At 41.9% G+C, this 72,089-nt stretch overlaps 1 protein-coding gene across 1 annotated transcript; it reads right to left on the reverse strand.

The window, feature by feature from the left end:
- Window positions 1-14,353: 14,353 nt before the first annotated feature.
- On the reverse strand, window positions 14,354-47,258 carry LOC148475029 (patched domain-containing protein 3-like). Its single transcript, XM_088457828.1, has 4 exons — window positions 46,509-47,258; window positions 28,489-28,610; window positions 27,406-27,551; window positions 14,354-16,059 (listed from the first exon to the last, which is right to left on the reverse strand). The coding sequence occupies exons 1-4, from the start codon at window positions 47,256-47,258 to the stop codon at window positions 14,354-14,356; spliced, it is 2,724 nt and encodes a 907-aa protein (XP_088313954.1).
- Window positions 47,259-72,089: the final 24,831 nt, after the last annotated feature.

Below are 72,089 nucleotides of genomic sequence, written 5' to 3' on the forward strand. Positions count from 1 at the left end.
CTTCCAGATAGATGTTGAGGAATTGGGGGTAAATGTAATAGCTGCTTCCATTGCTCTTTGTGTCCTGGCAACCCCATATTCCCTCATGCACCCTCCTTCTCCATCTCGGGCTAGCTGGAGGCATTAAGCCATAAATACAGTATATGCTGGAGAGCAGGGAAGACAGAGGGCCTGATTCTAGCGTCCCTCCCCACGTTGTCACCTGGCATAGGGAGGGAAGGCATGGCCTTGTGGGAAGGGGCTGTGTCCTCATGGGAAGGGGCTGTGGCCTCACGGGCCGAACCCCATTATCCTGTGCTTTTTACTAGGGGGTCCGAGTGGGTGGTGCTGGAGGTGCGGACTGCCCTGTCCTGTGTGCAGTGCTTGCTTCCTCACAGCATCAGGAGCCGAGTGCTGCACCCAGCTCCTGTCACTGAGGGGGGAGTCTGCACCTTGTTGTCACCCCTCGGCGGGTGACACCCAGGTGCGGCCCGCACCCCCTTCTCCCCTCTTAATAGTGAACAATTGATATAAGTTACTGTAAGTGGCAGGGGCGTTTCTAGAGAGGAGGAGGCCCGTGTGCAGTCTCTGACATGGGCCACCTCCTCTCCGCCCGGCGGCCGGCAGTGCACAGAGCTGTGAGCAGCCAGTGCCGGAATTATAGACACTGGGCACTAGAGTGTGCCCAGAGTCTACAATGAATGCACAGGTCACCGGGAAAATGGCCACGGCGGCCATTTTCGCTTACTGCGCATGCGCAAATGATGCAAAAATGGACACGGCGGCCATTTTCCTGGCGTTTTACAGCGCCGGACCCCTGCGCCGATGTGGGACTCCAAAGAGGTAAGTAATATTATGGGTGCAGGGTGTGCGGTGCGATGCCCGTGTTCCCCGCACACCCTGCAACCATTATAGATACGCCACTGGTAAGTGGGTATGTATTAGGGATGTGCGGGCTCAGATTAGTTCCAATTTTCCTGACAAATTTGGATATTTCCCACCAAATACCGGGACTCAGAAAGAGGAAAACGTAATCTTTTGTCAAGGAATGATGATGTCTGTCCATGAAAGATGACGTTTTGCCTCTTTCTGAGACCCGATTTTTGGTGAGAAAAATCCGAATTTGGTAGGAAAATCCGAACTGATCCGAGCCCGCACATCCCTAGTATGTATAGAGGGAGTGGTCACCAGTGATCACTGTGTAGCATATGAAATACGCCATACTGTACAATGAATTACAGCTAGTTGTAATAAGATGCAATCACAAAAAAGGGAAAATGTACTGGAAAAGAATGAAAACATTTGGGATACGGCACAGCACTATAATATATCTACTGTAACAGCTTAACACATGGGAGGATCAAAACTATGAGGCATAATGTAAAAGAAGAAGGATTACCAAATGTATGTAACAGAAAAACAAAAAACAACAAAACTCTAGGCATAATGTTGCAGGAGGCAGTTATGTACATGAATTCTAACACTAATCTGGGTTTATCAAACTATCAAATATTATTGCTCTCAGTCTCCCTAAGGGGGGTACGAACCGACAGTGAGACATTAAAGTCTCGGTAGATGTCCAGTCTACCAGTGCTGGCAGAGGACACGGTGTCCTTGTAGTAAGAGGAGGTGGAGGGTGGAGTGAAACCTACCGTAGAGGCAGATATTCGAGCTCTGTAAAATAAAATGCACAGAAGGTGCAGATTTTACTTGTTTTGGTTTCTTAGGACCCATGACATGATATACAATTGTAAAGGAGTTGGGTATGAAATCCCAGCGGCTGGATATCCCGACACCACAAGGCTGAACAAGCAAGATGCCGACAGGGGTAATAAGTAGCCTAACTGTACCCTTCTCTCCCCCTAACCCTAACCCTCCCTTAGCAGTGCCTAATGCTAACCTCCCCTCTGTGGTGCCTTACCATAACATACCCCAGGGGTGCCTAGCCCTAATCTCCCACTAGGGTCCCTAAAACTAACCCTCCCCCCTGCTTACCTTCGTTCGGGATGCTGGCTGTCAGGATTTTGGCATTGGGCTAAAGATAGGCATCTGGATTTCGAAGCCTATCTTTAGTCCTGGGTTGGGCTTCCATTGTCAGGATTCCAACGGCCGGCATCCCGGCCACCGGTAAATTCACTACATCCCTTGTAACGAATATAAGAGAGACAATGTAGCAAAAAGTGAAAACACCAAGATTTCTTCTTGAGTAGATGGCTGTTGGATATGGCTGATGTTGCTAGAGAATTGTTCATGGGTGGCTGAGATAAATCCAGGTATAAATATTAGATATACATGTACATATTATATATTGGCAGGTATTGTTTCCAGGATACCAGTAGTGACGCAAAATCAAACTTCCATTATAAATGCAACTTGCAAAAATGGGAAATAGCCTTTGCACAGGATTGAGCAGAATGGGTGTAGGAGGTCTTGAAGCTTACCAGGTAAAACTGAGGACAATAAATTATAGAAAAGATATGGGGCTCATACAGTATGCAGCTATACGTCATCAGGGAACAGCGCTTTAGCTGGATCATTACTAGGATTTTGTGGGCCCCAAACCACACCACAAGATATGCCCTCAGACTCTTCCACATGCTTCTTATATGCCTGCAGACCTCTTCACCATGACCCTTATATGCCATCAGACTTTACCACATGTCCCTCATATGTTACCAGATTCCACATGCTCATTCTGTGCCATTGGACCCCTCCACCTGCCCCTTAATCATCCCTCCACATATCCCTTATATGACTGCACCACATGCTCTATTTGTCAGTGTTTTTGTAGTGTTCCCTCATGGCTGTTTTAGCAGGGGTGCCACACCCTGCCCGATTTTAAGTGGCAAATTGCGACCTGTCCTTATAGTGACACAGATGCACTCATCAGACCACACAGTATATGAACACCACTCAGACATCACAGTATATTAATGCCTAACACATCAGATTCCACAGTATTTTAACAGCACACCATACTAGACGCCAAAGAATATTACATTTACTCACACTCATCAGACAAAACAATATATATATAATTCCGGCGGAATTACCAGGACGCGCACACTGGATCACTGAGTAGATATGCATATACAGGTGGGAAATAAGGTGAGCTCATTTGAGCGCGATTTTGGCCCTATTTATTTATTATTATTATTTATTTTGTCAGCTCATTCATTTGACTGTGGTTTGCCCCGTGATAAAGGTGCTGTTTAGCACCGAAACGGCCGTCGGGCTGTACTGACATCAGGGGCCTCATTCAGAGGCGGTCGGAGGATGCAAGCGGTCGCTCAGCAACTGGGCGGCCACTTGCATCCTGACCGCCCGCCTCTGTTGCGGTCGTTAGGCTGTGAGTTAACACCCACAGCTCTAACGACCACTCCGGTGATGGTCGTGATGGTCAGAGACCATCGCGACCATCGGGGCTTACGACGAGACCCTAGGGTAGGGTCTCCCTTGTCGTAAGCCCCGGAGAGCTTCTGGCTCTGTCTGAGCCGGAAGCTCTCCACTGACATAACTAGTGATGTCAGTGGGGCCGCCCCCAAATGGTAGGCGTTCCCATGGGAACGCCACCGTTTGGGCTGCCACCCCCCCGGCCCACCTTCCAAACGGGGCGAGCTGTCAATCAACATCGACAACTCGCCCCCTTTGGATCGAGACCCGCTATGACCGGCGCTGTCGGTCGTAGCGGGTCTCATGCATGCGCACGACGGCGCCGGCGCCATCGTGCACATGCTCTGTGGGGGGCCATCGACCCGGTCCGAGCGCATCGGCGCTAACGACCGGGTCTGAATGACCCCCCATGTCCCTATGTATTTTGGCTTCAGATCGTGACAGTTTGCAAGTATCTTATTTTTGCTGCTAAGCTTGGCACATTGCACTTTTTTTATTTGTGACTGAAACTTATGAAACTATTGTACTGGAGTCTACATTTTTGCATTATTTCTTGGAGTACTGTTTTTTTCTGGTATCATATCTTTGGTACAGTATTTGTATTTATCTATTATGACTTAGCATCCTCCACTGATTCTGTTTCTTTGGGGAGTGTGCAGGATTTGCTTACAATTTTATATATATATATATATATATATATATATATATATATTAGGGGTGAGCGGGTTCGGATTTCTGAAATCCGAACCCTCCCGAGCCCCCCCGATCCGAGTCAGGCTCGACTTTTCCCGCCTGACTCGGATCTGAAATCGAGGCAAAACGTCATCATCCCACCTTCCGGGTCTCGCGGGTTTTGGATCCTATATAAGGTACCCGCGTCGGCGCCATTTTCTCACTCGGCTGTGGACAGTGAAGAGGGAGGGAGGGAGTTAGGGCTGGCTGGGCTGTGTAGTGCAGAGTAGTGTTGTGCTGTGCTGTGCTGCTGTTGTCCATAGGGGCTGTGTCCACTACTTCAAAGTCCATAGGGGCTGGCTGGACTGTGTTGTGCAGTCAGTAGTCCATAGGGGCTGTGTCCATTCCAAAGTCCTGTGCAGTGTCCCAGTCCTAAAGGGGTGCTGTAGTGTTGTCCAGGGGGTGCTCTGTCCATCAGGGGTGCTCCCCCCAAGTGCTAAAAATATATATATTTTTTCTGTGTTTGTGAAATGTGTGCGCAGTAGCCGCACGTGCATCAACAAAGTAGTGCCAAGCGTGCGCCTGTGTCATAAGTAAAGGGCCGGCTGGCTTGACCGTTAAAGGGTGCTGTAACCCCCAAAGTACACTCCAGTCCAAACCAAATAGAAAAAATATTTTCTGTGTTTGTGAATTGTGTGCGCAGTAGCCGCACGTGCATCAACAAAGTAGTGCCAAGCGTGCGCCTGTGTCATAAGTAAAGGGCCAGCTGGCTTGACCGTTAAAGGGTGCTGTAACCCCCATAGTACACTCCAAACAAAATAAAAAAATATTTTCTGTGTTTGTGAATTGTGTGCGCAGTAGCCGCACGTGCATCAACAAAGTAGGGCCAAGCGTGCGGCTGTGTCATAAGTAAAGGGCCGGCTGGCTTGACCATTAAAGGGTGCTGTAACCCCCAAAGTACAGTCCAAACAAAATAAAAAATATATTTTTTGTGTTTGTGAATTGTGTGCGCAGTAGCCACACATGCATCAACAAAGTAGTGCCAAGCATGCACCTGTGTCCCATAAGTAAAGGGCCGGCTGGATTGACAGCTAAAGGGTGCTGTAACCCCTAAAGGGCACTCCAAACAAAATTTTCAATTTTTTTCTGTGTTTGTGAATTGTGTGGGCTGTAACTGCATGTGCATCAACAAAGGAGCAGCGCCAAGTGTGCGCCTGTGTCCCATATTTAAAGGGCCGGCTGGCTCATTTCTTAAAGGGTGGTGTAACCCACAAAGTGCACTAGTCTCCAACAAAAATAAAAAATTATTTTCTGTGTTTGTATGCGCCTTAGCCGCACGTATATATCAATATAACATAAATGGAGGACCAAACTTTCTCCGATAAAAATAAAATAGGGAAAGCTCAAGAACCACTTCCTCCTAGTGCTGAAGCTGTTGCCACTAGTCATGACATAGACGATAACATGCCAACAACGTCGTCTGCCAAGGCCGATGCCCAATGTCATAGTAGAGGCCACATACAATCCCAAATGACAAAGTTCAGGAAAATGACCTTGAAAAAAACATTTAAATCATCTGAAGAGAAACGTAAACTTGCCAATATGCCATTTACGACACGGAGTGGCAAGGAATGGCTAAGGTCTTTCCCTATGTTCATGACTAGTGGTTCAGCTTCACATGACGATGGAAGCCCTCCTCCCGCTAAAAAAATCAAACGAGTTAAGCTGGCAAAAGCACAGCAAAGAACTGTGCGTTCTAAGAAGATATCACAAATCCCCAAGGAGAGTCCAAGTGTGGTGGCGGTTGCGATGCCTGACCTTCCCAGCACTGGATGGGAAGAGGTGGCTCTTTCCACCATTTGCACGCCCCCTGCAAGTGCTGAAAGGAGCACCCACAGTCCACTTGCTGATATGCAAATTGAAGATGTCACTGTTGAAGTACAACAGGATGAGGATACTGGTGTAGCTGGCACTGAGGAGGAAGTTGGCGAGGAGGATTCTGATGGTGATGTGGTTTGTTTAAATCAGGCTCCGGGGGAGACAGTTGTTGTCCGTGGGATGAAAAAGCCCATCACGGTCATGCCTGGGCAGAAGATCAAACATTCCACCTCTTTGGTCTGGCAATATTTCTGTCCAAATCCGGACAACAACTGTCTTGCCATATGTACCATATGTAAAGGTGAAATAAGTAGGGGTAGGGACGTTAAACACCTAGGAACATCCTCCCTTATGCGGCACCTGCAGCGCGTTCATAAAAAGTTACTGCCAAGTTCAGAAACTTTGGCTAAGACCGTAAGCAGTCCAGGGACACCTAAATCCCTTTTTCCTGTTTTATCCAAGGAATCGGTGGATGAGGAGGATAAGGACGACATCTTGCCTCCGTAGAGCTAGTTTGTGCAGCGACACATTAATTGCCAGCTCGTTTTGTGGGGGCCCAAACGAACCAATCATTTCAGCCACAGTCATGTGGCAGACCCTGGCGCTGAAATGATTGGTTTGTTAAAGTGTGCATGTCCTGTTTATATAACATAAGGGTGGGTGGGAGGGCCCAAGGACAATTCCATCTTGCACCTCTTTTTTTTCTTTGCAGTATGTACTGTTTGGGGCCTAGTTTTTCAAACTGCCATCCTGTTTGCCACTGCAGTGTCACTCCTAGATGGGCCACGTGTTTGTGCCGCCCACTCGTGTCACTTAGCATAGTCATCCAGCTACCTCGGTGCAATCTTTTGGCCATAAAAACAATATTGTGAGGTGTGAGGTGACTGGAAATGAGTGGAAATGAAGGTTATTGAGGTTAATAATTGCACAGGAGCAGAAAAACCCACAAATTCTGTGATTTAAGCTGTTTTTATGCTTTTTTAAAAAAAAATACAGATCCAAAACACAAAACCCAGAACCCAAAACATGGAAGGGTGGTTTTTGCAAAACCAATCCAGATCCAAAACACGAAGAAAGATCCAGATCCAAAACCAAAACACAAAACACGAAAAGTGGCCGGTGCACACCCCTAATATATATATATATATATATATATAGTATATATATGCCTTACAGACACAAGAATCCACAATATATTAATGCCACTCGCACACATAGACCCCCACGTATATTAATGCCATACACACTTATTATTTCTGAACATACAGTATACTTTTTAGCGGCAACATATTACGTAGCACATTGCAATTGGGATTTAGGAACAAAACAGTAATAAGATAATAATAAAACAAGTCTGTGTAGTAATAGAAAGACAGAGGTAAGACTATTCTTTGTCCACAGTTACAATATATTGACCATACAGTATATTAATGCTGCTCACACATACCAGATCCCATAGAATACTAATGACATACACGCACCACAGTATATTAACACTCCATTTACAGTAGACCCCAAACTATATTAATGTCACAAACATTCATTAGACTACACAGGATATCAATGCCCCACACACACCAGAAAAAATTCTGCCTTACAGTAGCTGATGATTTTCATTGACCCAACAAATTATTGTAAAATAATGCTCACAAGGCTATTTAAATATATATTTATTTTAGTGTTCATCTTACAAGGAAGACTGAAATATAGGTATTAGTACAAATAAGTAGGTGTGCAAATATTTTATATATAATCTTTTATGAATTTTTTTGCACCTCAGTGTATTCCTCCTTTGGTCTCTGATTTTATGATTGGACATTTAGCTGGAATTTTCATAGTTGTATAAACATACACCACAGTGAGATATGGAAACTACATCAGCTGAAATTGGTGATCTGACCGGCACCAAACGATTTTGTGGGAAAGACATTAATGCCATTTTATTTCCCAATACTGACATACTTGAATTTGATGTTGACAGTCCTCGGGAGGTGTTTAATGATTTAATTAAGATGAAAAAACGACATGTTGAATTGACCTTACATGGTTTGACATTATCACAGTATCATAAAGAAAATCTGATCACAAGGTTTCAAGATCAAAAACCAACCAACTGTCGGACAAAGTAACAAAGAATTTTGCAGGGAATGGTGCATGATTTTAAATCAATGTTCTTTTGATTTAATGGTGTTAGTAATACAATAGGTCAATGCTGATATAGTTATATTGGAGATGGAAATTAAGTCATGTGAGATTGCAGGACTACAGATTTTATCTTCCGACACTGATTCTGACTGGCTCAATAAAATTGAAAGTATCATCAACTCTTTTAGAGCTGATTTATTGGCTTTCAAAAAGAATAAGTATAAACAGGTCCGCGAGGACTATAAAGACCATAGAGTATATCAGTGGGTTTTAGGTAACAACACTAGGAGACCCTGGAGGATGACTCAGGGCTTTAAGAAGAATAAGACCAATAGATCATATACCGATTTAGATTCACAAACTTCCCACAGTGATTCTGACAGTTCCCACAATAGGTGTCCTTTTTTATAGGATCTTGTGGCCACTCGCAGCAAAATCAAATTAGCAGGAGAAAACCAAGATACAACAGAAGGAGGGAACAAAAACAAAAACAGAGGAAGGAGGAGGTTGTGGTTTTTAATTTATCATCTTATCAACCATCGGCAGTGGAGATATCGGTTTTATCCAAAGGTCTGATTTTTGTGAAGACATATAAACAAAAAATGTTTGACTTTGAGGTCAATTTGTTTAAATTTGAAAGACAATTGAAATTGAAACATCACTTTGGATTTAAAATAGAGGTGAATCAACAGGTCACCACCTTTAGACCTAAGAGCACATTTACACCGATTGTTAATAATAATTTAATTGATACTTTCATACAATTGGTTAATAGAGATACCATTCCTTGTTTGAAAAAACAAAGGACATCCTACTCTAACCTCACACATGAACAAATCGAGGCTGTTGAAGGGTTAAAAAATAATTCTGATTTTGTAATCCGCCCCGCCGATAAAGGCAGCGGTGTAGTGATTCTGGACAGAATCGCATATATGAATGAAATTAATAGACAATTATCTGATGCCCAGTGTTATCAAAAATTAACACATGATCCCACTATTGGATACAAAAAAGAAATTGATAACATAATATCATTAGGTTTGAATAATTCATGGATCGACGAACCTACAGCACAATTTTTAACCCAATCACATCCGATTGTTCCATATATCTATATATTACCCAAAATACACAAAACTTTACATAATCCACCTGGTTGGCCCATAATCTCCTCCAGAGGCTCCTTGTGTCAGACACTTTCCCAGTATGTGGATTTTCTTTTACAACCAGTGGTTCAAAATACTAAATATTATTTAAAGGACACCTCTGATTTTTTTAATAAGTTAAAGTCTCTTGCACCACCTACCACTGACCACATTCTTGTAACTTTAGATATAATAAATCTATATACAAGCATTCCACACTCCATTGGAATGGAAGCTATTAAACAAATGGTTATGACCAGCAGACATTATGTTGGACCACCTGTAGATTACCTGCTCCTATTAATTAATGTCATCTTGCACAAGAACTATTTCTTATTTGATAACACCTTTTTTTGCAACGCCACAGGGCAGCAATGTGGTCAAATATGGCCCCGTCATATGCAAATTTATTTATGCATGTTTTTGAGGAATTGAACATTATGCACACCCATTGGCGAAGCACATTACTTTTTATGTTCGGTACAAAGATGACGTTTTTTTAATTTGGACAGGTGGACAAGAACTATTACTAAAATTTTTGATGAGCTTAACAGGAACAGTGCGGAAATTAAATTCACATTGAACTTTAGTAAAACAACAATTAATTATTTGGACGTCTTGATAGACATTTCAACAGGTTCTTATATGTCTAGTGTTTACACTAAGACAACCTATAGGAACACCCTGTTGGCAGCCGATAGCTTTCACCCTGCTCAACTCAAGAGAGGGTTGCCGTACTCACAAATGGTATGTGTCACCAGAATTACTTCTGATCAGGCCTCCTTACCTAAAGCTTTGTCTGACATGGGCGATAAATTTTTGCAACGCGGATATGAAAAGAAAGACATTGATGAAGCCATTTGAAAATGTCTAACGATGGATAGGGATGAACTGCTAATGGAGCACAAAAAGGATACAGTGGCTGAATGGTTTATTTTTTCATCAACCTTTTCAATTGGGTCAGAAATCATTAAATGTGCCTTTAAAAAGCATTGGCATTTAATTCAAATGGATCCTGGGCAAATCGAGTCATGAATTTCCATTATTCAGCTTCAAGCGAAGTAATAACATCAAGGACGACATTACGTCCCCTATTATTGGATCTAGTACACAAAAGAACTGGTTATCCCCTTCGAAGGGGTCATTTTGTTGCACAGGGTGCATCAATTGCCATTTTATGTTGACAGGAGACAAGTTTCATGATCCATTATCTAATCGGTCTTTCAAAATCAGACATCGATTAAATTGCACAAGCAAATTTGTGATTTATGCCATTATTTGCCCCTGTAAGCGGCTCTATATCGGCAAAACAATCCGAATACTAAAAGAAAGAATAGTATTACACAAATCGTCAATTAAGAAAGCTTTAACTGGTGTCGATCCAAACACACCTCCGGTTGCAAGGCATTTTTTTGATATGAAGCATAATATTTTGGACTTTAAGGTGATGCCCATTGATCACATAGCTCCGTTAAAAAGAGGCAGCAATCGTGAAAAATTGCTTCTTCAAAAAGAACCTAGATGGATATATGATTTAAAAAGTTTGGCACCAACAGGGTTAATGAGGAATTCATTTTTTTTGTTTTTTGTAATTTGTATCATTAGGATTGTAATTATGTATCTGCAATGTATTTTTTTGATTTATTTGTTTCTTTATTTATTTTTCTATATGTGCTTCATATATCTTTATTTTTATGTTTGTTTATTCTTGATGCATGTTTTTATTGTCAATCGTTCTATGGGCCACCTTCTCTCAGCTGTATGTACATATATTTTCATCTATATTGATTATGGTGGTGGAACTAATGTCTTTATGTTTCCCTGGATGGGCGCGCGGTGTACCGCGCGTGTCTCTTCCGGGTGTTTAGATGAACATAGTTTTGGAACGCACGCTGATGTTTCAGCGGCATTAAGTAGTATCAACTTTTGTTCCTTCACTTTCCATAGTGACCGTGCGATGGACCGCACGCGTCACTTCCAGTCCTCTGTTTTAGGTCACTTCTGGCATTTGGAATGCACACTAATATTTTAGTGGCTTACTGCGCAGTGCGCGCCATATCCGGCTTCTGGTGGAATTACCAGGATGCGCACACCGGATCACTGAGTAGATATGCATATACAGGTGGGTAATAAGGTGAGCTCATTTGAGCGCGATTTTGGTCCTATTTAAAGGAGTTGTCAGCTCATTCATTTGACTGTGGTTTGCCCCGTGATGAAGGTGCTGTTTAGCACCGAAACGGCCGTCGGGCTGTACTGACATCATGTCCCTATGTATTTTGGCTCCAGATCGTGACGGTTCGCAAGTATCTTATTTTTGCTGCTAAGCTTGGCACATTGCACTTTTTTGATTTGTGACTGAAACTTACGAAACTATTGTACTAGAGTCTACATTGGGATTACATGCATTACTTATGAGAAATATATAATTTTTTTGCATTATTTCTTGAGGTGCTGTTTTTTCTGGTATCATACCTGTATCTTTGATACAGTATTTGTATTTATCTATTATGACTTAGCATCCTCCACTGATTCTGTTTCTTTGGGGAGTGTGCAGGATTTGCTTACAATTTATATATATATATATATATATATATATATATATATATATATATATACAGTCAGGTCTATAAATATTGGGACATTGACAGAATTTTCAGATTTTGGCCTCTATTCAGCACCACAATGGCTTTGAAATGAAACAAACAAGATGTGCTTTAACTGCAGACTTTCAGATTTAATTTGAGGGTATTTACATCCAATTCGGGTGAACGGTGTAGGAATTACAACGGTTTCAATATGTGCCTCCCACTTATTAAGGGACCAAAAGTAATGGGACTATCAACTCAAAAGCTATTTCATGGGCAGGTGTGGGCTATTCCCTCATTATTTCATTATCAATTAAGCAGGTAGAAGGTCTGGAGTTGATTCTAGGTGTGACATTTGCATTTGGAATCAGTTGATGTCAACTCTCAATATGAGATCCAAAGAGCTGTCACTATCAGTGAAGCAAGCCATCATTAGGCTGAAAAATCAAAACAAACCCATCAGAGAGATAACAAAAACATTAGGTGTGGCCAAATCAACTGTTTGGAACATTCTTAAAAAGAAAGAACGCACCGGAGAGCTCAGCAACACCAAAAGACCCGGAAGACCACGGAAAACAACTGTGGTGGATGACAAAAGAATTATTTCCCTGGTGAAGAGAAACCCCTCCACAACAGTTGGCCAAATCAAGAACACTCTCCAGGAGGTAGATGTATAGGTGTCAAAGTCGACAATCAAGAGAAGACTTCACAAGAGTGAATATAGAGGGTTCACCACAAGATGCAAACCATTGGTGAGCCACAAAAACAGGAAGACCAGATTAGAGTTTGCCAAACAACTTCTAAAAAAGCCATTACAGTTCTGGAACAACATCCTATGGACAGATGAGACAAAGATCAACTTGTACCAGAGTGATGGGAAGAGAAGAGTATGGAGAAGGAAAGGAACTGCTCATGATCCAAAACATACCACCTCATCATTGAAGCATGGTGATGGTAGTGTCATGGCGTGGGCATGTATGGCTGCCAATGGAACTTGTTCCCTTGTATTTATTGATGATGTGACTGCTGTCAAAAGCAGCAGAATGAATTCTGAAGTGTTTCGGGCAATATTATATGCTCATATTCAGTCAAATGCTTCAGAACTCATTGGACGTTGCTTCACAGTGCAGATGGACAATGACCCGAAGCATACTGCAAAAGTAACCAAAGAGTTTTTTAAGGCTAAAAAGTGGAATGTTATGCAATGGCCAAGTCAATCCCCTGACCTGAATCCAATTGAGCATGCATTTCACTTGATGAAGACAAAACTGAAGGGAAAATGCCCCAAGAACAAGCAGGAACTGAAGACATTTGCAGTAGAGGCCTGGCAGAGCATCACCAGGGATGAAACCCAGCGTCTGGTGATGTCTATGCGTTCCAGACTTCAGGCTGAAATTGCCTGCAAAGGATTTGCAACAAAGTATTAAAAAGTGAAAGTTTAAATTTAGGATTGTTTAGTTTGTCCCATTACTTTTGGCCCCTTAAAAAGTGGGAGGCACATATAGAAATTGTTGTAATTCCTACACCGTTCACCCAATTTGGATGTAATTACCCTCAAATTAAATCTGAAAGTCTGCAGTTAAAGCACATCTTGTTTGTTTCATTTCAAAGCCATTGTGGTGGCGAATAGAGGCCAAAATCTGAAAATTCTGTCAATGTCCCAATATTTATGGACCTGACTGTATATAGTATATATGTGTATATATATATATATATATATATATGCCTTACAGACACGAGACACCACAATATATTAATGCCACTCGCACACATAGACCCCCAAGTATATTAATGCCATACACACTTATTATTTCTGAACATACAGTATACTTTTTAGCGGCAACATATTACTTAGCACATTACAATTGGGATTTAGGAACAAAACAGTAATAAGATAGTAATAAAACAAGTCTGTGTAATAATAGAAGACAGAGGTAAGACTATTCTTTGTCCACAGTTACAATATATTGACCATACAGTATATTAATGCTGCTCACACATACCAGATCCCATAGAATACTAATGACATACACACAAGCACCACAGTATATTAACACTCCATTTACAGTAGACCCCAAACTATGTCACACACACTCATTAAACTACACAGGATATCAATGCCCCACACACACCAGAAAAAATGCTGCCTTACAGTAGATGATGATTTTCATTGACCCAACAAATTGTATTGTAAAATAACGCTCACAAGGCTATTTAAATATATATTTATTTTAGTGTTCATCTTACAAGGAAGTCTGATATATAGGTATTAGTACAAATAAGTAGGTGTGCAAATAATCTTTTGAGGAATTTAGTTCCATTAAATATATGATCTACTGAAAAATACTTTAATTTCACAGATTCTTTATGTAGTATTGATCCTAAGCAAACACTCTTTGATAATACTTAAGCACAATCAAGTGCAAATTAAACAAATTTACAGACTCATTAAATAGTTAGTGCTGTTATGTCCTACATAAAATGATAAGTAAATGAACCTTGTGGTTGAGAATGCTATGTTAGAGGGGCAGATGTTCTACTGTATATGAAAAGAATTTATGGACAGTCAGCATTTGGAGAAAACATTTCATTTGAAAAAGGTTCTATTATTTTCCCATGTTTATTATAGTATTGTTCTCCCATGTCATCTTGTAAACTACTGTCTCTGTTTGGATTTTCTCTGGTACCAACAGACACCTGGTGTCTAGATGTTTTTACATTTGAGGCACCATAACATTTTTTGCCACATTTTCCAAACAAATTTAAAAAAACTGGAAGAAAAACCAGCCCATGCAGCATTCCAAATGTAATAACCAGGAATATGATCTTAAAAAATGTTCTAAAGATGTAACTGGCTGATGTGGAAAGAACGATGACCCCGAGGATGGTGGACAGAGCACCTTGCACTATAGGATAACCAAGAGCATGTAAAGCATCGGTCATCACCTCATTGACTGTGGACTTCTGGCTAGATACATAGGCATATGAAATGTGTGCTGAGAAGTCAACGGAAAACCCAATGCAGATAACAAGGTTGATCATAGAAATGGAATCTAAGTTAACATCCCAGAAAGCCATAAAACCAGTGACACCAACTATAATGGAAGCCATTTGGAAAGTTACCCACAGGGAACATAGAGGATTTGGAATTAGCAGTATTGAGACCACAAACATGGCAGCTGCAGCAACCACAACATTCTGGATGGTGTTCTGGATGATTACGGCATATTGGTCAAAGTATATAAAGGCTGGATGGTACACAAGGACCGGGATGTCACAGCTCATCGCTGTGTTCCTGACATGGTTTAACATGTCTCTCTCATCTACTGAAGAAGTGACATTCGCAGTCTGGATAAAGAAACGAGAAGCTCTTATAGACCCCGAGTGAATGTCCACATCTTGTTTATAATCAGGAGCAAATTTAAAGAGTTGTGATAGGTTTCCAATAAAATAATTTTTATCATTAATGTCAAGTTTAAGTAGATTAGCAATGCCTATGTACACGTCCAACCATGACTCTGAGAGAGACTCACTAACATAGGAGCCACCTTTAAGTGACTCTATACACCTGTCAATTTTAAGATGTACATCTGAATCCCAATATGAAATCTCATCTGTAATAACAACCATAACTCTGGGACCATACTCTGAGAAATATAAATCTTCATTGTCATAGAAGGAACGAACATATGAGTTGTCAGTAGCCAAATTACGTAGATCGATTCCTTCCTGCACCTGAAAACAGCCATACATACTGCTGGCCAGGTATCCACCATATAGACCTAGCACCAAACACTTGACCCAGATGTTTGCGAGGAATGGACCATATTGCTCCCGGAAAAAATCAGCAACTGGATGGTCACTCTCTTTACCAGTGATTTGGTTGTATTTTCCCCCAACACAGCACAGGTTATATGAGGAGGAACAATTATCATCTTTTTGCTCCATCACCCTTCTACAAAGCAGCCAATGCCTATTACTCTCTTCCCGTCTACCATTAAGGGCTAAAAATGCCCCAAAGAAAGTGATATTATACAGGAAACAGAATAATAGGGAAGTTCCAGCATAAATACAAAATGACTTCACTGATTGAAAAGGCGTCATAATTCCTATGTAGAAAGCTAGAACATCTGTGAGAGTTGTGATTGTTATCGAGACTGCAGCTTCAGCGTATGTCTCAGCCATTCTTTCTTCAACTTTACTCTTTACTTTAGTTTGTTGCCAGCTGGAAATCATAATGAACATGTCATCTACTCCAACTCCTGGAAGATAAAGCATAAATATGAATTTATAAGTAATTACTAAGTTCAAACATACTTTATTTCAGCGCAATAATTCTAATACTTCTAAAGCTATGGGATTTACTATTTGTAATTGATGATAAGGATTGTTTTCTATATATCTTTCATATGACATATTATTTTTAATAATAATGGATTTTCTCTTACCAAAATTGCACTTGGTTTTCCTTATTAGATTTCTATTATTTAATCTCCATTGTAAATTGCAAACATACTTAAATTACGTTTAAATTACATATAAGTCTTATTATATATATATAGTCTTATTATTAAATGACATACCTGTAAAAAGGCATATAATATCAGTATAAGCATATACATAATACATAATTGTCCTGTACACAAAGTGAAATACAGTAATAATGAAGTGTATTAATCACAATAGAAATACATCTCACAGTAATTGCAATAGTTTGTAATCTTTATCAAATGTCTGCTTCGTCTTTGACCAACATTTCTCCTCTACACTGGTCTCTTCCTTTCCCACTTGCCTCCAAGACTTCTCTAGAGGTTCTCTCATCCACTGGAACTCACTCTATGTACTAAGCCTTAGAGAGAGATAAAGTGGATGTATATAAAGTACCAACCAATCATCTCTTAGCTGTCATTTTTCAAACACAGCCTGTAAAGTTACAGTTTTTACAGTGGTTACAGTGGTACTTTGGACCTAATTCATTATGGATCGCAACTGTGAATGCAATAGCGTTTACGCATGCAGTTCAACTGCTATAGTATGCTAATCCATTGTGATCGCTATGCCACCGCAGCACTACACAGGGTCGCCCACCTTACCTTACACACATCCATAATAATTAGCAAGACTGTGAAACCATCTGTAGAATTGAGTGCCATCGTAGCCTCTCGCATACTTGCACAAGGTCTGACCTTTCTCAGAAATTGCTAACTTCATTGCAAGCTATGGCATTGCAGTGGCTAATTTATGGCATTGAAACACATGCCTGCTTTTTGCTGGCCACTTTCCCGTCACCACCCACAAATGGCACTTCCTATTAATCACTCTGCAATGGGTCTGTGTAGTCTCTTTGATCGCAGTCTCAATTGCAGTGGCCGGTTTGCACATCCCTTCACAATATGGCGATTTGCGGGCATCTTAAACATTAGATCTTTCGTTTCCACAGATGAAAAACACCTCCTAACATATACAGAAACCTCAACAGTATGACAGTAATTATCATACTGTTAGCTGCCCATTGGCAGCTTGTTTTGTGGGGACTGAAGTAAACTAATGACTTCAGTCACAAAAGTGGCAGTCCCTGTCCCTGAAGTGATTGGCTTGTTAAACTGTGCACGCCCTTTTTAATATACAACAAAAAGGTGGGTGGTAGGGCCCAAGGACAAATCCTTCTTGAACCACTTTTCATTATGGGCTTTGCCAAGATTGTATGACAGGCAGTGTTTTGTATATTAATGTACTTTACTGGATCTTTCATGTTCTTTTGTATCTTGCAATGTCATCCATCACCAGCTTCTCATCCAGATACATAGGCCCCATTTCCAGCAGCTTCTCAGCAAATACAGATTAGTATCATCATATCATATCATTAATTATTCAGTTTGACTAGACCTTAAATCCTGAGGACTCCACTTCATTGAGATTTTGGATGCTTGTTTTTAACAATGCTTTCCACTTCTCTGATTTGCTTTTATATAGTTAAATTATCAACACTGATCAATTAATCAAACAACTTCATTGGGATTTTGGACGCTTATTTTATAACAATGCTTTCCACTTCCTTCATTTGCTTTATTTTATAGTAAAATGATCAACAGTAATCAATTAATCAATCTATTTGTTTCTGTACATTGTAAGGCGCTGCGGAACACTTGTGGCGCCATATAAATAAATGATAATAATAATAATAATAATAATAATAATAATAATCAATCAACTTCACTGGGATTTTGGACGCTTGTTTTTAACAATGTTTTCAACTTCTCTGATTTGCTTTTTTTATATTTCAATTATCAAGACTACTCAATTAATCAATAAATGAATCAATCAACTTCATTAGTGATTTTGGATGCTTGTTTTTTAACAATGCTTTCCACCTCTCTGATTTGTTTTTTACTGTTGAATTATCAACACTAATCAATTGATCAATTAATCAATCAATCAAACATAAATTGATCATTCGAGTAATCTACTTAAATGTGGAGGGGTGACAAGGGGGTGGTGCATAAACTGTGCTGCAGTGCAGCTCTACCGCTTGGTCGCTCCTTCAAGCCTTCGCTACTCTCATGGTCGAAGGTCCTTGAACCTCACATTTGTGCAGACTAAAACAAGCTGACCTCCGCTACAGTCAGTGGATGGTCATCATTTGCACTTTTGGCCTTAGATTGGTTACATCTACTGTAGGAACAAAAACAGGCCCAAATTATGTGCTGTAAATTTTGGAAAAAAATACAGATCCAAGACCAAAACACGAGAGGGAAACCCAATGATGGATTAGAACCAAAACCAAAAAACTGGGGTCGGCACACATCTTTGCTATTTATTAATTAGTATATAGGTAATAGGTTGTTGTGTTCTTTTCTTATTCAAGTGGTTTTTTATAAGTGTAGTTACATTTAAAGTATTATAAGAGTTATACAGAAGTTAAACAGGAGGAATGCAGTAGGATTACAGTCAAACTGAAATCTCTACTACTGTAAAACTACTTTTAAGAAACTGCACTTTGGCCTCCAATTAAACAGCTGCATTCTCTATATCAAGGACACTACTTACTTAACACCCTATGGCTCCTGCACTTCATCCTGGACACTATCCCTAGCTGGACCTTGTGACTATTCCCTAACCCTAAAACCCTAACACTAATATCCAGGCAACCCTAAACCCTTATCAACCTTTACTACTGACCCTAGTCAAGCCTCTAACCTGATCGCCTAACACAACCCTAACTCCAATACCATAACTTATACCAATACATAACTTATACCAATACTTAGTGCTCACTAAGGCTGCATAGACATAGGCTGTGTTAGATGAAAAGTGTGAGATTATAAGTGTAATTACAATTTGATAACTAAGTCGGAGTTACGCCGTAGATCTTATTAGTCATATGCGCACCATGCAAAGACTGATGAGACTTCTCCTTCTCTGAATTTCACAGGTAATTATCACTACTGCTCCCATCAGATGCTGTTTTATTGATTGCTACAGCACAGTTTTGAAAAATTTATACTCGGTAATTATCACTACTGCTATACTAAGAGCAATTTCTATAAAGAAAGTTAGGAATGTATTGTGAATCTGTGATGGTCCACTCCCTTCTCACAAATTGTTTATCTTAGACTTTATTGCATCCCAATGTAGTGTGTGTTGAGCTCTGGGGGTGGGGTCCCAATCAGTGAGCACACAGAGACATGTTTGTAACTTTAGTTATTAGTGCTCACTAAGGCTGCATAGACGTAGGCTGTGTGAGATTATAAGTGTAATTACAATTTGATAACTAAGTCGGAGTTACGCCGGAGTTAAACTGGAGGAAAACTGAGGGAAAACAAACTCAAAATCAGATCACTTTCTGAACGACAACAAGCAACGTATTTATGTGAATTACCAAAATCAACATCTTCTGCTTTATGATTATCCAGGAAACTCCCTTCTACACTCACTATTTGGACATAACACTTCGGACTGGATCGGCTCGGTACACTGTAATTTTGCCCTCATACTACATAAATTCTTGATTGTATTGCCTTTTCCCATTGCGTCACATCTATCCTCTTTAATCAATTATTTAATAACTAATTCCTGCACCCACTACTCACACACCTCTCTTTATATATCACTTTCGGAGCTGCGATCATACATTACCAGCACTGTTCTTTTATCTCTATTTTTGAACATTTAACAACTTTAATCCACACTGTCTCTACATCACACAGCCTCCACTCCAGTTTTCATCTCACTTATTACCTCGTCCATAGCATGAACACTCTTACTTCAAACCCCCCCTTAATCAGTGCCCACATAATCCTCTACTTTATCCATCCCTCTCCTCCCCCTCTTGTCTCCTATGCTTGCTGTTCCCCCTTTTTCCTCTCATCAGTCTGCTTTCCAACCCTCTGCTTCTTTTCCCCCGCCATTACTGTTCCTCCATTCTCAACCACTTCTCTCCCTCCATGGCCTTGCTACCCCACCACTATGCCCACCTGGTTCTGCCTGTCACCTCCAGGGCTACCAAGAGAAATTCTGGGCCCGGGTACTGCAACATCCTGTGGGACCACAGCATGTTGGGCATGGCTGCACCCATTTGTGGGTGGGTCTAGCATGTGAGACGCACCCACTCACTGGAGCATGGCATAGCATCCAGCAGCTGGGATTAAAGTAGTCACTACTGTATTAGGATGGCGGGACAGTCCCATAATATATCCATTTTTTATCAGGATGTATGTAGATGCTAAAATGTAACACACAATAATTAAAGTGCTACAACTTTATTTTGTACATCTCTCATGTAAATAACACATAAACAAAATCTATTTTCTGTCATAGAGACAGATGAATGAAGGACTTAATCTTGACATAACATCAGGTTATCTTACACACACACATACCGCAGCACATATCCTAGCCCACTGCTCCATGCTCCATCCTCACTATCTACTCCATCTGTGTCGCCCCTGTCTGTCTGCCCTTCCCCTTTAGAATGTAAGCTCATCCCTCACGTGCTTCTCCTCCCCCTACTTATAGTATAATTTACTCCTAACTCCTCACAATGACACCTAACACCTGGTTGCTCATGTCCTGCTACTTGTGTTATGCAGCTATGTTTATAAACCATGTCCTTGTCCTACATTGTTTTGTATTACTATTAACTGTTTTTCTTGTGTGCTCATTTATGTACTGTGTAAGGCGCTGCGGAACCTTTGTGGCGCCATATAAATAAAGGGTAATAATAATAATAATAACCCCAAACTCTAACACCCTAACACTAATACTCTAACACTAATGCCGAAACAACCCTAACACTAATAATTTACTCCCTAAAGGTGCTGGATAAATGATAAATAGAATCTGATTGGTTGCCTTGGGCAACACCTCCACTTCTATAAACCAACACTTTAGTAAATATTAGGGGTGAACGGGTTCGGATTTCTAAAATCCGAACCCACCGAGCCCCTCCGATCCGAGGCAGATCCGAGTCAGGCTCGACTTTTCCCGCCTGACTCGGATCTGAAATCAAGGCAAAACGTCTTCATCCCGCCTTCCGAGTCTCGCGGGTTTTGGAACCTATATAAGGTACCCGCGTCGGCGCCATTTTCTCACTCGGCTGTGGACAGTGAAGAGGGAGGGAGGGAGTTAGGGCTGGCTGGGCTGTGTAGTGCAGAGTAGTGTTGTGCTGTGCTGCTGTTGTCCATAGGGGCTGTGTCCACTACTTCAAAGTCCATAGGGGCTGGCTGGACTGTGTTGTGCAGTCAGTTGTCCATAGGGGCTGTGTCCATTCCAAAGTCCTGTGCAGTGTCCCAGTCCTAAAGGGGTGCTGTAGTGTTGTCCAGGGGGTGCTCTGTCCATCAGGGGTGCTCCCCCCAAGTGCTAAAAAATATATATTTTTTCTGTGTTTGTGAAATGTGTGCGCAGTAGCCGCACGTGCATCAACAAAGTAGTGCCAAGCGTGCGCCTGTGTCATAAGTAAAGGGCCGGCTGGCTTGACCGTTAAAGGGTGCTGTAACCCCCAAAGTACACTCCAGTCCAAACCAAATAGAAAAAATATTTTCTGTGTTTGTGAATTGTGTGCGCAGTAGCCGCACGTGCATCAACAAAGTAGTGCCAAGCGTGCGCCTGTGTCATAAGTAAAGGGCCGGCTGGCTTGACCGTTAAAGGGTGCTGTAACCCCCAAAGTACACTCCAGTCCAAACCCCCAAAAAAATTATTTTCTGTGTTTGTGAATTGTGTGCGCAGTAGCCGCACGTGCATCAACAAAGTAGTGCCAAGCGTGCGCCTGTGTCATAAGTAAAGGGCCGGCTGGCTTGACCATTAAAGGGTGCTGTAACCCCCAAAGTACACTCCAGTCCAAACCCCCAAAAAAATTATTTTCTGTGTTTGTGAATTGTGTGCGCAGTAGCCGCACATGCATCAAAAAAGTAGTGCCAAGCGTGCGCCTGTGTCATAAGTAAAGGGCCGGCTGGCTTGACTGTTAAAGGGTGCTGTAACCCCCAAAGTACACTCCAGTCCAAACCAAAAAAATATATATTTTCTGTGTTTGTGAATTGTGTGCGCAGTAGCCGCACGTGCATCAACAAAGTAGTGCCAAGCGTGCGCCTGTGTCTTAAGTAAAGGGCCGGCTGGCTTGACCGTTAAAGGGTGCTGCAACCCCCAAAGTACACTCCAGTCCAAACCAAAAAAAAAATATTTTCTGTGTTTGTGACTTGTGTACACTGTGCTGCACGTGCATCAACAAAGGAGCTGCGCCAAGCGTGCGCCTGTGTCCCATAAGTAAAGAGCCGGCTGGCTCATTTCTTAAAGGGTGGTGTAAGCCACAAAGTGCACTACTCTCCAGCAAAAATAAAAAAATATTTTCTGTGTTTGTGTGCGCTTTAGCCGCACGTATATATCAATATAACATAATTGGAGGACCAAACTTTCTCCGATAAAAATAAAATAGGGAAAGATCAAGAACCACTTCCTCCTAGTGCTGTTGCTGCTGCTGGGAGTTGTTAATCATCCCAGAGAGGAAGTAGGAACATCACTACTTTTACTAAACAATTGACCCTCCAACAGTCCCTAGCGATGAGGATGAAGTACGACAGCAGTCATCCTGAAGCAAAACGTATAACTGAGGCCTTGACTGCTATGTTGGTGTTAGACGTGCGTCCGGTATCCGCCATTAGTGCAGTGGGATTTAGACAATTGATGGAGGTAGTGTGTCCCCGGTTCCAAATCCCGTCTAGATTCCACCTGCATCATCAAAGCAGCAGCGACAAGCATGCGTCTGTCTGTTAAAGGGTGGTGACACCCTCAAAGTGTGCTACACAAACAATAAAACTATTGTTCTTTTTTTTCTGTCTTTGTGAAATGTGTGGGCTGTAGCCACACCTGCATCCTTAAAGCAGCAGCGACAAGCGTGCATCTGTCTGTTAATGGGTGGTGACACCCTCAAAGTGTGCTACACAAACAATAAAACTATTGTTCTTTTTTTTCTGTCTTTGTGAAATGTGTGGGCTGTAGCCACACCTGCATCCTTAAAGCAGCAGCGACAAGCGTGCATCTGTCTGTTAAAGGGTGGTGACACCCTCAAAGTGTGCTACACAAACAATAAAAATATTGTTCTTTTTTTTTCTGTCTTTGTGAAATGTGTGGGCTGTAGCCGCACCTGCATCCTTAAAGCAGCAGCGACAAGCGTGCGTCTGTCTGTTAAAGGGTGGTGACACCCTCAAAGTGTGCTACACAAACAATAAAAATATTGTTCTTTTTTTTTCTGTCTTTGTGAAATGTGTGGGCTGTAGCCGCCCCTGCATCCTTAAAGCAGCAGCGAAAAGCGTGCGTCTGTCTGTTAAAGGGTGGTGACACCCTCAAAGTGTGCTACACAAACAATAAAAATATTGTTCTTTTTTTTTCTGTCTTTGTGAAATGTGTGGGCTGTAGCCGCAGCTGCATCCTTAAAGCAGCAGCGACAAGCGTGCGTCTGTCTGTTAAAGGGTGGTGACACCCTCAAAGTGTGCTACACAAACAATAAAAATATTGTTCTTTATTTTTCTGTCTTTGTGAAATGTGTGGGCTGTAGCCGCACCTGCATCCTTAAAGCAGCAGCGACAAGCGTGCATCTGTCTGTTAAAGGGTGGTGACACCCTCAAAGTGTGCTACACAAACAATAAAAATATTTTTCTTTTTTTTTCTGTCTTTGTGAAATGTGTGGGCTGTAGCCGCACCTGCATCCTTAAAGCAGTAGCGACAAGCGTGCGTCTGTCTGTTAAAGGGTGGTGACACCCTCAAAGTGTGCTACACAAACAATAAAAATATTGTTCTTTTTTTTCTGTCTTTGAGAAATGTGTGGGCTGTAGCCGCACCTGCATCATCAAAGCAGCAGCGACAAGCGTGCATCTGTCTGTTAAAGGGTGGTGACACCCTCAAAGTGTGCTACACAAACAATAAAAATATTGTTCTTTTTTTTTCGGTCTTTGTGAAATGTGTGGGCTGTAGCACACCTGCATCCTTAAAGCAGCAGCGACAAGCGTGCATCTGTCTGTTAAAGGGTGGTGACACCCTCAAAGTGTGCTACACAAACAATAAAAATATTGTTCTTTTTTTTCTGTCTTTGTGAAATGTGTGGGCTGTAGCCACACCTGCATCCTTAAAGCAGCAGCGACAAGCGTGCGTCTGTCTGTTAAAGGGTGGTGACACCCTCAAAGTGTGCTACACAAACAATAAAAATATTGTTCTTTTTTTTTCTGTCTTTGTGAAATGTGTGGGCTGTAGCCGCACCTGCATCCTTAAAGCAGCAGCGACAAGCGTGCGTCTGTCTGTTAAAGGGTGGTGACACCCTCAAAGTGTGCTACACAAACAATAAAAATATTGTTCTTTTTTTTTCTGTCTTTGTGAAATGTGTGGGCTGTAGCCGCCCCTGCATCCTTAAAGCAGCAGCGAAAAGCGTGTGTCTGTCTGTTAAAGGGTGGTGACACCCTCAAAGTGTGCTACACAAACAATAAAAATATTGTTCTTTTTTTTTCTGTCTTTGTGAAATGTGTGGGCTGTAGCCGCACCTGCATCCTTAAAGCAGCAGCGACAAGCGTGCGTCTGTCTGTTAAAGGGTGGTGACACCCTCAAAGTGTGCTACACAAACAATAAAAATATTGTTCTTTATTTTTCTGTCTTTGTGAAATGTGTGGGCTGTAGCCGCACCTGCATCCTTAAAGCAGTAGCGACAAGCGTGCATCTGTCTGTTAAAGGGTGGTGACACCCTCAAAGTGTGCTACACAAACAATAAAAATATTTTTCTTTTTTTTTCTGTCTTTGTGAAATGTGTGGGCTGTAGCCGCACCTGCATCCTTAAAGCAGCAGCGACAAGCGTGCGTCTGTCTGTTAAAGGGTGGTGACACCATCAAAGTGTGCTACACAAACAATAAAAATATTGTTCTTTTTTTTTCTGTCTTTGTGAAATGTGTGGGCTGTAGCCGCACCTGCATCCTTAAAGCAGCAGCGACAAGCGTGCATCTGTCTGTTAAAGGGTGGTGACACCCTCAAAGTGTGCTACACAAACAATAAAAAATATTGTTCTTTTTTTTCTGTCTTTGTGAAATGTGTGGGCTGTAGCCACACCTGCATCCTTAAAGCAGCAGCGACAAGCGTGCGTCTGTCTGTTAACGGGTGGTGACACCCTCAAAGTGTGCTACACAAACAATAAAAATATTGTTCTTTTTTTTCTGTCTTTGTGAAATGTGTGGGCTGTAGCCGCACCTGCATCCTTAAAGCAGCAGCGACAAGCGTGCATCTGTCTGTTAAAGGGTGGTGACACCCTCAAAGTGTGCTACACAAACAATAAAAATATTGTTCTTTTTTTTTCTGTCTTTGTGAAATGTGTGGGCTGTAGCCGCACCTGCACCTTAAAGCAGCAGCGACAAGCATGCATCTGTCTGTTAAAGGGTGGTGACACCCTCAAAATGTGCTACACAAACAATAAAAATATTGTTCTTTTTTTTCCGGTCTTTGTGAAATGTGTGGGCTGTAGCCGCACCTGCATCCTTAAAGCAGCAGCGACAAGCGTGCATCTGTCTGTTAAAGGGTGGTGACACCCTCAAAGTGTGCTACACAAACAATAAAAATATTGTTCTTTTTTTTTCTGTCTTTGTGAAATGTGTGGGCTGTAGCCGCACCTGCATCCTTAAAGCAGCAGCGACAAGCGTGCGTCTGTCTGTTAAAGGGTGGTGACACCCTCAAAGTGTGCTACACAAACAATAAAAATATTGTTCTTTTTTTTTCTGTCTTTGTGAATTGTGTGGTCTGTAGCCGCACTTGCATCCTCAAAGCAGCAGCGACAAGCATGCGTCTGTCTGTTAAAGGATTACATCGGTGACAGCATCCAAGTAGGCATGTCAGACAGTCCGTACCTGTACTGGCAGGAAAAATAAGCAATTTGTAGGTCCCTGTACAAACTGGCTCTATTTTACCTGAGTTGCCCCCCCTCCAGTGTGTACTCCGAAAGAGTGTTTAGTGCAGCCGGGAACCTTGTCAGCGAAAGGCGTAGGAGGTTGCTTCCACAAAATGTGGAGAAGATGATGTTCATAAAATTAATTATAAACTTTTCCTGGGAGACCTGCCTCCAGAATGTACAGAGGGACCTGTGGTTGTGGATTCCAGCGGGGACGAATTAATACTCTGTGAGGATGAGGATGTACACACTGAAGAGGGTGAGGAATCGGTGGATGAGGAGGATGAGAATGACATCTTGCCTCCGTAGAGCCAGTTTGTGCAGGGACAGATTAATTGCCAGCTTGTTTTGTGGGGGCCCAAACAAACCAATCATTTCAGCCACAGTTGTGTGGCAGACCCTGGCGCTGAAATGATTGGTTTGTTAAAGTGTGCATGTCCTGTTTATACAACATAAGGGTAGGTGGGAGGGCCCAAGGACAATTCCATCTTGCACTTCTTTTTTTTCTTTGCATTATGTACAGTTTGGGGCCTAGTTTTTCAAACTGCCATCCTGTCTGCCACTGCAGTTTCACGCCTAGATGGGTCACGTGTTTGTGCCGCCCACTCGTGTCGCTTAGCATAGTCATCCAGCTACCTCGGTGCAACCTTTTGGACATAAAAACACTATTGTGAGGTGTGAGGTGTTCAGAATAGACTGGAAATTAGTGGAAATTAAGGTTATTGAGGTTAATAATAGCATAGGAGCAGAAAAACCTACAAATTCTGTGATTTTAGCTGTTTTTATGCTTTATTAAAAAAAAATACAGATCCAAAACACAAAACCCAGAACCCAAAACACGGAAGGGTGGTTTTGGCAAAACCAATCCAGATCCAAAACACGAAGAAAAATCCAGATCCAAAACCAAAACACGAAAAGTGGCCGGTGCACACCCCTAGTAAATATACCACTTACAATAATTAGTAATGTGTCTTCCCTTAGCTTTCAGTCACCTAGTTCTCAACTAAACAAAACAACAGATACGACAGTGACAAATATAGAATTATATACACAGATCATGTATAACTATGAATAATAAGCTAAAACTATACAGTATGTAAATCTTTATCTGGGAAAGTTAAGAACAACAAAGAAAGTTTAAATAAAGTAAAAATAACATGCTTAATCCTATAGTTCTGTTCCTCCCTTCTGATAAACTTACCTAGAATAAGAAATGGGGCATTTGCTACTGTAACGACAAAGGGCACTCCGCACAGTAACAACAGCCCAAAACTAGATAGAACAGCTAATCCGGAAGAAACGACTCCAAATACAGCAGCCCAGAATTTATTTCTCACACTGTCTAGTCTGTAAAGAATTAAACATCAAAGAAATGTTGAGAATAAAAATATTAAGATCAACAAATGAAACATTTTATTTCTACTCTCTTATTCCTGATTACATATAAAGCAAAGAAAAAAGAAAACAAAAAACACAAACAACCTATTACATAATAACGTAACCAGGAGTGAAATTGAATGTGTTTAAGAGGGGAAAGTTAGGTATATGAACTTAATTTCATAAAGAGGTCCTTTGGTAGAATTACTACATGCAGTTAGACGACAACTGCACAGGATTATGTGTTATTGAATATCTAGTGTCATTTAGCATATAGTATCTATAAAATAATTGAATAAGTTGGTCATGTCTCCTACATGCACAGTGGGAGTTGAGGCATGCGCTGTATGGTCCCCTTCCCCCAATGGTGAGGAGGTCACTAGTGGGTATGTATAATGTGCCCAAGATGAAGGACAGCGATAGCGGAGTGGGTGGAACAAGAATGTAGGCAGGACAGAGGGTGGAAGCGTTGCAGGGGTGGAAGCGGGACAGATGGCAGATTAGAAGTGGATTGGGGACAGAGGTGGAAAAGTGGGCAGGGGGACAGCAGGGATAGAGGCGGGACAGAGTGTGGAGGTAGGATAAAGGTTGGGGAGTTGAGGATGGAGGCAGGAACAAGGGCGGAGCAGGGATGGAAAAGGGACAGATATCATAGGACAGGTCATAGGACAGGTCCAAAATTACTAGTGTACAGTATGTATATATTTGCAAATACAAGTCTAAGGTACAATATGTATTTTTAATCAAATTATTTTTTAATGTAAAATGTTTTAATGCAGTTTAAAGTACACATAGCAAAACTGTCAATATATTCTATTATTTAAATATGAACATATCTCTGGTGGGAAATATATTGTATGCATGACAATATAATAACTAATATGTTTATGAAGACAAATAATCTTACCTTACACATGACACAATAGAAAATAATATGGTGACAAAATATGTAATGGAAAAGAGCGGAATCACAGCTTTAGTTGTGCCTTCAAATTCCTGCTGGCGGGATACTGATGTGAAGTAGGATATCTGGTGTAAATAAAAAAGGGACAAGTGATTTAAGTACATGGGTTAGCTGAGGACGCATCAATAATATAGCCAAGTACTTTGTGCTGTCTTATAAATTTTATACATTATATATTTACAATAACATTGTGCCATAGTGCATATTATAGTGCGTGCCTTATATGACACTATGGGGTCTATTTACTAAGCAGTGTTAGGAGACAGAGTGAAAAGTGATAAGAAAGTGATAAGGTGCCAGCCAATCAGCTCCCAACTGTCATCTCACAGGCTGTGTTTGAAAAATGACAGTTGGGAGCTGATTGGCTGGCACCTTATCACTTTCTTATCACTTTTCACGCTGTCTCCTAACACTGCTAAATAAACAGACCCCTGTTTCTGAAGTAGCGCGAGATGCTGCATACAGTATCTGCCCTCGAATTGAACTGTGTTGTAAGGATTCATAGAGCAAGTTCCTCTCCACTCCACACATGATACAACACATTTATTTGACGAAGGTGAATTTGTAGTGCGCTCCTCCTGCTCAAAAGCTGACGGTAATCGAAAAAGTGGAGTTTCTAAAGTGTAGATAAAGGGAGCACTGTGAATTACAGAAGGAACAATGCACAGATGTCATGTCAACATGATAGAATGTTGACCTAATGTCCCTGGTGGCCCAGTGGTCACTTAGCTGGTCCCAGCGTCTTCAGCGTCTTCTTCCGGGTCCCGTGAGCAGCAGTTCAGGCGCAAATAGGTGACTCAGGTGCATTCTGGTGAGCATTTTCATACTAACATTAATCACTACCCCTAACCCTCCCCTAGTGCCAAAACATAACCTCCTCCCCACCCCCACTGCCTAATCCTAACCTCCCCCGCAGATGGTGACATTTCAGTTTTAGATACTGTGAACATGTTGACATTCTGAGGATATTGACATGGTGCCTGTTGACATGTTAAACCATGTCCACATTCTATTGTCGACATTGTGGTGTTAATATTATGAATGGCGACCATGGTTACTGTGAGCCATCTGACCAGATACAAGCAAACAACTGTCATGTATATTAATGTTTATTGCTAAGACATGTTATACAGAAATATTAATATACAGTATTCATGATCGGCAGGCTTACTTCTCTTTAATATCAAATTTATCTAACTGCAGTTGATGTTTTACATTGATATTATACAAGAAGAAAAGGTAGAATATGCAAAAAGCAGATGTTTGATCTATGGTCATAGATCAATATAATGCACTCAGAACCTATAACTGGATAGTGTGTGTTTAGTTGTAGGTATGTGAATTACTGATATTCCGAAACTCGATATGTTGTTATAAGACTTTATTAGGGTAGAGGTGGAAGCAAATAAACTAAAAGGATGGTAATTCATTGACTGAATATGACAGTCAATTTGTGGGACATATGCCGTATATTGGCAATGTTCAGTCTCTGAAAGAAAAAAAGAGAAAAAAAGCAAAATCAATCACTAATTGTTCTGTTGAAGCAATGTTGCTTCAGTGGTGAAGCAGGAACTGGAGACCATAAAGTTCACAGTCAGTTTTGTGATAAAATTGAATGTTGGTGCGGCGTCCCGCACTTGTGAATAAATACTTAAATGGATGGGGCTGCTGATGGATGATTCACAGCTGGCTGTTCTTAATGAGATCTTCCCGGGGTAAGTAGTATGGACCCTAGTCCGAGTGTGTGGAGGTGTGTGACCAAACCTTTCTATGGCTGCAGAGCACATCCGCAGCTCACCCGGCAATACCAGGTAGTCTGCGGTGTGTCCCGCCGGTCCGCGATCAGGTATGCAGCAGGAGGGTGAGAGACGGCTGTGGTGTTGGAAACCAGACACCGTCTCCCCTACCTTCACTGTGGACTCACCTCCCAGGGACTCAGCAGAGTCCGCTCTTCCCCTTGCGGGCGTGTTGCAGTCGCATCCTCCTCCTCTCCGGTGTCTCTTGGCGGAGTCAGCTGCTGGTTAGGATATCCGCTAGGTGCTGTCTGCTCACGTGTAATGTCCTTCTGGTGTCCGGTTCCTTGCTTCCTTGTTTCTTTAGGGATATTGTGGCCAACGCGTTTTGACCCACGTGGGGTCTTCCTCTGGGCGGGATTGATGGTGTGTCTGGGTCCTTGGTTTGTTTATATACACAACTTCTGGGTACGCCTTCTTTCTAATTGGTTAGCAGAAGATGAGGTATTCCTTAGGAAAACATGAATCTTAAGTGTTCATGGATTAAATGCACTGCCAGTTTGTCAGGTCCCTATCTCAACGTGATAGCGGCGTCTCTCAGTCGGCCTTGATCTCTTTAAATAATGATGTTGGTATTAATTAAATAAAGTACTGAGTCCTGCAAATGTAAGTTATACTTTGTAAGCCAGTATCGGGTTAACCTTGCATTGTATATATTAGTGATAGAACGTGTTTCCCTGTTATTATGGCACTCACAATCTTACTATAATTCACTGAAGGTTGCTCTCTTCAGTGGGCCTAGAGGGCTGTGTTTATTAGAAGGAGCAAATCAAAACAAAAACAAAATCATTAGGGCTAGTGGTGGGCAGCATTGCTAATAGTGATATAGAGTCAGAATTTTGGGTGAACCTAAATTAGGTGGACAGCATTGCTAATATTGATACAGAGTCAGAAATTTGGATGGACCTAAATTAGACATCATTGTTCTAAGGCAATGTGTACCTGATGACTGAAGGTGAGACTGACTTTTCAGTTTCTGATTATAGGGTTATTTGTAATGGTAGCATCAAATTAGAGATAAATCGGTTATTGCCCCTGTGTATTTAAATACTAACACTGACCGTAATTGGTCACATAAAAGGTGTTTGGGTGTTGGTACTGACTAATTTAGTCACATACAATGGACTTGATTTTGTTATCTAGATTGAGTCCCTTTGGGTATAGGGTACCCATCTGAATCATGGTTTTGAGTTCCTCTTTGTTGATGCGTTTGATAAAGTCCCCTCCCCGCCAGTTGTGCCTAACTAGCCTTAATGCGCAGAATTCCAGATATGCTGGATCTGACTGATGAAATATTTTGAAATGTGCTGAGAGGGGGTGGTTGTCGTTGCCCTTTGTTATATTGTAAATGTGTTCCTGTAGTCTTATTTTTAGCAGGCGAATGGTTCTTCCTATATATTGTTTCTTGCATGAACATTGTAATAAATATATAACCCCTTTACTGTTGCATGTTAAATTGTCCTTGATTTTCCACAATCTATTATTGCTTGTTGATCTCACAATTAATTTTGGTTTGGTGCTCCTTTGTTTAGTTACGGTACATGCCTTGCATTTTCCACAATAGAAAAAGCCTCTCGATCCCCCTGGTTGTTTTTGATGCCAAGTCTTTGTCAGTGTATTTCCTGTGAAATCTGTGTTCTTTGGGGGTATATGGTTATTGGTAATATGCATCTTGATGTCAGAGGATTTCCGGAATATTACCTTGGGTTTCAGTGGCAGAGTTTTGCTCAAAATCTCATCGCCTAGTAAGATAGGCCAATGTTTGAGTACTAACTTTTTAATGTGATTAGCTTGGTTGCTATACTCAGTGATAAAATAAATATCTTTGTCTCCATTTGTATCTGGCTTTGGTTTATATGTTAAGAGAGGATCTCGGTCACTCTTCAGTACTGTCTGGAAAGCTGACTCTACTTTGTTCATATCATATCTTTTCTCTAGAAGTTGTGATTTGAGTTGTTCGCTTTGTATTGTGAAATCTTCTGGTCTGGAGCAATTTCGCCTAAGTCTTTTAAATTGGCTTGTCGGTATACTGTCAAGCCAGATGGGATTATGGTTGCTTGTGGCTAAGATAAAGCTGTTAACATCAACTTTTTTATGATGTGTGCTGGTATGAATGTCATTGTTCTCTATAAAGATGTTCAAATCTAAAAGTTCAATTTTATTTTTACTGTAATTAGTTGTGATTTGTAAATTGTGGTTATTTCATGAGTCACTGGTAGGACCAATACATTTGGTCCAAAAGTGACTTTGGCGCAAACCTCGTCCTCTGGGCTCGCTACATCGATGATGTGATCTTCATATGGCAAGGGAATGAAGAGTCACTTATATCATTTACCCAATACATTAATACCAATAACCACAATTTACAATTCACAACTAATTACAGTAAAAATAAAATTGAATTTTTAGATTTGAACATCTTTATAGAGAACAATGACATTCATACCAGCACACATCATAAAAAAGTTGATGTTAACAGCTTTATCTTAGCCACAAGCAACCATAATCCCATCTGGCTTGACAGTATACCGACAAGCCAATTTAAAAGACTTAGGCGAAATTGCTCCAGACGAGAAGATTTCACAATACAAAGTGAACAACTCAAATCACAACTTCTAGAGAAAAGATATGATATGAACAAAGTAGAGTCAGCTTTCCAGACAGTACTGGAGAGTGAACGAGATCCTCTCTTAACATATAAACCAAAGCCAGATACAAATGGAGACAAAGATATTTATTTTATCACTGAGTATAGCAACCAAGCTAATCACATTAAAAAGTTAGTACTCAAACATTGGCCTATCTTACTAGGCGATGAGATTTTGAGCAAAACTCTGCCACTGAAACCCAAGGTAATATTCCGGAAATCCTCTGACAAGATGCATATTACCAATAACCATATACCCCCAAAGAACACAGATTTCACAGGAAATACACTGACAAAGACTTGGCATCAAAAACAACCAGGGGGATCGAGAGGCTTTTTCTATTGGGAAAATGCAAGGCATGTACTGTAACTAAACAAAGGAGCACCAAACCAAAATTAATTGTGAGATCAACAAGCAATAATAGATTGTGGAAAATCAAGGACAATTTAACATGCAACAGTAAAGGGGTTATATATTTATTACAATGTTCATGCAAGAAACAATATATAGGAAGAACCATTCGCCCGCTAAAAATAAGACTACAGGAAAACATTTACAATATAACAAAGGGTAACGACAACCACCCCCTCTCAGCACATTTCAAAATATTTCATCAGTCAGATCCAGCAAATCTGGAATTCTGCGCATTAAGGCTAGTTAGGCACAACTGGCGGGGAGAGGACTTTATCAAATGCATCAACAAAGAGGAACTCAAAACCATGATTCAGATGGGTACCCTATACCCAAAGGGACTCAATCTAATTAACGAAATCAAGTCCATTGTATGTGACTAAATTAGTCAGTACCAACACGCAAACACCTTTTATGCGACCAATTACGGTCAGTGTTAGTATTTAAATACACAGGGGCAATAACCGATTTATCTCTAATTTGATGCTACCATTACAAATAACCCTATAATCAGAAACTGAAAAGTCAGTCTCACCTTCAGTCATCAGGTACACATTGCCTTAGAACAATGATGTCTAATTTAGGTCCATCCAAATTTCTGACTCTGTATCAATATTAGCAATGCTGTCCACCTAATTTAGGTTCACCCAAAATTCTGACTCTATATCACTAATAGCAATGCTGCCCACCACTAGCCCTAATGATTTTGTTTTTGTTTTGTTTGCTCCTTGTAATAAACTCAGCCCTCTAGGCCCACTGAAGAGAGCAACCTTCAGTGAATTATAGTAAGATTGTGAGTGCTATAATAACAGGGAAACACGTTCTATCACTAATATATACAATGCAAGGTTAACCAGATACTGGCTTACAAAGTATAACTTACATGTGCAGGACTCAGTACTTCATATAATTAATACCAACATCATTATTTAAAGAGATCAAGGCCGACTGAGAGACGCCGCTATCACGTTGAGATAGGGACCTGACAAACTGGCAGTGCATTTAATTCATGAACACTTAAGATTCATGCTTTCCTAAGGAATACCTCATCTTCTGCTAACCAATTAGAAAGAAGGCGTACCCGGAAGTTGTGTATATAAACAAACCAAGGACCCAGACACACCATCAATCCCGCCCAGAGGAAGTCCCCACGTGGGTCAAAACGCGTTGGCCACAATATCCCTAAAGAAACAAGGAAGCAAGGAACCGGACACCAGAAGGACATTACACGCGAGCAGACAGCACCTAGCGGATATCCTAACCAGCAGCTGACTCCGCCGAGAGACACCGGAGAGGAGGAGGAAGTGACTGCAACACGCCAGCAAGGGGAAGAGCGGACTCTGCTGAGTCCCTGGGAGGTGATTCCACAGTGAAGGTAGGGGAGACGGTGTCTGGTTTCCAGCACCACAGCCATCTCTCCCCCTCCTGCTGCATACCTGATCGCGGACCGGCGGGACACACCGCAGACTACCTGGTATTGCCGGGTGAGCTGCGGGTGTGCTCTGCGGCCATAGAAAGGTTTGGTCACACACCTCCACACACTCGGACTAGGGTCCGTACTACTTACCCCGGGAAGATCTCATTAAGAACAGCCAGCTGTGAATCATCCATCAGCAGCCCCATCCATTTAAGTATTTATTCACAAGTGCGGGACGCCGCACCAACATTCAATTTTATCACAAAACTGACTGTGAACTTTATGGTCTCCAGTTCCTGCTTCACCACTGAAGCAACATTGCTTCAACAGAACAATTAGTGATTTATTTTGCTTTATTTCTCTTTTTTTCTTGTTTTTATCAACCCCCCTATTTTTGCTTTCAGAGACTGAACATTGCCAATATACGGCATATGTCCCACAAATTGACTGTCATATTCAGTCAATGAATTACCATCCTTTTAGTTTATTTGCTTCCACCTCTACCCTAATAAAGTCTTATAACAACATATCAAGTTTCGGAATATCAGTAATTCACATACCTACAACTAAACACACTATCCAGTTATAGTTTCTGAGCGCATTATATTGATCTATGACCATAGATCAAACATCTGCATTTAACATAGGAGGGCAGACACCCGTCCCAATAGTGCAGCTCACCTCTAACGATTATTTCTAGAATCCAGTGCGCAATATCTTTTTACATTTCTAGAATATGCAAAAAAAAAAGAAAATAATGTCCTTGCTTTCACCAGTAAGAACTGATAAAATAACCAGTGTTACTGCATACATACTGTATATCATTGTCATGATTACTGGGACCCCAAATATGTGTTCTTATTACTGGTTATAACACATTTTTATGGTCTACATGAAAATGTGTACAGTATATTTTAGATTTCAAACGCTGATTTGACTAAATATACCATATCAAGCAACACACTTAACCTTACCCCAAAGTCTTCATTTGTTGATATTTGTTAAACCTTTGTAACAAGGGTCAGACTGCCCATCTGGCACTTCTGGCAAATGTCAGAAGGGCCGATGCCAGATGGGCCAGCATCAAACCCTGGCCGAGCAGCTCCACCTCCCGGCGCTCTGCTCGGCCGATGATACGTTCCACAAGGCCATGACCCGTGACTCGCGACACACCACGTGAGGCCACGCCCCTTTGAGGTGGTGCCACTTCTTTTTTTAGATGAGGCCACACCCCTTTTGTAGGCATGGGCACAGGGGGACTGTCAGGGCAGATCAGCAGCCCCAGTCCGTGCCTGTTTGTAACTATTTTCTTCTGAACTTTGTTTATTAACATTTACTTATATAGTGCCAGCATATTCAGTTGCCCTTAACTCTACACAAAATATATAGATTTTTTCCAACTCTAAAATTGTTTTTTTTTTTTCAAGACATAAAGTATGGAACTGGAAAATTACTTCCCATGTACCAATATAATATCAGATGTGAGTGCTTTATTAGCTGCCTGAACAGGTCCCAGTAACAATGGAGCACATTTTGGCTTTCAGGGGGTCAGATCTTTTTTTATTCATACTATCATTGCAGGGGGTCTGAGGTGCCAGAACATAAAAAAAAAAATGTATAAATTGTAAGTGAACAGAAACACAAAGTAACTAAACATTAATCTCTAGAGGTCAGCACCTAAAACAACTTATCATAGTATATATATGGTAATCCACCCAAGCTTTATTTCACATGACATTGGGTTTATATGTGTTGTGTTGTCTTATAGTAACTTCTCAAATTGTCCATGTGCACATGCAAATACTTAATTGTGAAGCGATTGTGTGACCATCCCACAGATTGGACATGTCGATCCAAAACAAGGTATGTGTCCAGATCCCTACATTCATCATTGTAATGCTGCAGACACCATTGTTTACTGTGTTACTGTACATTGCATTACTTCCCAACTGTCTCTTCAAAAGTCTATCTGTATGGTACAGTGGTACTGATCACAATATCTAACCATACCCCTCTATTTATGTAATTTTCTCTCTGCTCCATAGTTCATTCACAACTCCTTACTCCCACCCCCTGCCCCACATCCATTTTCTAGAGTTGTAACCCCCTGTAGTGCAATTAATTAGACTATAGGAATTAAATGATTTATAGTATGTAGTAATATTTATTACCTAGTAAAGGGACCCATCCTATATGCTGGGTCCCCTCAGTGTATGCCTGGCCCGCTGCTCCTCCCCACCCTACTCTGTTCTGCTCCAGCCACCGCTGAATCCCCATACAGCCCCCAGCTCTGTAATATGTCTCCCCCCCAAGTCCAGGCAGTAGAGCTGTTTCTAATACTTGTAGCTGGATCACATTATAACAGCTATTAGTGGACACTACTTCACCTAACCTTTTATTGAGGAGATGATCTAAACTGAGTTTATTTTTTAATGGAATTAGATTAACTTCTTTCAATAGAGGTGTTTTATGTTTTTGTCAATATGGCTGAGACTCAGAATAAAGGTGCCCATACACGATGCGATAAAGAAGAGAAAGTACAAAACACAAAGAGCTGTAGACACAAGCAGAAGGTAACAATGACATGGAGAAGAGAATGGAGCTGATGGTGGGCAGTCAAAAAAGGGTAAATCAAGGCAGGTTGCCTGTACTTGGATCAAGGATGGACCACTGCAATTCAGAAGCAGTCTATGAATACTTACCATCTCCATCATTTCGACACATCATCATCCCTCTTCTGTCATTTTATCTCACTTCCTCTATCTCCTTATATAATTATCTCCCCTTTCTATCATCATATCTTATCTTATATTCTCTGTATCTTCGCACTTATGTCTTCTCAGGACTATTTCATTTTTACTACCTTACTTTATATCTCCCCCCACTGTTATCTTCTGTGACACCTCTATCTCCTAATATCATATATAACCCATCACTATCCCCTAATATTATATCTCACCTTCATTTGTTATGTCATTACTTCTTGCCTCCATATGGTATCATCATTATCTCTTCCCTACTAACATCAGGGCTACCATCTCTATGACCTCCTACTTGTCTGCTGCTCAGTTTTCAGACATTTTAGTTTATGAAGGACACTATACTTTACAATATAAAGGACAAGTGCCTGTGAGCTGTAAAACCACAGCACTATACATTTTATTTATATACGAGGGATGATTGAAAAGTAATGAGACTGATTTTTTTTATTTAGAATCAGATGACTCAACAGGATCTGAACATTTTTCTTTTTCAAAGTAGCATCCTTCATATTCAATACATGTTTTGCAGCGTTTCAACGAATCAAACATGTACAGTAGACTGTTTTGTGACATTTTAGTGTTGCAGCTGTGGCAATTTTCACTTCATCATCTGTTGAGAACTTCTATCCGTGATTTGTTTTTTCAGGTTTGGTAATGCCCAAAATTCACAGAGCACTAAGTCCGGGATATATGAATGGTGTTCCAGTGCTGTCCCATTAATTTCGGTCAGTGCTGCCAATGCAACAGCAGCAACATGTGGTAGTGCATTGTCTTGGAGCAAAAAACACTGTTTCTTCAACAAATGTGGTCTTTTCTTCCTCAAGGCTCCACGTAAATGGGTTTTTAGGACGTTTGCATAGTAATCACCATTAATTGTCTGTCCACATTGAACCCAATGCTGTAGGATCTTACCGTGTGCATTAAAGAACAGCAGAAGCATGACTTTACACTCCGAATTAATCACTAAAGGCTCTATTTATTAACATTATTTTTAAAAAATAAAGTGAAAAAGGTTGTTTTCACACGCTTTTCACATTATTTTAGTTTCACCTAAATTTACTAAAGGGCAATTGGAGTAGAATTCCTAAAATTCTACTCCAAGCCCTAAGTATCACATATTTTTAGTAATCAGATTGCATTTCCCATAATTGTAATGGGAAATGTGATCTGCCTGGGATTTACTAAAAATTAAATGTGAAAAATACTGGGGGAAGCCCATTGATAATAATGCCACCTGGAGGTGGCATTATCCAGGGTCTCCCCCGGTTACTGGACTCCTGCTCTGCTCTAACAGGCAGTTCAGAGCCCTGAGCTGGCCCCAGTGATCAGCTGTGTGGTCTAAACAGACGACACGCTGATCACTGCTGGAAAAAAAAAACTAAACGGGGGGCGCGGGGAGCAGGGCAGAGGGGGCACGATCGCGGAGAGGGTAGCGGAGGCCGGTCGGCGCATGCGCGGCAGCTTGTCACTGTATTTTTTCCAAAAGATACAGTGATAAGGCCGTGGAGGGGATTCGCATGGACAGAGCTTTATCGCAAGCTGTATCCCTGCAAGGGATTTTTAATAAATCCCTGGGATATTGCCTGAATTTGCAATGCAAATTCAGTATTTTAATATCACACTACAATCTGCATTCTAATGCGGATTGTAGTAAATAAGTAAATAGAGCCCACAGAATTTTTTGGGAGGAGGCGAATTTGCGTGTTTCCATACACCGTATTGTTGTTTGGATTCCGGATCATAATGACGAATCCACGATTTGTGACACATCACAATTGATGTCACGAAATCGGGTATCCTCTCTGGTATTCAAATGGTGTTCTTGCACGATTCAACTCGTCATCGCATCTGCTCTTCTGTTAGATTTCTGGGTACCCACCAGGCACACACACGATGCATTCTCAGTTCCTTTTTCACTTTATGTTGAACCTGATCGAATGAGATGCCAAGTGAAGCCAAAAGTTTGTGTAAAGTTAACCTTCTGTCATTTTGCAACATCTCTGCAGCTTTGGCAATGCTGACATCTGTAACCATAGTGGATGGTCTCCCAGAATGTGCTTCATCAGTCACTCACATATGACCCTCTTTGAAGTGCTTCCACCACCAAAATACTGCAGCACGGCTAATTGTTTCTACACCATATGCTTGACGTAACATTTCACGAGTTTCATTTCTGCCCTTTCTAAGTTTAACACAAAATTCAATCACACATCTCTGACGTAATCTCACAGACACGTCTTCCTCATCTGCCATGATGAAACATACGAAGATCTTACACTCGCTTTTAGCAAACAAAGAAGATTATGGCAGGCCAACCACAGGCTCCAACACATCAATTTATGAGCTTTACAATAACCAGCATAACATTGCCATGTCTTCCTATGGGATAGAAAAACAGAGGCAGTCTTATTACTTTTCCATTAGCCCTTGTACAATTTGGGAATTTCCACTGTTGTTGTAAGAATCTAAGGAAGATTTTACAAACAAATGCTGGATTTATCTTTAGGAAAGCATCAAATTTTAAGGACAAACTTCTACATAGTCCCTCTCTGAGAACAATCACCCCAAGACCAGTACATCAAACATGAACATCCACCTATACAAAACAATCCATCTTCAGGTGTACCAGTTTCTTGGTGAATGGAGAAGAATACTCGATTAACCATTTCATAACATGCAACACCAGTAACATGTTTTATCTTCTTAAATGTGACTACTTTAGCCAGACATTGCAACCATTGAAAGAACACTTTGAAGAATATCTGAGAAATATCATGAAGGGTTTGGCCACTCTTTCAGTATCAGCACACTTTAAAGACTTGCATAATTGTTCTACAAAACACATACAAAATGTATAGGCATAGACAGGGCAATCAGCAACTGAAGGAGGAGAGATGTGGCTTCACTTCTACCAACACAAGGGATGGAGTGGATTTATTTAAAATGCTGGCACCACTGGGATTGAACCTCAACTTCGAACTCAAATGGTTCCTGACCAAATAGCCTACCCAACAGCCTAGCCAGTTTTCAAACTGATTCACAGTACAGTACGGTGACTCCACCTACCATTACCTTTACATACTGCTATCCCATGACTTTTGGCACTTGTGCATATAACAGTTTCTCATCATATATTTTAAAGAGCTTCAATACTTTTATCAGAAACAGGTGAAGAATTATGCCCTTTTAAGAGTTGAGGTGTAAATAAATGTAACAACAAACATTTCACATTATGTTTAGTAGAATATATGGCCATGTGATAAATGTGGTAAGTTAAACCAGTTAGACTGAATTCTGATTTTGTGTGGTATAAAAAACTATATCAGATGTGAGCCTCAGTAACCATTTCACCACTGGCACAGTAATGGGCTTTGCTCAGCTGGATGTTGGATTCCCAGCTATGAACTGCTGATCATAAACATTTGGTTGGTGTACAGTTAAATATAAAAGCTTATCTGAGTTTCATACTGTAGCTTCAAAAAATCTAAAAGCGATAAAGTGACTCTCTACATGTTAATTTCTTGCTAGACTGTGTATGAAGGACTACGGGGAACCTCCATATTATTGGGATATTGACAAAAAGTTTAGTATTTATCCTTGCACACAACTGTCAAACATGTTTATTATCATTATTATTATTTTATAAAACAACCTAATCAATTATCCCTAAGAGCTGGCTTTTTTTCTTTTTCTTACATCATGGAATCAAATTGGATTTATTCTGGAATCCTTGCCAATGATCATCACAAATTCACAAATAAAAACAAATAAGCAAAATATCTCTAACTTTTTCTTAATTAATATGACTTTTTCTTAATGAATTAATTACAACTAAAGATAAACTGATAATAACTAATTGTATAACATTGTATTCCCTTTTTATAAGAGAAGAGCCTTTATATGCAATTACAGCTATAAGTCTGGTTGGTCTCTACCACATTTGCACAATTGGACACGGCTATTTTTTTTTAAATCCATAAATTTGCAACAGAAATATATTTTGGGTCATTTCAGGATATTGATCAAGTGTAACTTTTCATGAATCCTTTGAGTTTTGTGCCTTTCTATAATATAAATCTTCTCCCAAGTTGTACTGTTGGTCTATTGCTTTTCATCCAATACTTGTCTATATAATGCTCCAACAATTTTGTCCTTAATTTGCACGTTTTCAGTCCCTTAAGCAGAGAATTGTCCCTATATCATTATGCTTCTTTCCTCATACTTTATGGCAGGTATAGTGTACTTGAGATGATGCAAATATAGCATGTGGGTTTGAGGCCAAATTGTCTAATCATCATCTTTTCCAGGGCTAGATCACCAGGCTACCCATTTTCTTGATTACTCTAACCCAATTTTTATTATACTGAGTACCTCCTTCACTGAGTAGGACCTGGATTCTGAGAGGTAGTGTAGGAAGGTAGAAGGGACCCTTGTGTGAGTAGCCTTGCTTTAGAGGGCATGTCTTGCAATTGCTGTACTTTTCTGTTATCTAGGCCTTCACTGTGACCAGCTACTGTATTTGTTGCACCAAAGATAAGCATTGTGGAATCTCTCTTAAATGTTGGGGTTAGTACTGTAAATTAATTTGGGGCTTGTTGGTGGTAAATATGCATATTTATGAAATTTGTATACTATTAATTTGATGTCCGGGATGGCTGGGGGAAAAGAGGTGTATTTATGAAATTTGAATGCTATTAATTTAATTTTGAATACACTTGTGACAGCAAAGAGTCAAAATTGCAAGATCATTAAGGAGAGAGCTGCCAACACTACTTATTCTGGGGGCCAAACCCTTTTATTTGGGGACTGTTCTGCACTATCATGACTTTGTATCAAGTATAGGAACTCTCCAGAGATATGATGCACCAATCTGCTTCTGCAAGTGTCTATACTTTAGATAGTAGCACATACCACGTTGAACATGTTCAGTTATGTGATGTCACTGTTATTAGATTCTAGACTCCACTCTAGCAAATGTTGCTCTAACAATGTTGTGGTACTCACCGTTCATGTGGCTGAGTGTCTCACAATGAATTCACTGAGCAGGCATCTGACTGCAATCAGCCCCAGCATTGCAGAATCAATATAGAGAGTTGCCTTAGAGCAGGGTTAGTTGCAGGATTTTTAATAACACTTTATGGGGAGCAAGAAAGTGGTAGTGTAGATTAAGTAGATCTATATAAAAAAATACCTGTTATCTTTCAGTCCATGTGGAACCTCTTACAGACAGGAATATTTTCTTGAAATTTTTGAAACAGTTTAATTGTACACAGGTGGGTACCAATTATTTTAATGTAACCTCTTAAAACAACTGATTGTGGTTTCTTTACTATTGATTACTTATGTAAACAAATATTGTGGGAAATGCATTGTAGTGTAATTTTTGGCAGTATTGGCCACCAAACCACAAGATTTGATACTGTACTCAGTGATTTGGAGAGTTAAATTTCAAATGCCATCGATACTCAGGAATTTGCAGCAGGGTTAGCAGGCCAAAATGACTGCCGATTTGAGCCAAAAACTGACAGAAAATGGCTCTAAACGGTGATTACTGAACTACATGCACTTTGAGCTCTCTTATCTATCTTTCCAGAATATAATAAACAGGCACATTAAGCAAATGTATTTAATTGTCAATAATGAACAATTAATTGCCACAACCAACAAATATATGTATGGGGCACAATTATTAAATTAATTTATTACTGGGTAAATTAATAATCAAAAAAATACATTTAAATTACTGTAGTTAGAAAGCATAATATTTAAAACATATATATATATATATACATATATATATATATATGGTACAAAGAAAAGGGAGCGCACCATCGTGAAATAAATCACAAAGAGTTTATTGCATTCTAAATAGGAACACTCACATTTTGTCTAAAATGAGCAAGCATATCACAGAGAGTCCAGGTGAATACCGCACGGTGGCTATCCTCTAATCCGTCTGACCGCTAATGGTAGATGCGGGTAACCGGCTCTTTCTCCTTCGCGCTGGCGGGACCAATACCAAGCGTCACTCCAGTGCCCAAACTAGTTTCATCACAAAGGGACTTCGTCAGTAGGCGCCTACTGAGTGTTCCTATTTAGAACGCAATAAACTCTTTGTGATTTATTTCACGATGGTGCGCTCCCTTTTCTTTGTGCCATAGATGTAATACAGCTCTGGAGGAGAGCTAAAGAGGAGAGCTGCAATATATCCCAATTAAATATACAGATTTAGAGCTGGTCGGGAGAGGTACTTTTTTCAGTACACAAAGGAACTGATTTACACCTTGGACTCTTTGCTGTTATAAAATATATATATATATATATATTTTTTAAATGGGAAATTATATTGTTATGCTAATTAGGACCCTATTAACTAATTAATGATGAAGACACATGCATGCTGACACTTGCAGTTCCATACGTTTGCTATATAATTGGTGTATCATTAACTATTTAATTAGTATGACCTCAAATAACATTACCATTTTATTGGAATTGTTAGCTAATTTCTAAAAAATATTAGCCTTAATATTCATTTAATATTTTACAAACCACATAAATCAGATGTTATTTTTTTTGTATTATTTAATATCAATTTGCCACCAATAATAAATTCATTAAATAATTATGCCCTATAAATGTAGTTAATAATTATTGGGGCCTTTTAATTAAATGTTTAGTAGTGACAATTAAATACATTTATTGGATAGCTCAAACTGCATGCTCTCTATTGTTTGGTATTTTTTTCTGCATGTTTGCCAGCAAAATATGAGCTTGCAACTTAATGACGATTTGTTTTCAGAACATTAAAAAATAGTGATGGTGAGTTGATGTATGTTATGTTTGAAAATCACCATGTTCAGTTTTGCCTTTAATATATCCTGCAGTTTGTAACTAGTCCAAACAAATTATCCCAAAATAATCAATTTGAGAAAACTACATTCCTATTGCCCCCATTTTTTGTTAAATGTTTACATTATATTGTATTTACTTTGATCATTGGGAAGATTTCACAAATTGTTACCATCTGAATCTCTCTGAAAACTTAGGCAGATGTGCAGTGAAACACTTATACCCCTTTTCCCCTAGTCTCAAAATCCCAGGTTATTGCACATGAGCATGCATCAACCCGAGATTTTTGTTAGTGGCAATTGTTCAACCCGGGTTCAGTGTCCCAGGAATCCATCCTAGGTAGCTAAATGGGTTTTTCCCAGGAAGGTCCCGGGAATAACCTTAGAATAACCCGGGTCGTTGCCACAGTGGACAAGGGGCTGTCCCGGGTTTGACCCAGTTAGGAACCATGTTCCAAATCCTAGGTAAGACCAGAGACTTAAATGTAAAAGGGGTATTAGCAACATATGTTTTCCCTTACCAGATAGATGCACGCAAGTGACCAGAGAATTACTCAATTTTCTGAATAGCTGATGATCTGATGATTTTTGCATGCATACCTATATGTAATCCATATTACATAAAGAAAATTCTGCACCATGAAGTGTTATTGTATTTTTTTAGAATACAGAAATACAGAAATTGTATACTTTTTTGTCAATGGTAAAAGTTACATCTACATATACAGTACTATTTAATGAAATTTTGACTTATCCTTATAATGACTGCATGTTATGTGCATTATCCATTTCACTGAACGTACTGTATACAGAGAGAATTTCCTTTAGGTATCTTTTTTTTCCCTTTTACTCTCTGAAATCACTCTTGGAGACATGTTTTGGTATATAAAAAAAGTGAGAAGTGTGCAAATCATTATGCACATTATTATTTTTGTTTTCTGATTCACAGTGTATTCTCTTTATTTTTATTTTAAATCCACCTGTTCCACAGTATTCAGTTATAAATCTGGAAGATTGCATAATGTTTTCAAATACATAAGATATTTATTTTAAGTTTAATCAGATACTTTATAGTTTTTAAATGTAATTAACAACAAAACAATTTATTATTATTCAAAATAAAAATATCAATATATTTATTTATTAGTTGATATTACACAATAGATTTGTGTCCACACAGATGTAAGTAGAACATCTCCAAACTAAACTCCATCCCACCTATTTTTTGGGTTGGTGGCTGCTTTAGAAGGAAGGTTTTAGGGAGCTTAAATTGATAGAATTAATGTAAGAATTCTAATTTCTTTTGCTATGAAAGTATAAATTACAGTTTAATGAATCTAATAAAAGAGCTGTAATATTAATATTTTGAATATATGTAATACACCTTTTTACACCAGAGCTAAAACCCGGGTTATGGCAGTTTTAACCCGAGTAGCTTCTTGGTGTAAAAGGGGAAAGGGTTGGATTGCTGGGTCGAGTGACCCGGCAATCCAACCCAGGTAACTTGTAGGGTTAAACATGGGAATAACCCGTGAAACCCTGCAGTGTAAATGGCGCGATCTGGGTCACGGTGACCTGATCGTGCCACATGCCTGCCGATTGGCCAGCTTCAGTGGCGCTTGGAGATGACGTCATCTCCAAGTGTCCACTTCAACGCCGGAAAAAATGGGTCTCTGCAGACCCGGCTCCGGTGGGAACGGCGCCAACTCAGGAATATTCTGGGTCAGCGCTGGGGAAATTCTGGGTCTGATCTTGATTGGAACCCTGTTCCAACCTCCGGGTCAGACCCAGAATTTTGGTATAAAAGCAGTATTAGTTTGCATAAGTGATGGGCAAAGCCTTACTTCTGTTGCTGCCTTAAGCAGGATGAACACTGTGCTCTCATGAAATATGTTTCAGAATGTCAAGCATAATATAGTAATAAGTGCAATAAAGAAATACATGTAAATAAGGGTTTATCCTAAGAAATGTGCACACCACTTAAATATTGTGACACCTCATTTAAACATTTTAAAATGTATGAAACATATTCACAGTACAACATTAATATAGAAAAAAATACATATACATTTATAACCTACCTTTATTTGTCTAAGTTGTAGTGTGTCTATATTTTGCGAGATGGATTTGATAAAGTGGTGGATCCATCGCTGGCTGTTGTCATAGTCCTGCTCATTGTCTTCTCTCAGGTAATAGACTAACCTGATTGCTTTCGCTGTCTGCACAGTATTGTCTGAGTTCAGTGTCACCCCACCCAAGTATGTTCCAAGGAATTTACGCTGAAACATGGGGTAAGTTATATTTATAGTCTCTATCAGACTCATGTTACCTTGCACTGCAGATAAAAGGGGGTTGACTGCAATGCATTTTTGCCCCTGTATTTCTGCACACAGCTGCTGGAAATTGAGACTCACATCAGCTCCATATTGTGTCATGGTGATGTTCAGGTTCTGCACCATCTCATCCAGCTTCAGCAGCTCTCTGAAAGTGTCAACATTTATAACATTATTGGACAAACTGACAGCGATGAGCGAGACAAATGATCCTTCTGTATACAGTCGCTGTGCAGAAAACTGGCCTGAGTCATTGGTTGGAAAATGCACCTTGACAAATTCTCGTTCAGATTTTGCTGGACCTCCTAGTGGTGTGAACTGGCCTTCTATGTCACTAGCTTCTCTCTGCTTTAAAAAGTAAAAGCCAGCTCCCATCCCAGCAGATAAAATAAGGGGAATAAGTAAGAACCACCAGGGGTACCTTGCCACCAGCTTTCCAAGCCCACAGAATATGCGAGAGAGGGGTTTCTGAATACAGTTTGTCTCACATCGAGACATTATGAATTTCTTATTATCTCACAAAGAAGGAAGAAAGTGGAGTAAAAAGCCAGCATTGTTAGTTTAAGTATGAAGTCAGACTATAAAAATGTATCTAGATAAGGAAATGAAAGTACATACTTGGATGACAAATGGCATGTATTACTATGTAATTCAGACTATTATCTATGTTGTTGATATCCAAATGGATAGGTAACTAATGAAGAACAATTGGCTTTGACCTTTGCAGCATTATCTTTTTTCCTCAGAAAAGTGCTGTTAATTATCAGACACTATTTTTTAGAGTCAATAAACATGTATAACTTGCTAAAGACAGTAGGATTCCTGCCAAGAGGAAGAGCAGTGTGGTGTCCTGAGATAAGAAAATTGATTTATGAATCTATGAGGCATGGGTAAGACTTCTACAGTAGCACAAAATGTGTGGGATATAGAAACATTACTTTTAAGTACAGCATTCTTTAAGTATATTTCATTTAACTTATTTTCTGTCCTTATTTTTTAAGCTTCATGAAAAGTTGCACACTCTGCAAACAGTAAGTAAATATGCACCTATACGCTGGTGATGTTAGGTCTGTATTTTAGGTTTCACATATTTTTAAATACATGCAACCTAATATAAAGGGCAAAGGAACATCTGGAGCAAAGATGTGACAGTCATCATCATCAACTCATACATTTGCACCCAGCTTGTGGACACACAAAATACACATCTCTTGAAAAAAAGAGTATGTATGTAGGGCGTCATTGGGGCTGATAGTGTGGGGGGTGTACATGCCCACATGGCACTGGCCATAGCCACACAGGACTGGTCACACATTCTCTACTCACAATAGGCCCTTGGTTATTTTCATCCCATGCCCATGTGAGTCTTAATCTTTCCCTTTTAATTCCATTGTATTCCCCAACTATTTGAGATACTCACTATGGAGCTTCCAGTCTGCATTCCAGATGCATCATTATGACAGATACATGTCATCTATGTGCTCCCAGGCTTGCACAGGTGTCATGATGCTATGATTGCAGAGACTTGGCTTGCTGCTGCCTTGCTCTTGGTCTAACACTAGATAAAGAGAGATTACACTTTCACTTCATGGTTGGTTATATTTCCTGTCCCTGTGATTGTGGAAAGTCCTCTTACTTATTTTTGATACTTGGGAAACCCAAAGTGTTTTATTACCAACTATGATCTCTCCAAACCTGACCTCAGATTACTCCCTCAGATTTGTCTTTGATCTTAGCCTGCCTACACTCAGATTGACTCTCCATAATCTGCCTTCTCCAAATACTCACCTCGGTCACACTTGCCAGCCACCAGTCCTGGGGCATGAAACTTGAAAACCCATCCTGGGGAATGACACTTGGGACCCCTCCTGGGGTATGACACCCTCTCCTGGGGCGTGAAACTCGAAACAAAGGCCCCCTTCTGGGGTGCAAAACTTGAAACGAAGGCCCTCTCCTTGGGTATGAGATTTGAAACCCCTTCTTGGGGTAGGAAACTTGAAACAGAGTCCCACTCCTGGGGTATGACACTAGAAAACCCCATTTGGGGTAAAAGACCTGAGACACCCTCCTGGGGCAAGAAACTCAAAACTGAGACTTTCTCTTGGGGTGTGAAACTTGAAAGCCCCTCCTGGGGTAGAACACTTGCAATCCCCTTCTGGGGTATGTCACTTGAATTCCTTTATTGGGATGAGAAACTTGAAACTCCCTCCTGGAGTACGAAACTTGAAACCCCCTCTTGGGGCAAAGAACTTGAGACCCCCTCCTGGGGTGTGAAACTTGAAACTCCCTTTTGAGGAGAGAGACTTGAAACTTCCTGTTGAGGTAAAAAAACTTATGACCCCCTCCTGGGGTAAGAAACTTGAAGTGGAGACACCTCCAGAAGTATGCAACTCTAATATTTCTCCTGGAACTGGCGAAACAAGTGTGTCACTTGAAGCTGGCAAGTCAAGTGTCTCCCTGGCTGTGGATGGGTTAGACATCTTTCCTTAGTTCCCAGATCTGGAGTAAGAGTATCTTGTTACAGGACCCCAGTCAAAAGGTTGAACCTTCTTTAGCATAGTAGATTTTGATCCTTTGCCCGAGACTGAGGGAACTGTGACTGCAGACGGTGAAAGAGAAAAAATAGAGACATGAGCACTAGAACGCAGACCCTTGGTATTAGTATGAGGCTGATGAATGGTACAGTCTTTTATAAAATGGCCAGAGTTCCCACAATATAGACACAGATGAAACTCCCTACATCATTGGTGTTCAGCCTCAGAAAGCTTAGGATGTGGGAAACTTCGATGTGTTACTTTATTCTGTGCAGAGGAGGGTTTAAGAGAATCTAATGTAACTCCAAGAAACTCAGGAATGAACTGAAAAAAATTTGTAAGAGAATCTTGTATTTGTTCCAAAAGTCACTGAAAGGCAGTCAGATGTCCGGACTTAAAGACACTAGAGAACTGGAGGGGCTGAGGAGAAACTTCAGAAGAAACGACACAGGAGGAGGTTTCTCAATGGACGTTGCAGAAAAACTAGGATTTGCTGAGGCTTAATTGTGGTTAATTGACTCGTAAGTGTCTGAATACTTTGTACCAGTAGTTGTAGTGCTGTTTCCTGATTTTTTGATACGGGAGTCAAGATCATGTATAGCCTCAACACCCAGAGAACCCACGACTTCCAAATTTGGCCTGATCAAACTGTCATGCTTGACATTGTGGAGTCCCCTACTGAGGGGCTGAAAATTGTGGTCCTGGGTTACTGAAGAAATTAGGGGCGAGGGGCGGATATTGGCAATACCTGACCAAGGGTCTAACCTGCCGGGAGGTGTTCACCAGTGACCCCTGCAAGTGGGATATGGGCTTCAGCTGCACCTGGCAAGCAGGTCACGGTCCCCTGGTCAGGGATCCGATGCGAGTGGGAATAGAGTGGGAATAGAGAAAGACACACCGCTATGGACCACTGGTAAAATTATCTCTGTACAAATAGTGCAAAGAGAGCACACTGGAAAAGCTTCCTGAAGAGGCACTGTGAGAGGACAGAGAAAGAGAATCCATTGAGGATTAGGTGCTGCAGCTAACACTAGAGGGAAATGAGGATATGCTGCTAACACGAGGGAAATTGAGGATATGCTGTTGTCACTGAAAGAGAGTGGTGATTGCACCAGTTTGGATGATGTGGTATCTGTACACTGAATTGATTACACAATACACAACGTGCACCTTCTGACGCACCGGTACACCAAGAGGTGGCACTTGGGTTTGCACACAGACAAGGTGTACTGGCGTACTGCTGTTCCAAGAGGTTGCACTTGGAAATAGCACATTAGCAAAGGTGTTCTGTCACACTGATACACAAAAATGTGACACTTGTAAATAGCACACAGGTAACGGTGTTCTGTTGCACTGATGACCAAGGATATGACACTGGTAAATAGCACACAGGCATGGTGTTTTGTCGCACTGATGCACAAGAATATGACACTGGTAAATAGCACACAGGTAACGGTGTTCTGTCACACTGATGTACAAGGATATGACACTGGTAAATAGCACACAAACAAGGTGTTCTGTCACACTGATGCACAAGGATATGACACTGGTAAATAGCAAATAGGCAAGGTGTTCTGTCGCACTGATGCACAAGAATATGACACTGGTAAATAGCACACAGGTAACGATGTTCTGTTGCACTGATGCACAAGGATATGACACTGTAAATAGCACACAGGCAAAGTGTTCTGTCCCACTGATGCACAAGTATATGACACTGGTAAATAGCAAACAGGCAAGGTGTTCTGTCGCACTGATGCACAAGAATATGACACTGGTAAATAGCAAACAGGCAAGGTGTTCTGTCGCACTGATGCACAAGAATATGACACTGGTAAATAGCACACAGGCAAGGTGTTCTGTCGCACTGATGCACAAGGATATGCTCTTGTAAATAATCACTAGGACTCAGTACATAGGAGATGTACAGAGTATTCACAGGAACTACCACTTGGAAGAGTCTCTGGAAGATTGCATGTAAAGCCTGGAACAAAGCAAACAGCAACCATCTGGGATTAATGAAGTTGATCAGGCAATTTCCTGTTCACCTGGAGTCCTGTTTATACCCCCAGGTAGCTGTCCATTGGATGAGCAAGTCAGCTAAGAACTGACACAGCTACCACTGGATAAGGATCTATAAGGTGATTCAGCCAAGATGGCTGCGCCCATGACCATTGCTGCAGGGACTCCGATATGGAGGATTGCGTGACAGTCACCTGGGCCCCGGGGAGAATACTCAGCAAGTCACCTACCTCTGCACTTGACATCTTGCTGCTTTCGCTAATGAGGGGAAGCCGGCTCTGCGTAAGTAACAGCCGATCCCAGGCAGAATCCTGACAGATACCCTGACTAGAGTGTGTATAAAGACAAATGATTCTAGTGACCCCTGGTGTATCATCAGGAAGTAAGACTAATTATGTAATGGATTCAACATATATCAAAATACTGATAGTAAAGCATCAGGTAATAGGTCACACTTCCAGATAGCATTGATTCACATATATCATAATACTGACAGTAAAGCATCGGGTAATAGGTCACACTTCCAAATAGCACTGGATGCACCATAGGGAGAGATGCTGTAAAACCCTGAAAATGCGGGTGTGACCGCATTTCTCATATGCACCAAGCCCCGAAGTGCACTTGGTTGCTGTGGGCAACACCATCTTCCTGATGGCGTTACCCATAGAAGCCTATGGGCTTCTCTCCACAGAGTTCTGTCAGAAGGATCCGATCAGAGCCCTCCCAGCACCCCCCTGGCACGCGTGTCCTTCTGCGCATGCACAGAAGGATGCCTGAAGGGTTTCCTGGATACTGTAAATCTGTACAAATGTGCATCATACTGTAGTGTAATAAAGACTTTTAGAATGATTTACTACTGTACTTTGTGGGATGGAAGGATACAGTACTGTCCTGTTTCTGACATCCACAATATCAACAAGGAAAAACTAACACATGAAAATCAGAACCTTTACAATACTAGCACATTTATAATACAAAGGAAAATGCAGTAAATACTGTAGGCTTACAGTATATACTGTAGTACAGTATAAAGTAGTGTACAGTATCAAAGCTGTTTTTAAGGTACAGTAACTAAGAAGTACATAGTGTACCTCAGCAGGCTTTATTTTTCCTCCTCCTCTTCCTATGACCAGCTAGGCGGTGTAGTTGCTGTGGAAAAAAAATAGCACTCACTGTCAGATTAAGATCAACATTTAAATACTGTACCGTACTGCACATGGAGCCAAAGCCGTAGGTACTGTAGCGCCTCGGGTGCAGGCCACGCATCCTCCTTATGACATCACACGGGGGGGGCATGGCCTACACCCTGCGCCGCAAGCGTTAGGACACTCCAGATGGCATTGCTGCAGAGATTATGGCAGCAGCATGCCATTACAGGCAACCTGCTAACAAGAGGCAGGAGCCATGGGTGAGTGATAATGCTGCCCACAGAGCACTGTGCTCAGGGGCGCCGAGAGGGGGGTGGAGGGGAGGTACAGATTACCCGGGCCTGGGCTTCCTGAGGGGCACAGGTCCGGAGCCACCCCCCCTCCCTCACAGCAGCCCAGCACACAGCGTGTGCTGAGCTACAGTTGGAGACAGCAGTCTCCTATGCCTGTGGGGGGGAGCGATCACACTGATTGTGCCCCCCCTGGCTTTGCGCCAGGCTGAGGGGGCTAGTGAGTGAAAAGAAAATGTAGTAAAAGTATGTACAGTACAGTATAGTATGTTCCAGGAAATACTGTAAATGGCCACAGTAGTAGCGCGTTTGACACACACCCACCCACCCAAAGTACGTACAGTACCTGAGATAAAGCACCAACCAACGAGCTCCTACTGTAACTGCCATTTTTGCAAACACAGGCTGTAACATGGCAGTTAGGAGCTGAGTGGTTGGTACTTTATCTCTTACCTGTCCAAGCTTTGATAAATGTGGGCGATAAACTCCACAGTTCAGTAGTAGCACCATTAACTTAAGATACCCATATGTATTTGTATATATGACACAAGTATCACACACCAAGTGATTTATTTTTAATCCTGTAGTGAAGATTTAAAAAAAAAAATAAATAAATAAATTGTCAGGTCTCGAACCTGGGATGCCCACTCTGCAAGTTGCTTACCCAAACCTCTAGCCCACACATGCCACCCTTGTCAAAAGCCACACCTGGTGATGAAGGGACTTGGTTGGCCATACACACAGAGACGGCCCTGTAATGTGTACAAAACAATGTCTACTGCACAGTGATTTAACATAAAATGCACTTACAGATGGCAACTGTATTCAGTTCAGTAGCCTAGGATAAGAATCCTGGATGTGCATCTTATGGTCAACACAGATACTGTCCCTGTACATGTACTATTTCTATAAATGACACAAGTGTCATACACCAAGTGATTTATTTTTAATCCTATAGTGAAGATATACAAAAAAATAATAATAAATTGTCAGGTCTCGAACCCGAGAGCGCCTTGCAGTTACTCTGCAAGGTACTCACCCAAACCTCTAGCCCACACACACCACCCTTGTCGAGAGCATCACCTGTCGTGGATGTGATGTGTGGGAATTACAGCAGGATTTTTGCATACAATGTCAATAGCAGGAACAGCATGCAGCGACATTGAATAGATTTGAATGTTGGTGGGAGATGGTGGTGAGCCATACTGTACAATTAGCTAGTAATCATTAGGAAATCATACTGTAGAGCACAATGCAGTAGAGCTGTAGTGTACAGTATTTTATGTAGAACTCACGCATGCGCAGTTGTGATTTTCAAAAGCGACATCTGGTGGACAAACACTAGTATTACACTCACCGGCAACTAGATATGCCACACTACACCTCAAAGCGCCACCCCGTGCCAGGCACAGTGCGACTAGGTTATAACTCTATATGCCATAATGAGGATAGATGAGCGTGGCTACACCTATACATCTCATCATTAGTACTTCCTGTTTTGCCTTGGTAAAGAGACAAAGCAGGAAGTGTTATAGCGGCACAATACGTGCCGCTATAATACATCCTCCCCACTATCTGTATCTTGGGACTCGAAAACTATGCCATAATTAGGATGTGTCAGACTTTCAACGATAACTATTCATGTGTTACTGGACCTTTTCTTATTATCATAGCAAGTCCGTCACCATACTGTATGTGGTTAAACTTCATCTTCCTTTTTTCCCTCTTCTATGCATCATGGGCCCAATTCAGACCCGCTCGCTAGATGCATTTACTCGTAGCGAGCCGATGTTTTGCAAACTGCGCATGCGTATAAGTCGCAGTGCGCATGCTCAAAGTGATCACCCTTGTACACAGACGCAGAGCCGTAACTAGACATTCTGGTGCCCTGTGCGAGAAAGAGCATCGGTGCCCCCCCCCCCAAAAAAAAATAAAAATAAATCCTGATATGATTTAGGCAAATGCTATCCACACCCTGCCTCTTTTAGCTCATGCAGCTGTCACCTGGCCAGTAAATTAATATGGGGTACTACTGTAGTATGTATAGTACATCATCCTAATAATTATAATATATATAAATACTTTAAATATATATATATGACACAAATCCCATTGACGGTGGCACTCAGGGATTGAAAAAAAGATGACACAGAAAGGTGATGGGGACCTGTTTGTGCTGCCGTGGACATCATCGGGGGACCTGTCTGTCTCTGTGACCTTCAGTGCAGTGCTCATTACTAGATGTCATGCTGTCCACTATACAGTGCGCACCTGACCCAACAGCTCTGAGTCCTCACCCTAGGAACTGTGGGAGGATGTCTCCTCCCACAGTTACTAGGCTGGGGAGGACTGAACTGTAGGGCTGGGTCAGGTCTCAGGAGTGTACACTTCAGTGTAAGAGCTGGGCGCCACGCACCGCTATTCAGGAGTGGATTTGGATGGCAAACCAGCCTGGGAAATTTCTGGAAGCAGCCCTAAAGGAGGAGGGTTTTTTGGAGGGGGTGGGGTCTTTGGAGGGGCTGGATACTCTTTCCTCATAGGGCCTGATTCTGTGTTGGACGGAGTTGTGGCCTTCCTCGTGTCTTTTGCTGTAGTTGCGCTTGTGACTGTTTGCTAATGCCACTACAAAGCCCTCCGCTGGTGTATATCCATGTGCCGAATATGCAAGGACTGAGACGCTCACTCTCAAGGGTACATTTACTAAAGTTGCCCTTAGCAACCAATCAGATTCTACTTATCATTTATCTAGCACCTTCTAGAAGATAATAGCTAGAATCTGATTGGTTGCTCGTTAGCATCTACAGACACTGCAGTCATGCTTTTATGTCTTCAGACGCCATCAGCGGTCGGACCATTTAAACTTGCAACAGCCCTATACGAGGTGCAGATCATCGTCTGAGTATGGCCTCCAAAGTGAACAATTCAGCGTTTCTGTGAGCAACAACTTTCAGCAACACACCTGTGTCACTCCAATAACATGGCCTTACTATGTTACACGTGCGTCTGATTAGCCAGCCCCCTGTAACTGCCCAGGATCACCCAAAACATTTCTATTACCCCTCAATATGTCTCCCATAATATATCCCTCAGTACACACAGCACCCCCATAAAACCCCCCAGTACACACAGTTCCCCTGTATTACCTCCCATTACACACAGTGCCCACGTATTGCCCCCAGTACACAGAGCCCACGTATTGCCCCCAGTACACAGAGCCAACATATTGCCCCCAGTAAACAGTGCCCACGTATTGCCCCAGTACACAGTGCCCACGTATTGCCCCCAGTACACCCATAATATCCCCCAGTACACAGTGCCCATGTATTGCCAACAGTACACCCGTAATATCCCCCAGTACACACAGTGCCCATGTATTGCCCCAGTACACGCAGCACTCTCATAGTACCTCCCTGTACACACAGGGCCTGATTCAGAGCCGGACGCTCTGAACGAGCTCCCGCTCTGAATCAGGGCGTGTTTTTTTTTTGCGAACCGGCCTTTTGGATGCTCGCATAGCTGTGGGTACCACCCACAGCTTATGCGAGCGTCCATGATGATGGTCGTGATGGTCAAGACCATCACGACCATCGGGCTTGCGACGAGACCCTTGCGGTAGGGTCTCAGTGACCGCAAGCCCTGGAGTGATTTTGGCTCTATCAGAGCCAAAATCACTGCCACTGACATCACTAGTGATGTCAGTGGGGCTGGACCCAGACAGTAGGCGTTCCCATGGGAATGCCTCCGTCTGAGCAGCCACGCCCCGGGCACACCCACCAAAGGGGGCTTGCTGTCACTCACCATCGACAGCACGCCCCCTTTGGTGTGAGACTCATAACGACGGCTACCCCGTCGTTATTCAGGTCTCGCGCATGCGCATGATGGAGGCGCCTCCATCGTGCGCATGCGCATTTGGGTAACATCGACCCGCTTGCGAGAGTATAGCGCTCGCGAGCGGATCTGAATGAGACCCACAGTTCCCCCGTATTACCTCCCAGTAAACACAGTGCCCACGTATTGCCCCCAGTACACAGTGCCCCCGTATTATCCCCCAGTACACACAGTGCCCACGTATTGCCCCAGGACACGCAGCACTCTCATATTACCCTCCTGTACACAGTGCCCCATATTACTCCCCAGTATACAGAGTACCACCATTTCATCCACAGCACTGCCCCCAATTCACACAGCACCCCTATTTCACCCCCAATACACACAGCAACTCCATATTACAACCCAGTATACATAGTGCCCCCATATTACCCCCCAGTACACACAATGGGCCTGATTCAGAGCCGGTCACTATTTGCGGTCGTTCGTTCAACAAAAAGGGGTGGCTATTCAAATGAACTGTTCGTTCTTTGCGGTCTGTTGACGCCTCTAGGTCTGAACGAGCGAACAAAACATGCGGTCGTTTTTTGGATAACTACGCCCCCTGGCCGCTCGCATCCTACGTCATGTCCGCTATTTATTAGATTAATCGAGTACATCGACCAGCGTTTGAACTGCTCGCTATTCTTGGGGTTGGTTTTTGCTACCACAATTTTGCGAGCAGTTCAGGCTATAAAATAACCCAGTGACGTGGTCAATGACGCTGCTGTTTTAATTATGCATAGCTATAAAATGCCCATTTTGACCTTTAAGCACGCCTGCGTTCTGATCTCCACTCCCCGTTTTCAAGCACCTTCCCCCGTTACCACCCACATACGCCTACTCCTGTCACTCAAATTATCAGGCATTCGCTATTTTGCGAGCACATGAATTTCGACCGCACTGACTGGTTCGCGCATGCGTATAACGATCTGTACGCATGCGCAGTTGGTCAAACATCGCTCGGAGTGAACGAGCGGCCGCTTACGAGCGGCTCTGAATCAGGCCCAATGTCCCCAAGTTACCCCCCAATACGCATAGTGCCCTCATGGTACCTGTTTTTTTTTTATTCTGTAAAAACAGCAGTGTTTCAGGTGAGGAGCAGGGCATGATATAGAGGAGGGCTGATGTGCGCAGCCCTCTTTCAGCCTGGTGGTTAGTTCAGCCCCGATATGTGTGGTGCCCTGTCCTGTGCATTTGATTTTGTTTGTGAGCAGCACAGGCTCACACCCATGTGAGCACCATAGAGGAGGAGCGGCGCACGTCCCGCAGTGCTTCTGACACACCACCTCCAGTGAGATAGGTAGGGGGCGGGGCAATGCGTTGTGGCCATAGAGACTGCACTGCGCTAATGCCGTCAGTCACCATGACCAGAAACTGACATCTCCGGTCCTTGCCTCTGCTGCTGCTCATAGAGAGAGCCGTGCCCTAAGAGCGGCTGTCAGTGTGTGTGTGACAGCAGCGCAATATGTCCCTGCCGCTATGAATATATATAGCAGCGGCGCCTGGTGTATAGTAATTGTGGTGGGTGGCTGGTTCCGCCCCCAGAGCTGCTGTGCTCTGTCGCACCACCCTATCTATGGCCCTGCACAGACGCCTCACAAGAATGACTGACATGACGAGCCGTTTGTATGTGGCGACAGGGGGTTGTCGAGGGAAACGGTAGTGTGATGGTGCGAACGCAGGCATGTCTATGCATCTTAACGCCATTGCATAATCTCTGCATAATTAAGACGCAGCGTCATAATACAGGTCACATGGCTTAATTTCATACTGAATCACTGGCAGTGCTTGCGGTATGGTATAGTCAGCCATAAGTGCTGCGTATAGCTCTGATGGTACTCGATGTTACTGATTGTTTAATACACTTCCTGGATATGACGTGTAACACTAAGGGAAAGTGGGCGTCTTAAGACAGGCTGGTGGGTGTCTATATACACACCGCGATCGCACGCCAAGACATAGTGGGCATGCTAATGCCTTGCTGTGCGATCCCGAGATTTGCATACTTTGGTAGCTGATTGCTGCGAGCGAACACATCTAGTGAGCGAGTCTGAATCGGGCCCCATGTCCACTTGGTGTTTCATGTGTCATGTTCCACAATCTTCATGAAATTGATCATGGGCGTGTAGCTGGGGGCAGTACAGAAATTACATCAGTGGGTAACCCAACCATATGCTGCCAGGTCAGCCTGTCCCCCTGCAGGAAGAGACCTGGCATTGCCATGGCAGCAAATCAATGTATTGCCAGTTTGTGAGTAGAGAAGGACATGCCGCATTGGCCATCAGCCCCATGTCCCAGCCACATCATTTAGACCCCAGGTACATGCTTCAGCCCCCAGCCATAAATATTCATACTGTAGTAAGTAAATTTCTAACACTATAGTGTATTGTACAGTTTTATGTAACAGTGTTAGTGCTAAGATACAAGATTGAGGAAAAGGTATGCGGCATGGGAATCGCTATCTTACACCATATGAAACAAAACGGATAGGTGAATGAGGACACATCTGTACACTATGTACTGCTGGTGTACTGCATTGTGTAGTGGGAGGTGCTTAGTTGCAGCATGGGGAGTCTAGGTAGCCTGGTAAGGGTAGTCTTCATTAAACACCTTAGACCCAGGGGCGTTTCTAGAGAGGAGGGGGCCCGTGTGCAGTCTCCGACACGGGCCCCCTCCTCTCTGCCCGGTGGCCGGCAGTGCACTGAGCTGTGTGCGGCCAGCACCGGAGTTATAGACTCTGTGCACTAGAGTGTGCCCAGAGTCTATAGTGTATGCACAGGTCACCGCTGCTGCCATTTTCCAGTCGTTTCACTGCGCCGGACCCCCACGCCGACATGGGACTCTGGAGAGGTAAGTAATATTATGGGTGCAGGGTGTGCGGTGCGGGGTCCCCCTGGACCCAGAGGCCCATGTTCCCCGCACACACTGCACACCCTTAGAGTCTATTGTATAACTAAAATAAAACTCTAAAATGTATATAAGTCTGCTAAGGGTGCTAGTGTTCTACTAAATCATTTAAAAGTGCAGCATTTTCATTTCTGGGTGGACATGATTATAACTAGAGAACTGACATTTGCATAGTGGTAGATGACCAATATACACATTAAATTGCATGGATTGGTGTGATGATGCATTATGTCTGGCTGGCGTACATGAAGAGTGCGGAGTAGCTGTGTACTTTGTGGTGTGTTGGATGAACCTTCCAGTTGCGTTTGCACTAGAGATGAGCGGGTTCGGTTGTCAGAGAACCGAGGCCACCCGAGTTTAGCATAACCGAGTCGAATCCAAGCAGGCTCGGAGGTTCCCACCTTACTCGGTTCTCGAAACCAAGGCAAAACCATAGAGACGGAAATCTCGCGGTTCGTGAGCTTTCGTCTCTATGATCAATGTAGTATATAAGGGACCACGCGGCAGACGCCATTTCCACTCTGGCTGTGTAAAGTGAACAGGGAGGGTGGGTAGTGTAGGGCTGGGAGAGGTACTGGTGCTATCTGCTGTGTCCTGGGCTGGTGACTGCTGATCCATTCTGGTCTCTCTGGTCACGGTGCTGTCACTGTGCTGTCTTGGTGATCCATCTGGGCTGTCTGCTGTGTCCTGGGCTTGTGCTCTGTCCATCTCTGGGCCCAAGTTCTGGACTCCAAAATAAAAAGTAAAAAAAAAAGTAAAAAAAAGTGTCTTTTTATATTTTTCTGTGTGTGCATGCGTGTTAGGCTTAACCACAGTAGCGCACAAGAGCCAGCCAGCAATGCACATTGCACTTGCAACCTTGTGCTGCCCAACTCCATATGGCGTAAGATAAAAGTGTCACTGTGTTATATATTTTTTTCTTCTGTGTGTGCGTGGGTGTTACCACAGTAGCGCACAAGATCAAGCGACTACAGTCGTGTTCAATAAAAAAAAAAACAATACAAGTGTCACTGTCTTATATATTTCTTTCTTCTGTGCGTGCGTGGGTGTTAGGCTTAACCACATTAGTGCACAAGATCCAGCAACTACAGTCATGTTCAATCAAAAAAAAAAAACAATACAAGTGTCACTGTCTTATATATTTTTTTCTTCTGTGTGTGCGTGTGTGTTACCACAGTCGTGCACAAGATCCAGCGACTACAGTCGTGTTCAATAAAAAAAAAACCAATACAAGTGTCACTGTCTTATATATTTGTTTCTTCTGTGTGTGCGTGGGTGTTAGGCTTGACCACAGTAGTGCACAAGATCCAGCCAGCAATGCAAGTTGCAACCTTGTGCTGCCCTACTCCAGTCGTGATCAATCGGTGCTCTGGGCCCAAGTTCTTCTGAAGCTGACAAAAAATATAAACCATCATTTGTCGTTTTTTATAATATTTTTGTGTGTGCGCACGACTGCACGTGTGTGAATTTTATAACTGCACCTTGGCTACACTATTGGTGATTGTGAAACTGCTTCTAGATTGCAGAAAAAATATGGAGGGCTGTCACATGACAGGAGAGCAAGGTTGTAGCTGCCGCCAGCAGTGCAAGGCCATCAACTTCCTCGACCTCTTGGAAGGCCCATGCCCCAGGGCTTAAGTCACGCCATCGATATGGTAAAGCAGGTTTTACTGAAATTAAGAAATTTTTTTTTAAAGGATATTTGACTTTAGATAAACAAGAAATTGGCAATATGCCATTCACTACATGAAGTGGCAAGGAAAGGATAAGGCCTTGGCCTTCTTACTTTATGAAGACGACTGCTGATTCTGATAGTGATGAGGATGTTGATGCCGAGGATGTCCTTTGTGTAAGTAAGGCAACAGCTGTTGCCCATAGTTTGAAAAAGCCAAAGCCCATTGTTGTCATGCCGGGACAAAAGACAAAAAAATCTACTTGTCACATGTGGAATTATTTCCATCCCGATCCGGACAATAGTTGTCAAGCCATATGTGCCCGTTGCCATGCAAGAGTGAGTAGAGGGAGGGACCTAAACCACCAAGGAACCTCCTCCTTGTTACGTCACTTGGCGCGCATTCATCAAATATCAAAGTGTATGTCGCCAAGTTCCAAAACTCAAAACGTAACAAGTCCAGTGACACCTACCTGCTCCCTCTCTGTGAGATCCAAGCGCCTTCGATCGCCCACACCAACACCTACATCATCATCTACATCCTCATTCGTGATTGGAAGTAATTTAAAAAAACAATTGACTATTAAACAGTCATTTGATAGAGGAAGTAAGTATAACAGCTGTCACCCAGTTTCACAGCGGATCACTGACGCCATGACGGCTGTGCTAGTATTAGATGGTGAAATAATAAAAAATGAGGCTGATAGTGTGGAGGAAGTGCAAAAGGAGGATGAGGGGGAAATTTGTATCCTATCTGACGCTAATGTGGATGTGGTTTGCGTAAATCAGCCACCAGTGGCAGCAGTTCTTGCTAATGATAAAAAGAAAGCCAGAAAAGCAACGTCTTGGGTGTGGAATTGTTTTAATTAAAATTCTGACAACAATTGTGAAGGCATCTGTTCCATTTGTAAAGCCAAAGTTCGCAGAGGAAGGGACATTTACCATCTATGCACCTCCTCCCTCATTTGCAGCGAGTTCATGCAATTTGTTTAACAAAATTATAATTTGTAAATTAATAACAAGCAGTCCAGTATCAGCTACCAGCAGTTTGGACCATAACATGCAATCTCCACCACCAACACCCTCATCATCAACCTCCTCCTTAATAATTGAAGGTAGTCCTTTCAAAAAATGTTTTCTGGGGCCCAAACAAAACCAAGGAGTTCAGCCACGAAAGTGTCAGTCCTAGTGGTTAAAGTGCTTGGTTTGTTAAACTGTGCATGTCCTTTTTAATATCCCACATAAGAGTGGGTGGGAGGGACAATTCCATCTTGCACCTCTTCCTTTGGCACAATTTGGGGCATTGCTGACTGACATTATTATAGTTTATTAAACTGCCATCCTGTCTGCCACTGCTGTGTGGCAATGTTTCATAGATGTCTGATATTCTTTTAAACTGCCGTGCGTTTATGCTGCTGCTCTGTTGCTTACTTTAGCCAGCCAGCTCGCTGCAGCCTTTGGCCTATATTGGTGAAAAACAGTGAAATCAATATTGTGAGCTATGAGGTGGTTAAACATGCCTAGAAATGCCTTAAAATCATTGTTATTAAGGTTAATAATACTGTAGGAACAAAAACAGGCCCAAATTATGTGGTTTTAACTGTTTTTATGATTTTTTGCAAAAAATCCAGGTCCAAAACCAAAACCAAAACACGAAAACAAAAATCGGAGGAAAAAAAATCCAAAACCAGATTCAGATCCAAAACCAGGGGAGATCCAGATCCAAAACCAAAACACGGGGGTCGGCGCACATCTCTAGTTTGCACATATGCAGGTGATTTGCAGCTCGTATCAGGTCAAAATGACCTTTGTGATCATTTGTATCTTGTTCTGCTTTTCAGTTTACAATGAATTCAGATTTTATATCTTCTTATATTTATATTTGCTTTGAGCGTTTATTGGGATATTATATGCCACATTATCTTGTAATATAACAACCATGGTATAATGCATGTGTTTGGCATATCTGTCTCACAATACAATAGTTACTTTGAACATCACCTCTAACTAAGTACCTAAATGGAGGTTTTCACAGTGACCGAGTGCCTAAAACGTTCCCCTGTCATTCCTTCTGCCAAGTTCCTCTATTCTAGCTTGAGTGATGTCACTATTTTCCATCTAAATTAGATTACAAACTTAAACACAGTTGCTTATCACAAAGTAATAGACATGGGCACACAAGGTCCATAGAGTAAATTATATTATATCTAGTATGTACACACTTGTTTTTTGTTGTTGTTTTGTCTTCTCTTTGATATATTATTATGGACAGTTGTATTTTCTGTCTTGTTTTTTTATGGTGATTTTTCTATCTGCATTAACCTTGACTTTCTGGGTCATCTCTGTGATTACATTCCAATTCATCAAAGGATCTGACAGGTGACCCCTTCTTCATGTATTGATTGGGTTGGGTAGGGATTGCCGGCGGTCAGGATGCGCTGCTCAGAATACCGATAGCGGCATCCCGACAGTCAGAATCCCGACATCCATCAGGAAACAAGGTAAGTCTAACTCTAACCTCTATCCCAACCATCCCCAGTGCCTAAACATAACCCCCCCCAGTGCCTAAGCCTGTCACGTCCTTGTCTAGTTGTCACCATTTTGCCTTGGGACTTACCCCTGTCAGCTCCCCCATGGATCTATGTGTGTAGTTTGCCTGGAGGATTTGCTCTGATTATTGCACCTGGTCTCTCCTCTGTCTGTGAGCACTGCTAGCCCTGATTGGAATCACAGGTGTGGTTGTGATTCTCAGAGCTGCAGAGATGAATACTCCCTCTGCATGTTGTGCCTTCCACCACTCAGAATGCTACTACCAGACCACCTGTCCGTATCCACCAATTGCTGCCAGACCCATGGTATATATATCCTCTCCTGATAGCATTCTGGGCCTGAACATCTCGTCTTCCCGTGGTGTATGGTTCATGCATTCAAGTCTGTCCCTGTAACCTGCTACAGCAATCCCTGGTGCTATCCAGAAAACCTGTTTCAGCTGTATCTGGCAATCCAGTAAATCTGCTGGCAGCAACCCCCGATGCTTCCAGAAAACCTGTTACAGCCAAACCTGGCAATCCAGTAAGCCTGCTGACAGCAACCTCTGGTGCATCCCGAAAACCTGCTACAGTAATATCTGGCATCCAGACATCCTGTTACAGCAATACCTGGCCTGTGCTCTGCTGCTAGTCCTACTCCTGGTTGGTCCCTGGCACTCTGTAAACCTGCATCGTGTTACCCTGCCTTGCTTCCTGCTGTGGATCAACTCCTGCCCCTGTTACCTACCTACTCCCTCCCTGAACCTAAAATTCCCAAACCTACCCATTCCTTCCTGAAACCTGTTATTTCCAATTATCCTGTCCAGCCTGCAAATTCCAAACCTACCCATTCCTTCCTGAAACCTGTTATTTCCAATTATCCTGTCCAGCCTGCAAATTCCAAACCTACCCATTCCTTCCTGAAACCTGTTATTTCAAATTATCCTGTCCAGCCTGCAAATCCCCAAACCTACCTATTCCTTCCTGAAACCTGTTATTCCCTATTATCCAATCCAGCCTGCACCTCAGTTCTAGCCTTTGTCATAGTAATTCCTGATTACCCTGTTTAGCCCTCGTCTCAGCATTACCTGACTTTCCTTCAGCCATTGTTACATTCCAGTCCTGAGTCAAGTTCCAAGCTCATTAGTTCAGTCCACGTTGTTCCAGTCGAGAGTCAAGTTCCAAGCTCATCAGTTCAGTCCACGTTGCTCCAGTCCAGAGTCAAGTTCTCAGTTCATCAGTTCAATTCAACAAGTCTTCCTGCCGGTCCCAGTCCGGTCCCTCCAGTTCCTGTCATTTATCATCAAAGGCAGTTTTCACTGCTACCCAAGTCTTGTAAATAGAGCTATTTACATTATCTGTGATTCCAGTCATGCCGGCCTCCATTGAAACCCGATCACCACCTGAGACAGGTAACTCACAGACACCAATCATGACAAAGCCTAACCTCCCCCTCCCCACACCCTAAACCTAACTTCCCCTCCCCGGTGCCTAAACTTATCTCCTCCTAGTGCCTAAACCTAACCTCCCCCTCCCCGCACTCTAACCCTCCCTCCCTGGTGCCTAACCCTAATCCTCCCCCTAGTGCCTAACCCTAACTCCACACCCTAACCCTCCCTTATCTGGCAATACGTACCTTCAGGATGCTTGTGCCGGGATCCCAACGCTGTTGGGATTTTGGCAATGGTATTTAGACCGTCGGCACCCCCGCGGGATGCCGACTACATTCCGTATTCATTGTGTATTCAGTTGTTATTTTTCCGTATCTACCATTTCAAGGAGTAACAGAAAACAATATAGCTTTTTTTGCAGATATAACCTTGCTAAGTTTAAAGCAACTCATAAGCAAATACTTATAGGGCTTATTTAGTGTAATGCTGCCCACACACATAGCGATGTGTTCCCGATCAGCCGATGTACACGATTTCCCCCTGAATTCTCCCCAGGAGCTCCCCGGCAGTCCTGTACACGATTTGGTATGAAAAAGCTGCCAATGTGACACACGATTTATCGTGCCTCCTAACTACTCCAGTGCATCCTGACTTGAGATTGTTAGATCTGCCCTACAGCACGGCAGATCTGAAGGTGCGATGTGAGACCTGCGGGGATGCGCATCGCATCGTGATCGTGAGTGGGGACTCATGATTTACTCATGATTTTGGCATATTTTACATGATCTGTCGTTCCAATGCGTTGGAATCGGCCATATTGGGTAAAATATCGCTATGTGTGTGGGCAGCATTAGAAGCCCAACATGAAAGCCAACTCTCCTTTGAGTCATGTATCAAGGTTTGCTCAGATGCACTTAGATATCCGGTAAAGTACAGTACATGAGACTGCATAGAGTTGGGTATGGCAAGAGCAAGACATATCAGTGTGCCTTTACTGAGTGGTGAAACAAAAAAACCCCCAAGAATAATATTTTCTAAGTGAGATTATTGAAGCGAGCTAAGCTTGGAGTGGCCACATTGTTAGGGTCACTCATTACAGTGGAAGGGTCACATGGACTACTTCCATTCCACAAAATTGTTTGATTGTCTTGTCCTTTAAATTTTGCGGCATAAACAGATCGGGAACTGGCGGCTTTATCAAGCCACTGCTTAGTATATAAACCCACAGGTTTTATTCTATATACTTTTATGGAACACTTTTTAGTGATTTCCATTTGGAATTAAGAGGATACTGTAAGTGCATTTCTAGTCCTACTTTGCAGGAAGTAAACAAGAAAGTCCAAAGAATTAGTACCCGAATTAGGCTCATGCAACATATTAGAAACTCCTTTATCTCCTTTAATGTGCAAATAAATACAACAACAATTACTTATTGTGCAATATAGTTTTTAAAAAATGTGTCATATGCCAATCTAATATGAGAAATCCATTTGTATTAAAAAGAATCCCTATAAATTGTAAATCTAAAGTATAGTTAGAATTTACCAGCTACTAATAGGGCACATCATGTGAAAGAGGGGAGTGTTCAGACCAGTAAGGGGATGATAGGACATAATATGTCTGGCCCCATCTAGTGCTCACACAAAGTCATCAGGGAATATCATCCTGCACCACCGCAAAATTATATCAGTCTGCGGCACTCAGTCAGGGAAGAGACAACGCTACACAAAGGCTGTATAGTAATCGGGATGTAGTTATAAGACCGCCGGAATACAGAACGCTGTGGGCCAGATCAAGGTAAGTATGGGCACCCACTCTCTTAGCCACGGGGTGGGGAAGGTTAGGTTTAGGGCACCTGGGGGGGAATTAGGGTTAGGCACCCCCTTCCCGGGAGGTTTATTGAGCGAGAAGGGGGGGTTAGGTTTAGCCACTAACCAGGGGGAGGTTAGGGTTAGGCACCCCAAAAGGAGGGTTAGGGTTAGGGGGGGAGAGGGGAGGGTTAGAGTACTTCAGCCTGTTGGGATATCAGCCTGTCGGTCTCTCCTCGTTGGGATTTGAACAGCTTTTTTAGTCTGATACAAAAGTCTGCATGATATGTAATGATAAATGGGATTTATTACATGCTGGTTGACAGGTACATGCTTTTACTGCTATATTTGTTTTTATTAAAAGTTAACAACAAGCTTTAAAAAAGATTATTAAATAATATTTTATATTATATCTTGTACAGTGGATAATTTCTTTCTGATTCTTCTTTTTCCCCCTCACCTGTCCATCTACGTCCCTCTCTCTCCCCCTTCTCCAGCTAAGTTAGGATTGTGCCAAAAACATTAACATTGTTATTTCATCCATGGTATTACTAGTGGAGGAACCTAGTTGGTTTTGTTGCCACAACCTGATGTATTCGCTCCTATATACAGAGAGTGCACAGCATGACTGCGATTGCAATGCCGCCACAGCACAACATAAAGATGCCCACTTCTCTTTATTCACATCCGTAATACCTTGCAAGTCTGCAAAAACATCAGTACCATTGAGTACCATCGGAGCCTCATGCACAATTACGGCAGGTCAGACCTCACTAACAAACTGCTAAACTTCCTGTCTGTATCTAGAACTCAGGCTACGTATGCCATTGCAGGGGCTTAATTATTCACACCCTGTAACGACATTGAAAAGCACTGGCATGCCTGCATTTCGCCGACCACCCTCCCGTCACCACCCACAAATGGTACTTCCTGTCAATCACTCTGGAATGGGTCTGCTTACACACTGCGATCTCATTCTCGATCGCAATGACTAGTTTGCACACGCGCACTGTGCTGCATTCGCATAGGCAGATCATGAAAATTGGCCAACTGCGTGCGTCTTAGCACTTGCAATCCTTGCTGAATCAGGCCCTCCATTTTTAAATCCAAGTTCTGAACTGACACCAGACTCGAACTAGGACTTGGTTCCACTTGGAACCCCAAAGTGATTTGAAACTGGGACTCAATTCGACTCTGAACCCTTAAGTTCAGGTGTGTTTGTATTATAGGAGAACTGAACCACACATCTCTACTTCATATGTATGCTGCACACTGTGGCAATGGGAAGAAGTATTTATTCTTCTAACAGTGAGTGCCAAGCTTAGTCTCTTGATGAAAGAGACTTAAACTTCTTTGCAACGTTTCAGATGCTTTATTGCATCTTTCATCAAGACATAAACACACACAAACAATCTTACCTTAAATAGAACCCAGTGATCAAAAGAACCATTGAATAGACTATGCACCAACACAGTAACATGTACACAATGACATCACGTGGGATCAAATGTGATGACCTCACACGCAGTGACGCCATAAGCACACATGGCCACTAGAGCTCACCAATAACACCACCACCGTGATGAACCCAGTAACCACGGAGCATATCAATAATAATGACAGAGCCGCCAGTAGAGATGGACACTGTGTACATCTACAGAAATGCAGCGCGGACAATTTGAAAAAGCCAATAAGTACATAGGAAATTAAGTGTGTAAATATCACAACTAATTGCAGCATGTACATGACTTATCCTAAGCACAGCACAGATATACAAAAGAATTGCATCACAAACACATAAAGAGACCAGTTGAAAAAAACAATACATAAAAGAATGAAAACAATGATATGATGGGAAGTACAAATATCAAAAAAGTAAAAAAAGTAAAATAAAAAATAATAAAACATTAAAATAATAAATAAAATAAAAATAATTCCATTAATGAAAGAGTGTACATCAACATATAAAAAACACATAAGCAAATCTACAAAAAACACACACAATGGAAAAAACAGTGCCTTCTTGTACACCTATAACAGCCCATATGTCATGGCTGCTGACACTTGAGACTCCTGGAGGGAGGCAGGCCTACTAGGCACAATAAACTGGGGTGGTCTTAGGAATGACCTTTCCATGAAACTCAGCAGCACAGGATAAAAGTAAAATAGAATTTATTCACAAAAGAATTATAACCAGCAAGCTCATATAAAGTCTCAAACAGCACAGAGATTCATATATGCAATAATAAGTATAGGAGAGAATCCCCAAATATATATGCAGTCTTTAACATATAAGAACTAACGTGGTAGGGAACCCAGAGTCCAGTATGAGGTTAATACCTCAGGATGGCATTGAGGACCTTGGCCAGGGTAGAACCCTGTAGTAATGGAAATCCGGAGCAGAGCAAGCCCTGCAGAATAATATAGTTCCGGGACAGGGCCGAGACCTGCAGTGCAGTGAGAGATGAAGCAAACTTGAGCCTTGTGGTATAATGAAGACGGAGCAGGGTTAAACCCTGTAAGGCAATGAGATTCCAGAACAGGGTTGAGCCCTGCAACATGGCTAGAGTATGGAGCGGGGTTGAGCCCCGTGATGTGGAGAAGATTATAGCAGAGTTGAGCCCTGTGGTGTGGCTACGGTTCGGAGCGGGGTTGAGCCCCGTGATGCAGAGAAGATTGTAGCAGGGTTGAGCCCTGTAGTGTAGCTAGGGTTCAGAGCGGGGTTGAGCCCTGTGATGCAGAGATGACACTGTAACGGTGCAGTTGACAACTGTAACAAGGATGAGATCAATAGTGCAGCAATATGGTGAAACTGCAGTGATGGAATAATGAGCAATACTTAGGCAATAGGAATGCTGGACCCTGTAGAGCAGTGGGTGACTGACATCGGAAGTTCATCTGGAATATAACAAAGTCCACAGCAATCCACAGGCACAGCGGGGATCTGGCAGGAATCCAAGAAAAGACCTGAAGCAGCGTTGCACAGACACTGGGACCGCTAGTAACAGGCTTTATACTAGAGGTCTGTGATCCATAGGAAGTTTCAGAACATGTGACCCAAATGGAATCAAGTTTGAAATAATGAGCAATCTTGGAATCCCACAACCTGACGACACCTGGGAAACAGATGATCACTTTAACACTCTATCCCCTGAATGAGAAGCATGCCAGCAAGCAGGATAGCTCCTCCAACGACCACAATGGAACCTTGGCAAAAGTAGTCTATCTTTATGTACTGAAATAGTCACAGTCCTGACACCATAGGTCTAGATAAAAAATGCTGTGACTTTGTGAACGCTCTATCAGTCACATAATTTCTAACCAACGAATATCTCAGATTTCTGTCACATTTATAACAATTAATTAAGCATTTATTGTTCAAGGAAGGTGTACTAGTGTCAGAACTGATAACCAGCCAGAACCTCTTTGAGGTTTTACTAACCACCTGACTAGCTGGAGAAAAAGTATTAACAAAAGGAAACAAAGGCTGTTCAGATTTTATATTCTTCTTCAGACACTCACTACAGGGAATAAACATAACCTTCTGTCTAGCAACCTCCAGATCATGTCTAGAGTAGCCCCTAATCAAAAACTTACCAAACATGATATTGATTGATGTCTAGTTTAGCTTGGGCTTCATCTGTAGTAACCCTCCAAATTCTGAGAAATTGGGAAAATTGGAAACCCTTTTTCATAGACATAGGATGAAAGCTTTGAGCATGCAACAGGGTGTTCATGTCAGTGGGTTTCGTGCATAAACAAGTGACTAAACCAGAGTTGACCTTCACATCTAGGTAATTAACAGAATCTTAACAGCCTTTGTTTCCTTTTGTTAATACTTTTTCTCCAGTTAGTCAGATGGTTAGTAAAACCTTTAAAAAGGTTCTGTCCGGTTATCAGTTCTGACACTAGTATACCTACCTTGAACAATACATGCTTAATTAATTGTTATAAACATGGCAGAAATCTGAGAGATTGGTTGGTTAGAAATGATGTGACTGATAGAGCGATCACACAGTCACAGAATTTTTTATCTAGACCTATGGGCTTTTATAGGTGTACAGGTTGTGTGACCTGTCGTCACTTGGAAGTAGGTACTTACATCACTCATCCTCATTCTGGTTCCAAAATATACATCAGGCATGTGTTAACATGAACCAGTAAGTTTGTAATTTATGTGATTAAGTGCCCATGTGGGCTTGCATACGTGGGTAAAACTGTATGCTCGTTTAGAGAAAGGGCTGCCCAACATAGGTCCGCTTTTAGACTTGCTCTTGAAGGTAAGGCTAGTGATCAGCCGGTTGCCCGGCATTTTGTGTCACCTAGGTATTCTCTTGCTACTTTAAAGTATAAGTTAGTTGATCATGTGCCACCATCAATTAGAGGAGCTGATAGGGGTAGGAGGATCCTGCAGCTGGAGGCCTCTTTGATACACCAGTTCAACACGGTGGCTCCCATGGGTTTTAATGAATACTTGAGCCTTGTATGTTTCAAAATATATTTTTTCCATTGTGTGTGTGTTTTGTGGATTTGCTTATGTGTTTTTTATATGTTGGTATATACTTTTTTACTAATGGAATTATTTTTATTTTATTTATTATTTTATTTTTTATTTCATCTACTTTTTTGACTTTTTTGATATTTGTACTTTCCATCATATTATTGTTTTCGTTCTTTTATGTATTGTTTTTTCAACTGGTCTCTTTATGTGTGACTGTCCTCAGTCAGATTTGTGTTTCTGATGCAATTCTTTTGTACATCTGTGCTGTGTTTAGGATATGTCAAGCACATGCTGCAATCAGTTGTGATATTTACACACTTCAATTCCTATGTACTAATTGGTTTTTTCAAATTGTCGGCCCTGCATATTTGTAGATGTACACATAGTGTCCATCTCTACTGGAGGTCCTGTCATTATTATTGATATGTGTCCATGGTTACTAAGTTTATCATTTTGGTGGTGTTATTGGTGAGCTCTAGTGGCCGTGTGTGCGTATGGCGTCACTGCTTGTAAGGTCATCACATTTGATCCCGCGTGACGTCATCACATACGTGTTCCGGTGTTGGTGCAGGGTCTGTTCGATGGTTCTTTTGATAACCGGGTTCTATTTAAAGTAAGATTGTTTGTGTATGTGTTTATGCCTTGATGAAAGATGCAA

This window comes from Taudactylus pleione, unplaced genomic scaffold, assembly GCF_031769625.1.
Source record: "Taudactylus pleione unplaced genomic scaffold, aTauple2 ptg000788l, whole genome shotgun sequence".
NCBI classification, from domain to species: domain Eukaryota; kingdom Metazoa; phylum Chordata; class Amphibia; order Anura; family Myobatrachidae; genus Taudactylus; species Taudactylus pleione.

Coding starts and splice junctions, on each gene's coding strand:
- LOC148475029 (XM_088457828.1), bottom strand. CDS start 47,258: ATGTCTCGATGTGAGACAAACTGTATTCAGAAACCCCTCTCTCGCATA. Junction 27,552..28,488: donor TCTATTGTGTCATGTGTAAG/GTAAGATTATTT, acceptor AATTCTTTACAG/ACTAGACAGTGTGAGAAATA. Junction 16,060..27,405: donor TGCCCCATTTCTTATTCTAG/GTAAGTTTATCA, acceptor TTTATCTTCCAG/GAGTTGGAGTAGATGACATG.